Source organism: Doryrhamphus excisus, chromosome 7 (assembly GCF_030265055.1).
Source record: "Doryrhamphus excisus isolate RoL2022-K1 chromosome 7, RoL_Dexc_1.0, whole genome shotgun sequence".
NCBI lineage: Eukaryota > Metazoa > Chordata > Actinopteri > Syngnathiformes > Syngnathidae > Doryrhamphus > Doryrhamphus excisus.
This window is the reverse complement of record NC_080472.1, coordinates 12,057,961-12,130,049: the sequence shown is the minus strand read 5'-3', so window position 1 is coordinate 12,130,049 and position 72,089 is coordinate 12,057,961. Positions and strand designations below refer to the sequence as shown.

The 72,089-nt window shown below is 42.2% G+C and overlaps 3 protein-coding genes and 1 long non-coding RNA gene across 4 annotated transcripts; 2 read left to right on the top strand and 2 right to left on the bottom strand.

Annotated features, from left to right (window-relative positions):
- Positions 1-8,995: 8,995 nt before the first annotated feature.
- On the top strand, positions 8,996-10,464 carry noto (notochord homeobox). The gene is made up of 3 exons (XM_058077561.1): positions 8,996-9,347; positions 9,437-9,630; positions 10,258-10,464. Exons 1-3 carry the CDS (start codon positions 8,996-8,998, stop codon positions 10,462-10,464), a joined length of 753 nt encoding a protein of 250 aa, XP_057933544.1.
- An 8,662-nt stretch (positions 10,465-19,126) lies between these two features.
- emx1 (empty spiracles homeobox 1) lies at positions 19,127-23,753 on the top strand. Its single transcript, XM_058077562.1, has 3 exons — positions 19,127-19,682; positions 20,744-20,928; positions 22,817-23,753. Exons 1-3 carry the CDS (start codon positions 19,349-19,351, stop codon positions 22,982-22,984), a joined length of 687 nt encoding a protein of 228 aa, XP_057933545.1. The 5' UTR covers positions 19,127-19,348; the 3' UTR covers positions 22,985-23,753.
- A 15,680-nt stretch (positions 23,754-39,433) lies between these two features.
- On the bottom strand, positions 39,434-47,094 carry LOC131132185 (uncharacterized). The gene is made up of 4 exons (XR_009130320.1): positions 45,781-47,094; positions 42,357-42,415; positions 40,005-40,073; positions 39,434-39,888 (listed from the first exon to the last, which is right to left on the bottom strand). It is a non-coding gene; the product is annotated as an uncharacterized LOC131132185 (long non-coding RNA).
- Positions 47,095-50,051: 2,957 nt separating this feature from the next.
- On the bottom strand, positions 50,052-68,294 carry rab11fip5a (RAB11 family interacting protein 5a (class I)). The gene is made up of 6 exons (XM_058077523.1): positions 67,717-68,294; positions 59,563-60,068; positions 58,805-59,306; positions 55,731-57,767; positions 52,420-52,549; positions 50,052-52,005 (listed from the first exon to the last, which is right to left on the bottom strand). The coding sequence occupies exons 1-6, from the start codon at positions 68,088-68,090 to the stop codon at positions 51,748-51,750; spliced, it is 3,807 nt and encodes a 1,268-aa protein (XP_057933506.1). The 5' UTR covers positions 68,091-68,294; the 3' UTR covers positions 50,052-51,747.
- Positions 68,295-72,089: the final 3,795 nt, after the last annotated feature.

The following is a 72,089-nucleotide window of genomic DNA, read 5'->3' as shown; positions in this document are numbered from 1 at the left end:
GTGTTCCAGATCCCACTTTCTAACCGATTGCACCGTGTTAATACTTTTAATCCAGTAACAGTTTTGTAGCTCCAGTTTGCGCAAGGTTTTGGGGTGCAGTTCTGACTACCTTTTCGATCCCACCTGTCTGCAGCCTTACCTGCTAAAAAAAAAAGGAAGTGCCCGAATGCAGACGCCCAGGCGCGCTTAAAACTGATTCCCACTTCCGGTTTAGATTTTTTACCCACTTGATCTCCCGTGTTTAATTTAGAAAAATAACTTGTTAATTGCAACGAAAATTAATTATTCCCTTAATGAGGGCTATGAAAAGTATTTTTTATTTTTATTTATTTTTTTCTCATGTTTGTCTTATCTAAATTATTTTGGACAGTAGTTTGACTTGACAAGGCCACTTTCAGGCAACTAGTGATGCGCATGTCGGACAAACTTTGGACTACAAAATGATGGACTACAAAAATGGTCGTCTATAGTGAAAGTACGACAATAATGCCACATTGTACATTGTGTGGGCCTTTGTCAACTAAAACATTCATACACAATGTGGTCACGTTTCTGTCATTAGCCCTGTCAAATGTAAGTATTTGATATTACAAGTACCTTAATGGTAATGATTGAAATGGTTTAAATTCAGGGGTGGTCACTTTTGTGTGTGAAATCACATTTAAATACGTTTGAAGTGAAAATGCTGAAAATGTTCTCCAGCATGCTGTTCCCATTGCGTCCGGCAGATGTCAGCAGATATCAGAGAAGCAGCTGCAACCCGCACGTATACTGTATGTGTGTGGTCCTGTTTGAACTTCTCAGTGCAATGCAATACACTGCAATGTGTGTGTGCGCAGGAGGGGAAGTGGGCTGCTCTAATGATGGAGCCAATGAGAGGCCACAAGTCTTTGTTTGGGTTCTTTCCTGGGAGACCACCACTTTGATGTGCTGTCACATTGACACGGGTGCATACAATCAACACACACACACATGCACTCCAGACTGTAAAGTCCTGTCACCATGGAAACGACAACACAAACCAAACAACAAAACATCTTCAAATTACGACTTTTCACTGTTGGGGAAAACATACAAAATATTTTCTTAAGTTTTGGATATTGTTGAATAAAAATTAAAGCTGACGTTGTTACAACCTTCCCTTGTTTACGTTTTTGTAGACTTGTTGAAGTTTTTACATTTGGAGCTGTCATGTTGTAAAGACAAGGAGCGTTATTGGAGCTGGAACTAATCAATGTCTTGCAACAGTCACTTTTATTGCAAAAGTTGATCTGAAATTAGAGGGGAAGCGGTGCGCAAATGTGGGCGCCAAAAAATTGTATAAAAGTGGTACGGAAAATAATAGGCAGGTACATACATAAGGGGGACAAGTGGTTAGCACATCAGGAGATCGGGAAGACCTGGGTTCGAACGTTGGGTGAGTTTTCTCCGGGTACTCCGGTTTCCTCCCCCATTCCAAAACATGCATCTTAGGTTCATTGGCGACTCTAAATTGTTTGTCTCAATGTGCCCCGGGGTGTGTGTGGGTGTACCCCGCCTCTCGCCCACATTCAGGTGGAATAGGCTCCAGCATACCCATGACCCTAAGACAGGAAATAATGTACTAAAAGCCAACCAGTCCCAGTCTTTAGGGTCCCTGGTGCCTCAACGCAGCAGCAGGCTTTACCTACTCGGGGATGATTGTCATTACATGAGTACATTGTTAGTGTATTTTTATATATTAAATACCCCAAAGGAATTTTTTAAAAATATATATTTCATTTTGAGCATTTACTAGCTCCTATTAACTATGCTTGACATACAGAATTAATTGTGACTTTAGAGGACATTTCTTTGAGTATTGTAAGTATTTTGAAGGTGTTTACTGCATACATAAATGTCCAACTATATAGCTCATAAAAGTCAAGATTGTTTCCTTGTTGGATGCAGCATGAACGTCTCACGACACATTGAGGGGTCTCATAATAAACGACCTTGTCGGTGAGGCTTTGTCATCATTTTACCATAAAGACCCTCAGGCTGTGTGTGTATAGGAAGTGTAGCAGTAATATAAGCAAACAGAATGCAAAATAGAGGAAATGGCCTCGGCCGAGCAGCGGTGCATTGAGCCGACAGCGGCGGGTTCCTTGAATGCAGCGCGGGGGCTCTGTGAGCATGCACTTTATGGACAATGACACCCACAGGAAGTGTAAACACAGGTCAAGTGTTAAAGTCCAACCCGCCAATTCTCACCTCCATTAGAGGGGGGTGCTGATGCAGACACTCTCCCTAACACCCCCCTGCCCCCACCCCAACATCACGCATGCTGCACCTGGGAGGGGGCTGACCACATAGAAACCTCACGGGACGACAACAAGTTATTTCTTCAACTCAGTGTTTCTCACCTTCCTTATTATTGTGCTAGCAGTTGCAACTAGTTTTAGAATTATTTTGGGGCCACGATCAATAAAAAAGCAGAGACTTGTGATGGAACTGTTAGCTAGCAAAGACCTCCAAAGTCAACCGGAGATGATGTCATAGGTGGCCAATGGAACTGGGAGGCAATGACTTCCCATTCCGGTTGCCAGGTGACAGCATGCAGGACGTCATTACTCAGTATAATAGTCTGACTCACAACACTGAACTCATCACAGAACACTCAAAATATGTACTGAATAAATATACAAATATGTACCAATACAAGTTCAAACTTTTCTTCGTTTGAGCAAAGCAGATCGTTGGAAGACAAGCAGCATAGAAAACGGATGGATGGTGCTGCAATGCTGCCTCTGGCCACCAGAGAGAGCCAGAGAAGCTAAGAGCCCAGGGGGAGGCTGACATCACTGCAGCACCCTAAATGAATGTGTTGCTCAGACGCAATGCATTATGGGAAAACTTTAAAGGTTTGGTTCTTACATATTTGTATATTCCTCAGGCATACCTTTTGAATGTTAAGCTACTGTGTGATGAGTTTAGTGGTCTATTATATTATTGTACATAATCACCTTCTGCGATTTCCAGTGGGTTGACAAACTTGTGAGTGCAGTGATGGCTAGTGATTGACTCCTGTCAAAAAAAGTAAAAAAAAAAAGACTCCCAAGCGGCACGGTATTTAAATAATTAGTAGTGTTCTGAAGTAAAGGAGATATAAATTAGTTTCAGGGCTCACTCCCAAATGTGCAAACCTCATTTTCTGAACCTTGGGCATCGTTTAACACGAGAGTACAACATTCTAACTACATTTACAGATCAGAAAAGTGAAAAAAATCAACTACAATATCATGTATTGACATTATAATGACATCATATACAGAATAAGAATAATTAGAGAAGGTGCAAGTTTGTCCCTTGATCTTCAGCATTCTCAAAAAAAGCTGTCCCCCAACCAAGTGAGGTTAAGATGTGACTCAAGAAAAAAAATCCTGGCCTCAGACGCAATACACACACACACTGCGTTCCCAGGACGGCCAAGAACATTTCCAGAGAAGTTTAATCCCTCATTAAGTTGATAATGACCCCCACTCATCTCTCTGATTGTCCCCCAGAAGCTCTCTCGTGGCCCTGAGGGTCCTTGGAGGGGCTCTGTAGGGCCGCAACTCGTACAGTAGCAATTGACTGCGTTGGTGTCGATGCTAATGGCCGCTTAGCCTCCGACCCTCCTTTCCCTCCCTCCCGTCACACGTGCAAATGAAAAACACACAACATCTACATGTAGGGATTTGTCGCTGGGCTTCACGGGGGCTTCACAGCCCACTTTCATAGTAGCCCCACCTTAAATGTCATTTTTTAGGATTTACATCCCAGCTCTCATACCAATATGATGTTTTACTGACAAGTTTTTTTTACTATAATATCATGTATAAAAGCGTCATGACAAAAACACCGTCAGACTACAGAACAGAAGTACTACATTAAAATAAAATATATAACAAATCATCAAAAAATGTAAATATTCATCAATGATAACAAAACTGAATACAAAATACAGTTTTTATATGAAAATTTTTACTATTAAGGGAGAAAAAACTCCAAAGCTACATGGCCTTGCGTGATAAAGTGATTGCCCTCGTAGTAAAACATGAGATCAATTGAGCTCTATCAGTCTGGGAAACATTATAAAGCTGTTTATGAAGCTTTAGGACTCCAGCAAACCACAGTGAGAGCCATTATGCACAATTGGTGAATACATGGAACAGTGGGGAACCTTCCCAGGGGAGGCCGGCCAACCAAAATGACCCCAAGAGCACAGCAGCGACTCATCCAAGTCACAAAAGACCCCACAACAACATCCAAGGAAGTGCAGGCCTCACTTGCCTCAGTTAAGGTCGGTGTTCATGACTCCACCATAAGGCAGACACTGGGCAAAACATTCTGTGGTGTGATTGAATATGGACTATTAATAGTGAAAAATATGCATATTTAAGCAAATAAGCAAATTTTACATCTTTTTTCCCAAAGTAAGCCTTGCCAAGCAAGGAGAAAAAACTAAATGAACTCAAATAGAAATAAAAAGTAAAATAGAAGATGCATTCAAAGACTTTGTGATATGTAGTATTCTGCACTGGTCACTAGATGTGTGTAATGTTGTTGTATTGCTTGGTGAGACACACAAGCACCAGACTTAAAAATATCAAAAAGAGGAAGCAAGGGTGGAAGGTTAAATAATCCTCACTATTATTCTCACGCTTATCCTCACAAGTGTTGCGGGGGTGCTGGAGCCTATCCCAGCTGTCTTGGGGCGAGAGGCGGGGTACACCCTGGACTGGTGGCCAGCCAATCACAGGGCACATATAGACAAACAACCATTCACACTCACATTCATACCTATGGACAATTTGGAGTGGCTAATTCACCTAGCATGTTTTTGGAATGGGGGAGGAAACCGGAGTACCCAGGAACCGGAGTCCCCAGGGTGGGACGAGGGTGGGATTGAACTCGGGTCTCCTAGCTGTGAGGCCTGCGCGCTAACCACTCGCTCACCGTGCAGCCCTACAATATAATATATAATTGTAAATCCAATAAACTCCAAAATATGAACCAAATCTAGACCAGGGGTGGGCAAACTATGGCCCGGGGGCCACAGGCGGGCCACCAAGCGTTTGAATACGGCCCCTTGCAAGTCGGATGTCTTTCATTCATTCATTCATTTGATACCGCTTATCCTCACGAGGGGGTGCTGGAGTCTATCCCAGCTGTCTTTGGGCGAGAGGCGGGGTCCACCCTGGACTGGTGGCCAGCCAATCACAGGGCACATATAGACAAACAACCATTCACACTCACATTCATACCTATGGACAATTTGGAGTCGCCTAAGCTAAATATAATACATAATAATATATATAATATATAAGTGAATAATAAGAAAGACATTCTTAAAATGACAGCTCCTTTTCTTTATATTGGACGCTATTAGTGGCGCTGTACCTAATGTTTTGTCCATGGAGGATGTGTATTGCGGTGCAGACAGTGCATACCTGGTCTTTTCACCTGACCCCCCGCCCCCATTCATAGTCAATGCAGAGTCCAACGGGGCCCAGTAATGAGTGGTGGCTCGTTTAGGGTCGGGGGTATAATAAATCTATTGGGCGTGGACACGCGTGGACAGGAAAGGGCAAGACCACAGTGTGTGTTAAAAGTGTCAGCAGGGTGACAACAGCGAGGCCTTTTCACCGGGGTAATAATAATGATGGTGTTTTTCTTCCCTTCAATCACGTGTCAACGCCGTGAGTCTGCACCTTAATAGTCATCTTTAATGTGGGGGGGTGATGAACGCCACCCATACAAGTCAATGCGGACATGCTGAGTCGGGACTAATGGCAAGGAGGGAGTTCACGCATCAAAATATCCCAAATCCATGACAAGCCTTGGTGTTCAGTTGCTTCACATGAATTCCCATTTATGATCTTTTATGATCACCAGTCGTAAATATCTTGCTCACCTTGTGGATTAGCATCTTTTTTCTTGTTTGTCTGAAGCAGCTTGCAGCGTTAATTGACGCTAAACAATTGTCAAAATGTTTTGAGACCAAATAAACCACTAATGTTATAATAATATAATATAAGAAATAATAATAATATACCACTTGTCCATTGGTATGAATGTGAGTGGGAGTGGTTGTTTGTCTATATGTGCCCTGTGATTGGCTGGCCACCAGTCCAGGGTGTACCCCGCCTCTCCCCTGACCCTCGTGAAGAAAAAGCGGTAGAAAATGAATGAATGAATAATAATATACCACTTGTCCATAGGTATGAATGTGAGTGGGAGTGGTTGTTCACCTATATGTGCCCTGTGATTGGCTGGCCACCAGTCCAGGGTGTACCCCTCCTGCCTGAGGTCAGCTGGGATAGGCTCCAGCACCCCTTAATGAGGATAAGCGCTATACAAAATGGATGGATAATAATATTTCATAATAATGCACTATTTCCTTATGTATTTGCTCACACAGGCAATTTTCACTCTCTGTCAAACGTTTGCAGCATTTCTTGAAAGGCTGCTTTTTTCACTGTATTAAAGAGCAGCATGACTTTTGTGAATGCACACAACTTTAACTGTTGTTTAACTGGTAACTGGTAACTGTTACCTTGCATTGCTCCACAAAGCATGTGTGTATGCTAGCGGTCCCGGTCCCTCCCCCCCCCTCCACAGGTGTCCCTCTGTTCACCATTGTTCTATGAAGCATGGAGATGCTGGATCACAGCACTCTCTCTGTGAACTCTCTTTCTGCCTGTTTGGAGGTGAGAAACGAGGGAAACAGACACGCATGCACATGGCAATATATGGGGGGGGGGGGGCAAAATGATCATGTTCTTGTGTCATTTATTTCTGTATTATTGCCATATACTAATATAATATAATATAATAATAATATATCATGATATATAACAATAATAAAATGGATGAATGAATATAGACTATGATAATAATAAAATAATTATAATAAAATAAATAGGGCTGCACAACGGTCGAGTGGTTAGCGCGCAGACCTCACAGCTAGGAGACCAGGGTTCAATTCCACCCTCGGCCATCTCTGTGTGGAGTTTGCATGTTCTCCCCGTGCATGCGTGGGTTTTCTCCGGGTACTCCGGTTTCCTCCCACATTCCAAAAACATGCTAGGTTAATTAGCCACTCCAAATTGTCCATAGGTATGAATGTGAGTGTGAATGGTTGTTTGTCTATATGTGCCCTGTGATTGGCTGGCCACCAGTCCAGGTTGTACCCCAGCCTCTCGCCCCTCTCGAGACGGCTGGGATAGCCCCCCCACACCCCCCCACCCCCACCCCCGCAACCCTCGTGAGGGAAAAGCGGTAGAAAATGAATGAATAAAATATATTATATTGATTATAATTTTTGGAAAACATTTTTTTCAATGTCATCTTTCTGCACTGATAGGGTGCAGCTTTCTCGTGTATTTCCTGTATCGGGGTCACTAAGCAAAAGTCACCCATGCAGTCGGTAAACAGTGTCCCAGTGAAGAAGTCCCAGTCCCATTGGCTCCTCATTAGGAGCTAATGTAGCTAATGAAATGAGCTGGGTTGGTGTGAAGAAAAGGCCACGAATTAAGCAGCAGAATGAAACTGCATGAAAAAGGCGGTGCTGATGAGTTTCAAGCTCATCCGTGCTGCAAGATGGGCCATTAGAAGCTCTCTGCTTTGAAAGGAGGACAATGGTGAGCGTATTCCTAGTCTGGCTCCAATACACAAGCTGGCCTCCCTTTGTCACGAAGGAGACCGGAGAAATAAAGAAATAAAATAAATATAACGTCACCGGGAAACTTTTAGCTCCTAAATAAGACTTTTAGGGAAGTGATGGAGTGGGTGGATGTGGATGCAAGAGGGGGCATCAAACAGTCTGATGTGTCCCCCTTTTTGTGCCTGTTTGCTCCTCCATCAGACATCCAAGTGTGAGCAAACAGCAAGTGAGCCTCCTGAAAGGAGGCTGCAGCCCTTAAAGGTCTTCTAAAGAGTCACTTAGGGCCGACAGGACGCGCTGATGACGGCGATGATGATGATGGTGATGATGGCAGGCCGGCCGCCATGTTTGCAGAGCTGGACGTAATCCCAGTTGAAAGAGACACGCACCTCCGTGACCAAAGCAAATCACGCCGTTCACACAAGATCAGAGGGGGGAATTAGGAGCAGAATCGGCTTTCACGCCGACACTAATCATTTGTCACTTTGACGCCATGAGGCCTCGAGAATTCAACTGGACGGAAGTCGAATTCAAAACGAAACAAAACATACAATTCGTGCAGGGGGGGGGGGGTGCTCCATCCGCTTAATGAGTTCTATCGGTAAAAAAAAGAGACGATGACCAGCCGATTAAGAGAAGAGAAGCTCCACAGCACCGCAGTTGCCGAATTTGACGCCTCCATAACGGGAGCGCTATCCGTCCATCGCGGGCTGTAAAACGCCACACTTTGGCAAGGCACCCCCCCCCCCCCCCCGGTACTTGATGGACTAGAATTTTACGGGAGGGGGTATATAATAAAAGGTAAAGAAAATGTGTCCACGGTACAGAGGAACTCCGTGTTGGTCACGCTGCTTCCATCTTCTTTTTAGGGTGGGGGACGGGGGGGGGGCTTAATAAGATGATTTGGTAACATCAAGGCTTTCCCAGCAGTCATGATTACATTTGGATTTAATACCCATGCAAGAATTGGCAGGCCAACTAATTCAGGCTGGAAGCCGACCCCAACCACCCCATGCTCTTTAAAAAAAAAAAAAAAAAGCCCCCACCCCCCTCATCTTACCCCCCTCCTTCTCATCCATTCAAAGGGCGAGGATGTTTGACAATCCCGGCTTGTACTACTCCACCAATTAATTGGATACGTTGGCTCCTCTCATCTTCTACTCAGAAAGACAAAAGACCGGCGGGGGGGGGGGGGGGGGGGGGGGGGGGCGTTGACACCTCCATGTCCGGGCCGCTATAAAAGGAGCAGACCCCCTCATTCACCACGTCAGCCGGACTTGGAGCGACCACCACTTGACGTCTTTTACCCCTCTTTTAACCGGAAGGATGCAGGTCCCGAGTAGAACCGTAGGAGCTTTTGGATACTCTGTGCGTAATTACGCACCGGCTCCACTTTACCCACCCGGCCAGTGCGCGCCGTCCTCCAAGCCAGCCGGCGGAAAGTCCTTCACCATCGAGGCTCTTCTAGCCAAGCCGGATGAGTCCACCTCGGGACGGGCGAGTCCACTTTCCTACGGGGTCAAGTTCCAGCCGGGTCTGCCTCATCATGTGACCTTTCCTCTGACGCCGGTTCCGTCCTACGTGTATTCCGGCAACATGTTGCCCCCCGAATACTCCCTCTACTGCTGCCCCCCTTTCAGCTACCAGAGCTCGTACCGCGGAGCCTTTTACGCACAAGGTACGTTGTTGGTGGCGCAGCCATGAACACAGAAACGCGTCAGCCGGCCAGAAAAGAAGTTCTAAGAAGTTCTTGACTTACCTTTGCAGCTTCCGTGTCCAAAGTGAACGCCGGGGGTCTTCACTCTGCCTTCAAAGCCAAAGGGGGCAAGTCCAAGCGGATGCGGACCAGCTTCACCAGCGAGCAGCTGTCCCGCCTGGAGAAGGAGTTCGCCCGGCAGCAGTACATGGTGGGCTCCGAGAGGTTCCTCCTGGCCTCCGCCCTGCAGCTGACAGAAGCACAGGTAAGCACTATTTTAATGTTCAATGTGATAACGAGGAGGAGATTTTAAGCATGTTTAAGTCCTTTAAAGTTCACCTATTTTAGTCATTCTGTTTACCAAAGATATTTAAATTTGAGTTGTGATATTATAAACACGATTATTTTTAATTTATTGATTTTAAATCAGGCTGCAAACAAACTAAACTATGACTATAACTCGCCTTTACATCATGAAATAAGTGCGATGCTGTGCAAAAAAACAAAAAAAAAGAAATTCTGGGAGATGTGGCGAGGTCAGTGGTCTCCAAAGTGTGGGCCAGGGGCCATTTGCTGCCCGTAGTACATTGTAAAAACACAATTAAACAATAAAACTTTGAAAAGAACAGCAAAAGTTGGGTGAACAGTCGTAATGTAATGAGATGTTAGTATTAATAACACTTTATGTACGTTTTTCTTTAATTATATACGCAATGGTTTGCTTTTGGCCGGCTTAAAAATGAAAAGGAGCAGAATGGTGAAAAGAAGACGGAAATTCACTGTCAGGCGGCCGTCACAAGGCCGCACGCGTCTAGTTTCCCAGTCCTGTCCAAAGTTCCCCTCCTGTTGGTGTCTAACGTGTGTCTCGTCTCGGGTTTTTGGGTCTCTGCAGGTCAAAGTGTGGTTCCAGAACCGCCGCATCAAGTGGCGCAAACAGAGTCTGGAACAGCAGCAGGCCAAGCTGGCTAAACTGGGCCTGGCCGTCCCGCCCAAAAGCCCCGGCTCGCAAGGACAGGATGATGAGGATGAGGATGAGGAGGAGTTCTCGGACTCGGATGTAGACGTGGACGTGTCCGACGACTCAGTCGAGCATTGCTGACCTGATGGAAGAGACTCTTGTACAGACTGATGGAGTTGATGACCTCATGATATCATTATTTAATAGATATATATTTAATTTTTATACATGGATCGCTCTTGTTGCTCTCTTTTTTTGTATATTTGAATGCTATATTCAGAAATATATTTTATGGAATGAAATACACGCTTGTCTTGTTTGCTGATTTTAGCTTTGGATGTCCTGCTCTTTAAGACGCAAACGAATCAGACGTTGGGGAATATTTTTACAAGGTAAAGATGGTTTTCTGTGAAAGGAAACAAAGACAATATTTTTGACAAAAAGCATAAAAGAGTCGTGACACACTACATCATTTTCCAATTTCTAGATATTTTTTTAAACCAAGCATGTAGATATGCCAAGATGTTTTCTATTAATTAAAAAAGAGCCCCCATCTCAGTGATAAAGCAATAAAGCTCATTACTGGTAAGAATTAAAACTTCTCTCCTTACCAGTACCTGGGATGTTTTTACCTCCCATTTTTTGAAGTACTTCAATTTCTTTTTTTCTTCTTGTACATTTTTCTTGTATCATTCACATATTTTTTACTCGTACCCTCAAATTTATATATATGTATATCTCCTAAATATATAGGAGAACTAAACAAAACAACAGAAAAATGTGTCAAAATACAGCAGCAATTTTACAAAAATAACTAAAAATATTAGGATGAAAATACTATAAAGTTTGAATATTAAAAATCAAACATAATATATAAGTAATTTTACAAAAATAACTAAATATATTAGGATGAAGATACCATAAAGTTTAAATATTAAAAATCAAATGTAATATATAAGTAATTTTACAAAAATAACTAAAAATATTAGGATGAAAATACCATAATGTTTAAATATTAAAAATCAAATATGTAAGTAATTTTACAAAAATAAATAAAAATATTAGGATGAAAATACCATAATGTTTAAATATTAAAAATCAAATATCTAAGTAATTTTACAAAAATAACTAAAAATATTAGAATGAAAATACCATACATTTTAAATGTTAAAAATCAATTATAATATATATATATATGGTAGTTTATAGTATTTTCATTCTAATATTTTTTAGTTATTTTTGTAAAATGACTGCTGTATTTTGACACATTTTTCTGTTGTTTTCTTGTTAAATCATATCTTTAAAATGTGCCAAGGGCCAGTAAAAAACAGCCGTGGGCCGTAAGTGGCACCCGGCCCGCACTTTGGATACCCCTGCTCTATATGACTCAACAATAATAAAGAATAAAATGTTAGCATTATTTACAGCTTTTGTGCTGCCCAAGTGTGCCTGATGAATGGCCTCATGCACGTTGACAAACACATTTCCCTTTCCTCCAACAAGCTAACCGGTGGCTTGTAGATGGGGCAGGTGTACCTAATGAAGTGACCAGTGAGTATTTGATTACATGAGCATCAAACGGCTAAAGTCGCAACGAGAAGGATGTTTTTAAGCGAGGAGAATAAGAGGTAAATAAAAAGTGTCCGTGGTGCAGAGTCATGGTTCAGTCCGTCTCAGGGGGGTTTTAATCACTTTAAACGTTGAGTACAGCGTGTATTTATGGGCAGGTGCCCCCCCCCACCCACCCGACCTGGGAACATCCCACGGGGGGGTACACAGACACCACATGTGATGAAGCCTGGTGGGACAAAGCAGAGCGAGGATTGAGTCCATCAGAGCAGCTAATTGGGCTGGTGGAGCTGAAACTCTTGTCTCCGATACACAAAGGCGACACACAGGGAAGGTTTCCACTTCTCTAATCCCCCCCCCCCCCCCCCCCCCGCACCCCCCATGTCAGAAAAATGGCTTTTGTGTAAAGGTAGCAACACTAAACAAAGAAACTGTCCTGTTTGAATTTGAAGTGCTTAGGTAATACAAATGAAAACAGGTAAATACTTCCACCAGTAAAAAAAAAACTGCATATTCCAAGTAGTAGTAGTAGTCGTAGAAGTATAGCAGCATCCAAAAGTAAAAAATACATTCTTAAGAAAAGTCATTATTAGGACAAAATAGTACATTTTGTTTTGGAATATTTGTAAACAGTAATAATACTTGTGCCAAAGGGAATACTAGACAACACCAACATGAACTATAAATATGGAATGTGCTGCAAAGCATGGAAGCAGTGATCCCAGCATGCTTTGCGGCACCTTTTATAAAGTGTCGCTCAAAGTACATGTTTAGAGTACCTCGTTGGCCTGTGTATGTCATCATCTACTGTACTCGCATGTCACTCACAAATAAATATCAACTCAAGAGTGCCGCAGTATTTTTACCCCCAGACACCCCCAGGCGTGGGACCCCTGCTGCACACTGACTACTTCATACGGTACCAAAGTATCATTGTTGTTGGAGTTGTAAAGCCCCATCTGGGATATTTCCAGTTTCCCAGCAGCATTGAATCCATCAACATAATGGACAGTATGGATGATGGACACATGTCATGGCGTATTGCTGACTGTCAAACACAGCAACTACATGATCAATAAAAATGTGTCCTTCAGCCAACTGAAGGATGAGAGTTAGTTTCTGATGTTATCACGATTAACTCCCCAAGCTGCCTCCATCTCGTATCTCCAAAGCTCAGCGTAATCCCATTGAGGGACGTCGACACGCACCCAGAGGCCTGGGAAAACCTGGAGGGAGGAGGGTGTGGGGGGGGGGGGTCATGGTCTCAATTAGTAAGAGGGGCGCCTTAACGGCTGGAAACATGCTAATACTGGCGCTAGCTGGCTGACGACTCAATGGAGACTGGTACCATGTACTACCACGTACCATGTACCATGTACCATGTACCATGTACCATGTACCATGTACCATGTACCATGTACCAGGTACCACCATGTACCAGGTGCCATGTACTACCATGTACCACATACCATGTACCATGTACAGTATACCAGGTGCCATGTACCATGGACTACCATGTACTACCATGAACCATATACCAGGTACCACCATGTACCAGGTGCCATGTACTACCATGTACCACATACCATGTACCACCACATACCATGTACCAGGAGCCATGTACCATTTACCAGGTGCCATGTACCATGTGCCATGTGCCATGTGCCATGTGCCATGTGCCATGTGCCATGTACCATGTACCATGTACAGTATACCATGTACAGTATACCATGTACAGTATACCATGTACCATGTATACCATGTACAGTATACCATGTACCATGTACACCATGTACCATGTACACCATGTACCATGTACCATGTACCATGTACCATGTACCATGTACCATGTACCATGTACCAGGTGCCATGTACCATGTACCACCATGTACCATGTACTATCATGTACCATGTACCACCATGTACCATGTAAGCTACGGTAGTCTGCTTTTTGGACCCCGAACCAATATAGCAAAAGTGCCCATTTTGGAGTGGCCTTTTATTGTGGCCAGCCCAAGATAATAGCAATAATAGCAGTATCCTGGTATGCCACACCCGTGATGTGATGGATGATGAATGCTCAGGAAGACACTTAGACGTAGAATACTGGTCTAAGGTTTTAGCCTCCATGTTGAAGTGTTCTCTGCTCCATTGTTAATGACCCTTTAATTGTTGATTAATTATCTGTTCTTGCCACTTTTGTAGCAACAAACGACTTCGTCCATACATGCTGTTCATGTGATGTTCACCAGGGCATGGTACCACAGTGTGATGCCAATAGTGGAAGTAGTAGTGATGAAACCCAAGGAGGTCCATCATGAGAAGGTGTGAAAGTTCTCATGGAGCAAGAAGCTCCACCGGACCATCAGCACCCTTTAAGGGTCGCCCCGGCTGCTTGTAAAATGAAACAACAAAACAAAAGCCAAAAAAAAATGTCTCCTTTGCATTTTATTTGCAGAGCTGAAGGCCCCAGCAGTCCATCTAATAGTCATTAGCTTTCATTACCAACCTTTGAAGTGCAAGACCATTGTTGGCGCCACAATACCAGGGGCTCACGCGCGGCCCTGCACAATACTGGCGCCCCAGCCACGCCCCCCTACTTTCCCGCCCTCCGGCAGGAAACACAACTTCCTGTTGGCGGCCCATTGAGCCAGGGGGCGGGTAAGACTTGGCAGCCACAGAGCTGGCAGCCAATCAGCGCGCCGGGAAAGCGAACCGAGAATAGAACGTGAATTTATGTTATTGTTTTTGCGAGAAATTCATAATAATTATAATTAGATATAACAAGACTGCATGTGATGATAAATGTACAGTATGTTTTACTATACCTGTAAAAATGATTCTTTATTGATGTATTGATAGATGAACTAACAGTTAAGTAGGCTTTCCCCCAAATAGAAATAAAAAGGAGGTGTTGCTATAGTGTTTGTTTATGCTGCAGGCCGGGGTGGGCGTGAGGAATGGGGGTGGGGGTGGGGGGGTCTCAGGTGTCTTAAAAGGAGGCCACACAAAGACAGAGACGTGCTACTTTTGCCATCTCGTTAGAAACGGGGTGAATTTCTGCAAGTATTTAAGTGGCGCAGATTAGCGCTGAGCACACAACTTTAATGTGAAACAAAACGGCCAATTAGTTTATTAATGAAGGCCACATGGGGTGGGGGTGGGGGGTAGCAACTATTTAACAAACTCTAATTTACACCTAGTACTCTGGTACTGATAGTACTTGCTGGTTTAATTTAAAGCAATACATTACTTTTGTAGTATTTGATGCTGGTTGTTATGATTATTATTGATAATAGGTCACACTTTAATGGATATTTTAGGATGAATTTTGTAGCTTCAGTCTATCATGCTTTTTTCCAAATAATAATAGAGTAATAATGAACAAATCAGCAACGTTTCGTGGTTGGCTACAGTTATAGAAGGAAATCGGATGTTTACCTTTTACAGTTTGAGCCTAAATCAAACATTTTTCAAGGATATAATGACTAAATGAACTAAAACACAACACTATGAAATGTAGCGTTCAAAACTGACCACTAGATGTCAGTATTGTTACATTAGCCACAGCAAAAAAATCCCGGAAGTAAACCATGTCTAGGATAAACGGTAGAAAATGAATGAATGAATGAAGAGGGATTACCGAACAATCTTTACAGATGAAGTTAATGTACAACGGTGTAACTAATTAAAAGGGCCTCACGGTTTTTAAAATACCCTATCTCTTCCTATTACACTACACAACCCTGGTTTATTTACTATCAATCAGGACTATTCTTAGTTAGAAATTATCTTAGATTTCCAAGCTGTTATGTCTTAACTTGACCGATAGATGGCAGCATTAGCGCAAAAACACATATAGCACATGTAGATGTATTGTATTATATCTCTGTTATCATGTCAAGGTTCAAGTCTTTGAGCATTTTCTTTGCTTCTGCGCTAGAGAAGGTGATGCTGCTCCTCATTGAATACTTTGAGCAAACAATGTCGTCAATAATTACATCGCTGAGAAACGGTGACTATTGAGATTGTCTTGCTGTAGCATTTATTCTCCACTGGAGGACAGCAGACGTCTGCCGCCAAGTCTCTTTAATGCTGCGGTTTATGTTTGTTTCCCCTCGTTTTCTCAGCAGTTGTATGGCAAGTTTAGAAATGCACCTTGTCGTTTATTTGTTAAGCTGGAATATAAAGTATGATGCCATCTGGTCCATGGCAACTATGATGTTTTCACATGAATCTCCACCCGCTCCATTGGGGACAATCATTGACTGCTGGCCTGCATTTCACAATGAAACATAGTTTTACAGTCAATTATTAAAAGCCCCATGTCAAGCAATCTCATTACTTTTATGGTGCAAGCATTCAACTTCAAGCATCAATTGTCACAATAAGATGGAAAATATTGTGCTAGATTAAAAAAATGTGTGTAATTATTGCTAGCATGTTGGATGTGTCACAGGTAGCAGGTGGACGCTGAGCACATTCATTAACACCTTTGTTAATTTGTTTACTACAATACTAATAATCACCTGCTTCATGGAATATGTCACATAATCACTTCACGCATCACACATGACTTTTTATTAAATATATCTTTTTAGTTTATAATTATAAAGCCCGATTGTCTCATTTTATTCGGACTTTTGCCTTTTAGACGTTTACATGCATGGGTCACTTCATTAGGGAGACCGTCTAATAGCAAACAATACATAAAATGCCTCCATTAGAGAGATAACTTGGAATGTCCGATACTTTTTTGTCGATATTGTCCAATTCTCAATTTCCTGTACCGATATGTGTAACGTGACATAAGTATTGTGATGGAACAAACACATATGTGCTGTATACTGCATTTTTTAAATCATTTTTCATGGTCGGGCACCGATATCAACCGATATCACATTTTTGTACTAATATCAGGTTGATAATTATCGGTACAGATAATTATTGGACCTCCCCAATAAGCTTTACTTTGGATTGTAACTGTTAGAGATGTATTTATTTACAGATGTACAGTTGCTACACAAAGCGATTGATTTTTATGATGACAAAGGGTATACATTGTAGAGGTCAATGCACAATAAGTATGGCTTATGAACAATTTCCAAGCAAACGCTTGGATTATTAGACGTGTTGCTATCGCTTTGTCAGCCGTGACTCAAAGCTTTACTGTGGATTGTTTCTATTCAGTCATATTAGTCTGACATGTACAGTAATCTCTCATTTCAGGATTCCTGATTGGTGTCCTGGACGATCCTTCAGGTCATCAACTACAGAACCAGGATTCCTTATTTATGCACTGAATATTTTGCATATTCTAAATTCATCTAAGAGTATTAGAGCCTCCAGCCATGCAATAACACCCCTATAGTCACCTTTACGCTGGTATTACAGAATAGAAGCCATTTAGGATATAAATAACACTTATGTGGTATACATGTGATCCATAAAGGAGCTGTGTGGATGGCGGACAGGAAGTGACGTTAGGAGTTTTAGCTTGGCGTTACGTTTTTTTTTAGGGATTATTGTGCCTGTTGTGTGATCATTCAAACCTGGAATTAAAAAAAAAGGTTGTTCTGGCAATGAAGTCTGGTGCTTGTGTGTCTCACTGAACATTACAAGGTCTTTGAATGCATCTTCTGAATGCCTTATGCCTGGCAGGTTTAATTTAGGTAAAAATACATAAAAGTTGCTTTAGTGTGCATATATTTTTTTGGAATAATGAGCTGTATTTAACCATGAAAGAGCATGGTTTATATATTATGAATATATTTTTGATAAACCTTGAAGGAGTGAAAGTGGGAAATTTGAACTACAAATTTTCAAGGGACAATTGGATTAACCTAATTGGATTGCATCTTTATTCTACAGATACATACAGGATTATTACCTGGGGGGGGGGGGGGGGGGTCGTTGTGTGGTTTTAATTAGATGGTGTACATAATGAAGTGTCCAGTGAGCGAGGAGCGAGGAAACGAGGAAACGAGCAGTGGCGGCTGCGTTGACCACAAACAAACATTAACCAGAGGTGATGTGGTCCGGTGCCCCCCAAGGCCTGCAGGTCTGGTTAGTCCACCGTGACAAGCCTCGGATCAAAAGGTGCACTTTAACTTCCATCGTGGTAGAAGTATAGAAACATATAGAAAAATCAATCCAATGGAATGCTATATAGGATCGGCCTCGGAGTGAGGGTTTGATTCTGTAGGTGAGAAGGAAGAATAAAAGTATCCGTTTATCTCCAGTGATGTCACTGCGGGGGAATTGGACGAGAGCGCCAGAGGAGGGGAAACATGTTCCCGGAGTTCAGTGATGTGTTTAGGCGCCTTTATGGCTCTAAAAGCCTCATCAACAACTTGTTTGACGTCTTCATTTGCATCGCTAATGATTTTTCTATTGCGACTTGCGGCCCAAACGAGGAGGTTAAAGGCGCAATTATTAACACAGGAGGGGAGGACTTTTCTCCTGCTGCTGGAGACGAATGGATTACTATTTAAAAGGCATACAAATGAAACATTATATCTTATTATAGTAACAACTAGCGTGCTAGAATGAATCGGAATAATGCCGTCACAAATTAAAAATAAATAAATACTACAACCGATTCAACAGTATTCCGTTTTTTATTTTTTTGTGCAAGTTTTATATGTAAATATTACAATTTATATTAAGTAGACTGGAGAACCCGAAAGCTAATTCATTATGTTAAAATAATTAAAACGTTTCGTAATAAAAGAGCCATAATAATAATAATAATAATAATAATAATAATAATAATAATAATAATAACAATACAACGGCAACAACAGGCAAACTTGTGAACTTGTTTTATAAAAAAAAGTTCAAATAATGTTGAGGCGGATGAGATTTAAATGAACGAGTTTAAAGATATTTACGTCACCTGATAATAATAATAATAATAATAAACAAGCTGAACGGAAGAAACATTAACTGACCTTTTTGCAAATGATTAATTTTACGGCTGCCAAGCAGGAGTTAACCGCCTCTAAAGTGAGACAAGGTTAAAAGATGAGGGACTTTTTAATATTTAAGACAATTTAGGAGCATTTTGGTCGTCGGTAGATCAAAAAAAAGGGGAGATATTCAGCTATGCAAGAGCTATAGAAGGCTGAACGCCGGGAGAGCTTGATTGGCAGGTGCTGCGGACCAATCAGCAATCAGCGTCCTCATGCCGGCTCCCATCCTGCAGCGAACGCACACACTTGAGCACAAGAAAGGCTGCCATGAAGGAGACTTGCAGCTCCGTTGACTTTTGAAGGAACATCTCCAGGCTGCCATCCCTCCAAAGAACCAGCAGAGCACAGAACCAATCCACCCTCCAGCTCCGAGAGAACTTATCTCGCTCACCATGCATTTGTAAATAAAAAGGATTTGTCCATCAGGAGGCAAGGGGAAAACACTTATCTCTTCTTTTCGGGAGCTTGTTGCGCGTCGGGAGATGTTTGCGCCCGCAGGGAAGCGCTGCTTCACCATCGAGTCCCTGGTGGCCAAGGAGAACCCGCTGGCCGACGAACCCATCCGGCCCACGGCCCTCACGTACTCCAACCCGGCCGCGGACGCCTTGATGGGCGGCTACCAGGCTCCGGCGGCGCGCTCCCTCTACCAGAGCCCGGAGTTGGTGTTCCCGGACTCGGTGAACCACCCCTCCCTTGCCGTGGGCCCCCACCAGCACCTCCAGCACCACCCTCACTTCTTCGGGACTCAGCACCGAGACCCGCTCAACTTTTACCCGTGGGTCCTCAGGAACCGCTTTTTTGGACACAGGTTTCAGGGTAAGACCAGTCCACTTTGGAGGACTAGTCTATCAGATTCATATTTATGTTTATTATCATCAGTGAGATTTAACGCTTTCTAATCATAAAAATAATCATAATAACGCGCTATTGTAAACACATGTAGCCTGACTGAAATATTAGTCAAAACACCCTGATGCAACACATAAATGCAATTATGCTGATTTTATATAATTTATGCATAAACAAATCCTATGATTATTTAACACGCATAACTGGACCAAACCGATTCTAATTTAGTTTCAACGCAATTTACACTCCATAAGGTACACCTGCAGTATTTCAATACAGAAAACAATTCACCCACAACCACGTTGACATATTTAGCAACGCTTATTATCATTATTATTATTGTTATAATTTCATACTCTTTTTCTCATAATTAATATTATTACTATTCCATGACGGGCAAGTGGTTAGTAGTAAACATATTGTTAAATGAATATATTGTTGAGTATATGCAATATTGTTATTTTTCGATACAAAACATTAGGCTTTTAATGAAAATCTCAATTCCCAAAATTATCATGTAAAATAAAAACTTAATATTAATAATAATGAATGAAATGCAGTCTTAAAAACATCGTGGGCGTGAATAGAAAATACAATAAATTACAATTTTATTCTCTTTTAGTGTATTGGCCGGGGCGCTCTATTGGAAGTAGTATATATTTGTATATATGCAATTATTTTTTTTGCTAATTAAATGTTTCAATGTTTAAATGGCTCAAGATAATTAATAAACGCACATATTAATATATTTGTTTTGAGATAATTAGCATTAAACAACACGAATTGGCAAGAGTACGCTAAAGTAACAATTTCCATTAATACAAAGTAGAAACATTGAAAAATAAAGCGTTCCACTTTACAACATAATTTCATTTTATGTGCAAATTGGGGGTAATATTGTCAACTTAACGACACCTCTAGGTGGATTTTAAGGTGGTTTTAAGAGGACAGACGAGGCCATGCGGGTATAAAGTATACTCACCTGCCCGGAGCTCCAACCCGAGTCCTGTGTGCCGTCCCCCCCGCAGGTCACGACGTGTCCCAGGACAGTTTGCTGCTGCACGGCCCGTTCGCCCGGAAACCCAAACGGATCCGGACCGCCTTCTCCCCGTCTCAGCTGCTGCGTCTGGAGCGGGCCTTCGAGAAGAACCACTACGTGGTCGGCGCCGAGAGGAAGCAGTTAGCCGGAAGCCTGAGCCTGTCCGAGACGCAGGTGAGTGTCGCTGACGTCAAACGTGGGGTCGGTGGCAGGCAGCAAACATGGCGGCATTTCGCGCCCTTTTTTGTAAACTCACAAGCGATGGTTGTTAAATGACCAAATATGGTAAGGGATCGACACGCACCATATATGGACATTTGGATCTATCGTTGTCGGAAGTGGTCTGAAATCTCGCGGTAATTAAGTGAAATGGAAACACCTACCGGAAGCAACAAAAACAAAACATTTCGTGGGTAGCTTTATATTTCCCAAATAACGTGAAATTGGAGAAGCTGTCATTTAAACTTATTGTTTATCATATTTACATGTTAATAGTTAATAATGTTTGATTGTATTTGATTGTAAAATATCTTTACTTAATTGTGTTTATTAGTGTGGTTATTGTGTCTAATATTCCCCCTCGGTAACCAAAATATTGCAAACTTAAGTCACTATAAATGAAATATTTGCTATAATAAACACTAGACAAACACTGAAGCTGACAGTAATTTGATTTAAACTCAAAGTAGCGTTTTATTTAACATGTATTAGTCCTGTGGTGTTATTCAAATGTATTATAACACCATTGTATTTATTATAACATTACTGACAATATCACCATTATGGCCTATTTCTTATTGCTGTAGTCATGTGGTCAATGCAGGCTTTGCTTTGAGGGACAATTAAAGTAACAATGACAATGTTTATCCTAGCACTCGTCCAGCTCTGACAAGACCACAATAAAGTGTGACAATTTGACTTGTCTCTTTAACACTGTTTAATGCATGCGTGTTGTTATATTAATGAAGGTGTGCGAATGTTATGGTGATATGTGGCTGCCAGTTAGGCCTAATGGGAACAGGCTCCCACTGGGGGGGGGGGCAGAGTTTGATACTGATTTGAATTATGACATTTTTTTAAAAGCCCAGAATATTTGTGCATTATTTTCAAAATAAGGAAAGATCTACAAAGATTATAAATGTAGTTCAAAGACATGCGAAGAGATGTGAATCAGGCATACGTAGACGGAAGCTGGTGTGATAACGTAAGAATAAAAGCAAGGTTAAAAAGAAGCAGATGATTTACTTTGACATGAACCCTGTCTTCATTCATTTCTTGCAATAGCGCAATACCAACTGGATCCCCTCACATTCCCTTCAGAATTTAGATTTTTGTTTAAAAACATTAGCATTTTTTTTCTCTGAAAAGAGGCAGTTTTTTCTCTTTTTCACCATAGGTCAGTAATAATTGATAAATACGTGATAAACAGGTAGAAAACCCACAATATGCCTCAATAAACTTTTTTTTTCATCAAGCGTTAAGACGTCACACTTTCTTTGATGGTACTTACAAGCAGTTGGTGTTTGCTAAATACAAGGATGAAGAGTCTTGAACCAGTCATGATGTGCTATATATATCACTATATTGACACGCACTATGGTAACCATTATGGCATTGGATGCTCATATCACCGAGTACTTCGGTACGGGACAAAAAAAAAACCTTAAACTGTATTATGGAAAGCAGGAAGTGAACAAATGTAACAGTTACTGATTGTAAAAGCACCAGATAGAGGGGTGGGATTTAACAAGCTTTGACATGTGGAACTGTGTACTGATTATGGGATGCACTCAATTGTAATCTGATGCATGTTTAAATGAAATTAAACCATTACCATTACCATTACTTAAATGCACCGTAGTCATATCCTGTGATATGAAAACATTTGATTGGCGCTTTGGCAGTCAATCGGGCCTGAAGTGAAAATCATGAATAAAATGGACTTGTATGAGGAGATGATACTCAAGTTAAAGATACTTAAGTTAACTGTCCAAAAAGAGACATTTTTTTCATTGCCTGCATGTGAACTGAACATGTGTGAACATCTGATCTTTCTCCACAGGTGAAGGTGTGGTTCCAGAACAGACGGACCAAGTACAAGCGGCAAAAGCTGGAGGAGGAGGGCCCGGACAGCCAGCAGAAGAAGAAGGGCAACCACCACATCAACAGGTGGCGCATGGCCACCAAGCAGAGCAACTCGGAGGACATTGACGTCACCTCCGAGGACTAAAAAAAAAAAGAAGAAACATCCCCGCCTCTGACACTGCTGCCTCACACATCAACAAATGAGGACCAAAACTATTTATTATGTCATATTATTAAGTATAAGTAGACGTATTAGAGGACTTGAACATGGGAGCAAAGAGACTGCACGGACCAGGACACAAACCTTCCATTGTTTGTGTTTTCATGTTGTACAAAAGGCCACAATTCAACATTTGCTTCATTAAAGCCGCTGTAGCACACGTGTAAACATCATCCGCATTCATTTAGTTTTCTCCTGCGGCGCCGGGACCCCGACTGGGATGGGAGGACTGAACTGACAATTGTCATGATGAGGCGATTGGTGGACACAACATAACCGAACCTGGCAAAATGACCTGGATCTTGGCAGCAATGTCTTTCTTATTCCGTATTTCTGCACCCTGTGTAGAAGAACTCACTGGACAATTCATTAGGTCCACAATCTAATGAGAGCCAGTACAAGCTCTGTACCAAAACCCATTATACATTTTAACTATAATAGTTTGGTTATCATATGTATACAGTAGGGTGCATCAAAAAACACAATGATTGAATTTTGATATGGCTGGGTACTAAAAGTGTTCCAATATATGTAGAAACAACACATACAAAATAGTTTTCCAATACATGATTATTTAGGGGTGCCACCATAATAAAGTGGTTGAACAGTTCAATGGTCGCATGGAGATTTGAGGTCAGCAAAGACTGCAGCTCAAGAACTCTCAGGTGATCTTTATGTTTTTGTTGGTATTTATACTCCTGTTACATATTACTGGCAAATTTGCTAGTTTTTGCCTTTGTAATTTGAATGATTTGTAGTCATATTTATAAGTATTTAGTGCTCATTGCCTCTACTGTAGCTAACATTAGCTAGCTACAGTTTGCTAATGACAGTTAGCTAATAGCTGAGCAAGCATAACATCAACAACAGTAATATAGAGTAGACCGTATATATTCATATTTATTCATATTTATTGAGAGTGGTACTGTAGTACTACATAATGTGATATACACTTGTCCATGTATTATTTTAGGTTCAGCACAACCCACCAGCTCTCCTAAGATGCTGCCCTCTGGTCTTTGGTCTGGGCCCCCTTTGATAACCCTATAGAAAATGATGCTGTATAGAAGTTCATTGTACTCAACATTTCCAGGTCAACTTTTTGGCAATTAGACTAGAAATTGCACATTTTCTGAAATTTTACAAAAGTTTACGTGTGAGGTGGCACCCCTAAATCTCAATGGATTTCCTCAAAACTTTGCAAAAGACATTTTTATGTTCATTAGAAAAAAATGGAATGCCAGCCAAATTGATATTATGAATTTAAAATTTCCCATAAAAAATTTGATGCACCCTAGTATACAGTAAAGAGTCTCCATATTAGGAACAGCACTCAGTTGCATATTACTAATTTGAAGAATGTGCCAATCAAAACGTTATATGTGTGATATGTGATATTTGACATTGGACTCCATCTCATGAGACTGTGTCCCGAATTAAGTGGCTTGTGAGTAAGTAAAAAGCTGTTATGCAAATAAAAAGGCAACTCTATACATCCATACACTATACATTCCTTTTCTATATCCCATAAGCAGTGGCATGCACCCTGAACTGGTCATCAGCCAATCACAGGGCCCATACTGTATAAACCAACAACCAATCACAGATATGGACAATCTACAGTCTCCAATGAACCAATGGGAGGAAGCCAGATACACCCAGAGTATAAACGCATGCATGCACGGGGAGACGTCCAAACAAATGTGATGATGATTGTGGATGCCGACGGGGATATAAGTGCGATGAAAAAAAATGCTTTGAATATTTTCTTGCATGATCAGATAATGTGAAAGTTTAGAAGAACTGAATGCAGCACGGCGGTTTAGTGGTTAGCGCGCAGGCCTCACAGCTAGGAGACCAGGGTTCAATTCCACCCTCGGCCATCTCTGTGTGGAGTTTGCATGTTCTCCCCGTGCATGCGTGGTTTTTCTCCGGGTACTCCGGTTTCCTCCCACATTCCAAAAACATGCTAGGTTAATTAGCCACTCCAAATTGTCCATGGGTATGAATGTGAGTGTGAATGGTTGTTTGTCTATATGTGCCCTGTGATTGGCTGGCCACCAGTCCAGGGTGTGCCTGATACATGTTTGTATCAGGTCCACCTTTTGGGTGTTAAGTTGCTATGTGATGAATTTAGTGCTTTTGGTAGTGACGACATCATAACTGTCACTGTACACTGGTATATTTGCACATTTACACATTTGGCACCTAGACCTCACAGCTAGGAGACCCGAGTTCAATCCCACCCTCGGCTATCTCTGTGTGGAGTTTGCATGTTCTCACTGTGCATGAGTGGGTTTTCTCCGGGTACTCCGGTTTCCTCCCACATTCCAAAAACATGCTAGGTTAATTAGCTACTCCAAATTGTCCATAGGTATGAATGTGAGTGTGAATGGTTGTTTGTCTATATGTGCCCTGTGATTGGCTGGCCACCAGTCCAGGGTGTACCCCGCCTCTCGCCCCAAGACAGCTGGGATAGGCTCCAGCACCCCCGGCAACCCTCGTGAGGAAAAAGCGGTAGAAAATGAATGAATGAATGCAGCACAATTTTTTCTGTCAAAATGAAAGAACAAATAATTTAGAAGGAAAAAGGTGAAGCGCATTGTTCACACACATGATTCCCAGGACATTTTATTCCCAGGACCTCCTCCTCCTACCTTCCTCCTCTGCATCATGTCAACCAATTCTCTACCTTTCCCTGTCATAGTTCCAACATTCAATTTCCAATTTCAAATTCCGGCCTCGGCCGATCCGGTATGGAAGTCGTGTTGCATAGTTCCCAGGCTTGTCCAGGCTTGGGACTGGCACAACAAGGCACTGCCCCCATTGTACCCCATTGAGGCTACATGAGCATGCTAGGAACTACATACAAGTAGAAAGTACTACGGTTTAGATGAGGATGTGGATTCAACACCACTCATCGAGAAGCTTCAAGAGTCTCTTGAAGAAATTGTCGTTTACGAGACAAAAACCACGCAAATGTGTCAGGAAGTAGCGTCGATTTAGACAAACGTGTCAGGAATGCTGCCGGACAGTTGCACAGGTGTCAGGTGTGTTACCTAAATAAAAAAGCAGAAGGAGAAGAAGAGGGAAAGTAGCTCGCCATTGTGCGGCGGTCTTTAAGAGCAAAGGCCTCAGTAATCACCTGTCAAAAGAAACGGAAGGAATCTGTGGCTAATGACCGCGAGGCTTTAGCGATGAGCCGTGATGTCTGACCTTGATGTCGTGTTTTGTAAACCAAGAGGAGCGGGGGGTGGGGGTGAGGAGGGGGTGGGTGGGCTTCAAAAACACACCTTAGCTTTCTCTGCTTTTGACAAAGAACACAAAAACGTCAGACCTGATGTGTTGTGAAGCGGCCGCAAGCCTTGTTTTGGCTTTCTGGACGTCCCACACTCACTTCATGATGCATGCAGGTGCACACACACACACACACACACACCCTCTTTTAGCTAAATAAACACCTTTCACAGGTGCCTTCTCATGGCATGCACTCACCAACACAACTTCTCCAGTCTCATCTGGACGGAACAGGCTAGTGTCATGGAAAGTCTCATCTAGAAGGGGGGTCTCATCAAGGCACAAGTCTCATCCAAGGTGGGCCTTATGTGGGGGTGCATCTCATCTTGGAGGTACAGTAAACCTCGGATATATCGGACTCGGATATATCGGAAATTCGCTCACAACGGACAGATAAAAAAGAACCGATTTTTCTGTAATGCATTTCCAATAAAAATTCATTGCATATATCGGATTTTTTATCACGGATTTCGCCTATTTCGGACAAAATCTCCAGCCCCGTTCCAATGCATTTCCACTAAATTTCCCTGGCATATATCGGATGGCCGCATCGTTATGCTAATCTTGTTGATGTCACTGGCTATTGTCTTTCTCCTGGCTCCAGATTTAGGACAAATATAAAAGTGAGTGACGTCAATAATACTAGCACAGCAGTGAATGAGATCTTAACCTCACTATTGGAAATAACATAGGCCTGACGGGCGTAACAGGGCCTAGCTTAATCAACAATTTGTTATGCTCAGAGTCCAATAAAGTTAAATTCTCATTACCTTACGTCTCTTTTCATTGCCCAGTCCAGGTACATTGGAAACATAGTCAAGGAAGTGCCTTTTTATAATGGATAAAATCAGATTTACGCATATACCGGATATAAATCCGATATATGCGTAAAACGGACATTTTCCGGTATACGCATATAACAGATTTCGCTTATATCGGACAAAACCAGTGGGAACAATTGAATCCGATATATCCGAGGTTTACTGTATGTCTACAAATGGCCAATTTCATTGTTGATTTCATCGAGAAGGTGGTTTTCAAGGTGGATCTCTCAAAGACGATGACAGATAGTATGAAGCCTCATCTTAAAGGGGACCTTTTGTGACTAATAAAGTTGTATTCTCGGGTTAAACCATGCCAACCTGTCAGATAATGATGTTGCGGATGACTCTGCATGCTCTGTTTTACAAAGTTTACAAAGTACAGAGTTTGACTTACAGGCATGCCCAGATGCGCTTTAGACCTGCCCTCCCCCCATTCTGCTTAGCTCTGTTCACTGTGTCCACTCCTAAGAAATGTTTGTTCGGGTGTAAGGGAAAGCTAAGTTTAAATTTTTTTTTTAAAAATTTTAAAAAATTATATTTATTTGGGCAAATACACGAAACACCAATCAAAACTCTCCATTATTTACATCTGTATTCAGCTACCCAAAAGGAGTAGGCTGAAGCAAAAGCTTATAAATGCCTACCCCTTTTTGCAAGATATAATCATGTTCATGCCACAGTCTTGTTTTCCCCTGTTATTATTATCATTGTAATATTATTATTGTTATTATCATTATTGTTATAATCTTTATCATTATTACCATCATTATAATCATCATTATTATTACCATTTTCATCACTATAGTTAATTTTTGGATTTTTTTTTAAATTATTACATTTTCCAGACTTCATTGCTTCTTGTAGAGTGCTGTATCATTCCATCTGTTATTTTCTGAAATCCGCAGTATTTGTGCTCTTATTGTCAATTTATTAGCCCACTTTTTGTGACATTTACATATCATTTTCTGGATTGCATGTGTATAATCTTGTGCATTAAAAAACAAGAACTTGAGACTGTGTCTGAACAGGTGACCAACCCAAACATCAGTTTCTTCTTGTTAAACCCTACCTCAGTTTTTTTTATTAGTTTGTGTGTGTCTAGTCTTGTGCATTAAAAAGCAAGGTTTTACCGATGACCAGCTCCAGCCCCAGTCTTCACTTGCTGTGCCTAATCTGGGTTGTTTGTTTGCATTGTATTTTATTGTATTTTATTGTAATGGTTGTTGTATTTTGAGGTATGTAGATAATGTGTTTAACTTCCATAAGGAGGCAAGCATCAGGCAGAAGTGGTTGGAGTTTCTGATTCCCGGCCAGCGATAGAATCTGCCAACAGCACTTCACACGGGACAGTTTTGTGAACAATACGAAGTTGGACTATCCGCCAAACTTGGTTAGAAGAGCATGCTGTAAGTATCAATGTCCGACCTGTGTATATTTTGTGTAAATAATCAGACAAAAGCGGTTCTTTGTGTAGCTTCCACTACGGTTGTTGTGACCTGGTTGCCTCTAAAAGCAGACCTGCTAATGCTAATGCCATGCTAATAGCAGACATTTTAAAAAGGCTGTAGCGACAAAATTAGAAGGTGGGCTTCGGCAGCTGTCCGGAAGTCCTCGGGAGGACTTGGAAGTGGAACCAATCAGGCCCAGGGGTGGAGTAAATTACACAGATTTGTTTGAGTGAGAGGCAGGATGGGTGCAGAGTGCGGAAGATCAAGAAAGCTTTCTGTGCGGCTTTTTGCGTCTCACTGTTCTATAGGAGTCCAGAATTCACTACAAATAGGTCCCCTTGAAGGTGAGCCAAATCTAAGGTGCACCTCATCTCAAAGATAGATCTACTGGAACACATGTCAAATTTGGACCTCATTTGGAACATTACAGTGGTGGTTGGTTCTCACCTCATGAGGTGCAGCTCCGCCTCCAAGTGGAGTGCTAAGGAAACAATTCATGGGAGAATCAAATCTGCCTACCTAAACAACACGTCTCCTGTCACCTGTGTCAGCAGAGCAGAGATTTGGGGATGGGGATCCTCGGGGAAAAACAAGTGAGAAGGTGTGTGTGTTGTTAAGCAGATGACAGACACCCACTGCTGCTTCGGAAGGAGGAGTACTGAAGTGACTCCATCGTTGGTTGGAGCCGATATTATCCTATAAATCTGCAGCGTGTCCACACATTCCAAACACGGCAACAATTTGCAATTAATTATGATTCACAGCTTCATTAATCGCGAGAAAGCGTCTCCATTGGAGCATACCCTCACAATGTTTATCACTGATTCATAAACATCGTAGTGCAGTGAACGTACACATACACATACACCAGGGGTGCTCACACTTTTTCAGCATGCGAGCTACTTTTAAAATGACCGAGTCAAAATGATCTACCCACTACAAAAATGCAAAACATCTATTTATTTTCAAATGTATTGAGGATTATTTGTACGTACAATGTATGTTGATGTACCTTACATAACCAAATGAGCCAATATTGCAAAACACACATAATTAACTATTAACATTTTTTGTAATTACCTGAGTTTACTTTGATGACTTGCACTGAATTGAACCAGCCAGGGATGCATAGTCCGGACAGTAGCTGCTGATAGCCAGCCTCAAGCACACTTCCAAATGTTTATCAGTCATGGATAATATCCGTATCATAATATCCGTATAATATTCCATATCCGTATGGAAGTGATGTGTTTTTTGCCTTTTTACTTGGTCCAGTTTTTGCCTTTTTACTTGGTCCAGCTCCTTCACTCATTTTAGTGACCATAAACTTTAGCGAGGGCTTAAAATCTCGCAATTCACCGACTAGCTTAGCACTTTGCATCGTTGTTTACGCATGGGCGGTGACCTAAAGGTCAAAATTCAGTTGTCATCTGACTGGTTGTCCTGTATGTCAATCAAGTAACGGGAATGGATGATAGGCTGACATCGTAAGTTCTGCTGCACTTAGAGACGCTGTTTGATTTGATTGGTCACCCGAAGGGCAACATTCAGTTGTCATCTGAATGGCTGCCCTGTATATCAATCAAGTGACGGCATTGATGCGAGGATGATATTTTTTTAATGTCACGCCGCGATCGACCAGCGATCGACCAGCGATCGACCAGCGATCGACCAGCGATCGACCAGCGATCGACCAGCGATCGACCAGTACCACCTCCGCGATCGACCGGTAGCTCGCGATCGACTTAATGAGCACCCCTGACATACACAATACTCAATTTTGATTTCCACTGTACCTGCTTCTAACATTATGAGTCTCCGGTGTAGCTAAATAAGGCTACAACTCACAACACTTACACATTTGACACCCTCCGACAACACTGCATGTGGGTTCTTGTCCAATTGGCACATTCCCACGGTAACCACACAAACAGCGCTCTCACACACACACACACACACACACACACACACACACACACACACACACACACACACACACACACACACACACACACACACACACACACACACACACACACACAGGCAGATAAAGAAAAGACACCCAGGCATGTAACAATTACGTGAAAATGAAGTGTAAAAATAATGAGCGCAGCATCCGATAACTTCCTTTAACGTCCATTGTTGCTCAGAAGGGTGTCATTTGCATTCATGTACACTCCGTCATACTGACAGCTGCTTTAAATACTGAACGCTTCCCAAGTAAATAGCATAACTTTTAAAGAGGATCCGCAATGCTCATTTCTTGGCACTTTTTGTCACGTTCCGGCTTGTGAGTTTTACGCTTCGACCCCAGGATGCAGAGATAAGGACCCAAATGCAGGTAAAAATATATTTAACTGTGCTAAGCAGCAGAACAATGCACTAGCATGGCAAACTCAAACATGGCAACAAACCGACAAAGAAAGGGCCGCGCACCTGAACTAAATAGGAATCACAAATAATGGAAAACAGGGGCAGGAGATAATGGAACTCGATGGAAAACAGAACAGAGTAACAGAGGAAGTGAATACAAAATAAGGGCATGAACTAGGAACAGAAGGGAGACAAGAAGAAACACAAAACTGTCACACGGGAAAAGATGCAGATTGTGACACTTTTGTTTCGACTTGTGTACTCCTGCAGAGCAGCTACCCATGATATCAAATCGAATCAACTTTATTTGTATAGCACTTTTCCTGCAAAGACATGCAACACAAAGTGCTTTACAGAATTAAAACCAATTACCACAATTAAAAAGGAAAAACAAATACTAAGAAAGCCCCTCCCTCCTACCCTTCATACTAGACACACACACACACACACAATCACACAGTAGGGAGACATGGCATGGCACTGAGGATCAAGTGGCGTCCACACTGGGAGGAGCTACAGGCCGTGCCATCGGGGGACCAGCACCCGGGCCCCCCCGACTCCGACAGACGTGCGGACTCCCACATTAAAAGGAGGAACACCCGGCCGGCTGGGTCAAAGGGACCCAAGGATGGCACCCCCTCAGCAGACCCAACACAGCCCCCAGTGTGGAGGACCCCCCCTGAGGAAATACTGGAGTTAAAAGCTAAAAACTAAAAGCATAAAATAGGACTAAAAAGATAAAAACATAAGAAAAGTTTAAAAATATGAGTTAAAAGCCTGATTAAAAAGGTGTGTCTTTAATCTTTTTGTAAAAATATCAACAATCTCTGCAGTCCTGAGGCTCTCCGGCAGGCTGTTCCACAGGTGGGGGCCATAGTGGCTAAATGCTGCCTCACCGTGGGTTTTTGTCCTGGGTTTTGGTATTGTTAAAAGGCCAGTGCCAGAGGACCGCAGGGTCCGCGGGGGTTGATATGGTAAAAGCAGATCAGATTAATAAGAAGGTGCCATTAAGACATTTAAAAACCAGTAAGAGACCAGCACAGAAAGCTTTCAAGTTCTTCCAAAATCGGCACCTATTCCAGCTGTATTTCTTTGGATTTTATGCTTTCTGAAAAAAAAAAAAAAACCCACAGCCCGCCTCCAGTCACGCCCACTCTGCTGTGATTGGTCCTGCTTGCGAGTGCTTAGAAGGACTTACAGTTTGTGCTGCTAACTGCGAAAGCAACTCTAAGTATAGGAGTTGATAAAGGGTTTTACCACGCCTTCTAAAACCGAGCGGTTTGATCCCAAACGTCTTTCAGGGCTCACTTCCCTGAAACTTTGGCATGGCTTAACACCGGAATACAACATTCTAACTTCATTTGTAGGTCAGGACAGCGGAAAAAGCATAATAGGTCCCCTTTAACATACAAGCCTGCAACTGGACTTGCAAGTAGCCTGAGACAAACTTTTGATGGTTTTAGTAGCTTTTCACGTGCAAAGGACCTCACCCACGGTACCAAATATCAAAGTATTATTTCACCCACGGTACCAAACAAATACAAGTCAACACAGCATGTGACACACAACTTAACCAGCCCACTGCGCTACTATTAATAGTCTATTAATAGTCAATGTTTCCCCCTTCAAAACGCTTCATGTGCTCCTGAAAAATTGGACAAAAGCACAGATTGCATGACACTTTTATGGATAAAATAAGACAAATTTTTTTTTATTATTGAATTGATATATTGTAGGCGGAAAATTGTGTATGTATTTGTGTGTGAATACACACAGGCTGGGCATGCTGGGGCTTCTAAAGGCGAGAAAACGTATACATATGTATCACAGCATGAAACAATGGTGCATTCAAGGCCCGACAAATCTCAACACTTGACGAAAAACATTATCAGTCAAGCATGGTGGAATTAATATAAACATAAGATATTCAGAAGACGCATTCAAAGATGTCGTGAAGAGTAGTATTGTCACTCGGTGTCAGTAATTGTGGTGATTCTCACAAATGTCCAAATAAAAATCCCTGATGAAAGCCGAAACTCCACTCTGAATCCCCAACGTCATTTACAGCGGAATTACAGCAATTAAGCACTAATTAAGCTATAGGGGTGTTATTCCAGATCTAGAGAGCTCTAATCATGTTAAAAGCTGTATTAAGGCAGGTTTTTGATGCTCTGACTGCAAAAATATCCCATTTACAAATAAGGAATACTACTTAGAGAGGTAATTCAGGTATCATAGGCACGTCTGGAATCAATTAATCTTGATAAAAGAGGGATTACTGTACATCCAATATCCATTTATTTGCTGATTACCATTATCATTATCATTTTAAAAGCCCCTGAAATGAGTAGGATACGGCCCTCGTGAAGTCTGGAAAGGTAGGACATCCCCGTCCGCTCCGTCGCCAAGATGATAACTACTGAGGCAGGGAAGTCCCCAGTACTGCACAAGCACCACTTTGAGTGTTTTGAGTGCAACATCCGGGTACTAACAGTGTGCCGCATTTTGCCTTACTTCTCAGCGTCAACATTAGAAAAAGCTCTTTGTAAATGATGGCGATATAAAATGTTGACAAAGTGTACTGTAATGTGCAGCAGATCAGTCCCCGATGATCTCAAGCTACCGTTGACGGATGCTGATCCGCAGGAACCGAGAGGGTCAAAGTATTATTTCACCTGAGTGTGATGAAAAATTGTGAAGGTTTTCTGCAACTAATGTGCAAAAACAGAAACAATTAGATGCCATTAAAAGTCGGCTAATATTTGAAGCGAGGACAGATGGCTGCATCCTAATCAGAAGTCTTACTAGGTGTGAAGTGGGGAAGTGGGACAAACTGTGTAGGTGGGGGGAGTACAGGGGGGTGGGGAAGCGGAGCATTCAGGTGTCTTTTTGCTTTTTCCTGAGGAAAGTGAAAAACTGTCTCTTCCATCGGCACGGGAGGCAGTTTTTCACAGGACCGTTGGCGGCACATATGTCTGGAGTTTGTTGCCATATGGCTGCGGGAGCTATTTCAAGCCGTAATTAAAATCCTCAGTAATACAAACGCAGTGTCAGCCAGTCATTTGGCAAGCGGGGACAAAAGACGGCAACGTGAAATGAAAGAGGTCTTTCAGGCTAAAGGTAGCCTGCCTGCATGGATCCTGGTGAAAGAGGGTGGTAACACTGGTATGTAAATATACACTCTTGATCCAAATTGAAGACCATTTGAAAAAGAGCAAGAAAACATATCATTAATGAACGTTATTATTGTTGTGAATATGTCACTTTGCTTGTGTGCGTTCATGGCTGTCACATGCAAGTGTTCTCACTGTGAATTCAATTCGTATTTTTTACACGATCTATACCCTAAGTATAGGGTTCATTTCAGGGCTAAATACGCAGCAATTTCCGTTTACTGGCGTTTTATTTAGCAATGTGCATCGAGCTGTCAGTGTCTCCAAGATGGCAGCACGATAGATATCAATGAACGTTATGATTGTGTACGTTATCGGCTTTGCTGCATGTGTTTGAAGCTGCCTTTATGCTTCGCTGGTAGTGCTTTTTTTGGTCAAGCGTTGAAATTTTGCAATATGTTGAGCCTTTGTTGAACGCACCGTGGTTGCTGTGAGTGAGATATTGATATCACTTCAACACCTTGACTCCGATTCCATCTGTTCATGCATGGTGCTTGTTCGGCTTTAAAATGTATTTCATAAGTGTATGAGACATATTAAAGAGAGAAAAGGGCTTGGTTCTTGAGATGAATCTAATCTAATAATTATAACACTCAATTTTATTGCAAATGTTGATTCAAAATTAGAGGAGAACATCAATACCAGGCTAGGGGTGGCGTCTAGAGAGGGAGGGGGTGCCAGCCGTGTCAAAAATAGAAATTTTAATGGTAAAACGTAAAAGAAGAAAAACAGCATGCCGGTTGGTCAGCAATTAAACGTCTGCTTTAACATCAGTAAAGAGTCTAATAAGACTCCATCGTGTGCAAAAGCTGCATCATATCCACCTGCGCTAACACTAACACCAGATCCCCAAAAAATGCTTTCCCATCTCCGCCCCAGATCTCACCCCTCCTCCTCACTGGCGGGCGGGGGATAATCCCTCCTTCGCCATGCGACACAGCGAACGCAGCAGGAGCCCGAGAAGGAGCCGCTTCGTCGCTCCTCCACCAGCGACGCCTCTTTGCCTAACGAGGAGAACTACTGCCTAATGAGGGAGCTCATTAACACATCGGGCTGCCTCGTCTTAATTAGGCGGCGCATGCATGCTGAAATGGGCCCATATGCACAAACACACACACACACACACACACATCTGAGAGGAGGCGGCGCCGTCACAAAGAGACAAGTCAGTGGCAGAGATTCAGGAGATGGAGTGAATTACATGTCGTGCTAATATGCTAACGTGCTAATTCCGGCACATTTTTTTGATGATGGCATAGGTTTACATGCACAGTTTAATGAATGCGATAGCTCAGCTAAGTCGTTCATAAGATTACAGGTTGCAGGTCTTTGGTTTGCGCATTTCGCCGTTTCATGGTTACGTACAAACTCCCAAAAAGTCATTAATTACTTAACTGTAATGCTTTCGTTCGCTGTTAATTCGGCTATTGTCTTGGACGCCACGTGTATGCAAAAATGTTTCTTATTTACGAGATCAAGCCAAGAGGCGTTGACTTACGTACATCATTTGGGGGCGGAGACCCATATAGGAGCATCTTAGGCCCCTTGTTCTCGCTCTATTTAACACGAAGGAGGAATGACTGCAACCCTGTCCCACACCCATTTAACTCACCACATTCATTCGCTACGAGGAATCCCAAACACACCTGGGCCCAACTGCTTGCAACGCTTGTCAGGCTTTCACCAAGATGGCTGCATTCCTGAATTACAGCTGCAATGTTTGTGTTTTGCAGAACGTACGTATAGCGAGCAGCAGGGGAGCCACCCCCGGTCCAAGCGTTGCTGATCTGTCTGCACTATTTCTATGGCTGAGTGAAACAACAAGTATGCATGGCACCACCTGACGACTGTGAGTGTGCATGAGCACCGCCAACATTCACAAAGCCGTGAGCCAAATATACTGTAACACTTGCTAATGATGCAACATATTTGCCAGAGCAAAGCATCTTTTTGTCTTCCATCTGAACATATGTTAACTCCAGTATACGTGAGAAGTACAGATTATTACCTGTGGTTATGTTTTCATTAATCCGGTGTTCAAGTTCGTGTTTACCTTTCTTTATAAGGCAACCTGGATCCTTACGATGGGTACGCTCCACTTTGGGTGTGACTCTATTGGTGCAGAAACTGTAACATAAAACCAAGTTTAATCCACACTGCACATTCAAACCAAATGTAGACATACTCTGTCCATTTATCGTCATCAAATCTCATCACATGAGCTTGTCATGTGTTGTGTTTATGGAGGATCGTATTACATTTTATTCTGAAATTGTGATAATGAAAGAAACAGTACCTGCTTGTTGGTGTTAAGGTGCAACATGGCTGTTGTTGCTTGGATTCCAGGATGGGGCCCATTTAATATTCATTCATTCATTCATTCATTCATTTTCTACCGCTTTTCCTCACGAGGGTCGCGGGGGTGCTGGAGCCTATCCCAGTTGTCTTTGGGCGAGAGGCGGGGTACACCCTGGACCGGTGGCCAGCAAATCCCAGGGCACAAATAGACAAACAACCATTCACACTCACATTCATACCTATGGACAATTTGGAGTGGCTAATGAACCTAGCATGTTTTTGGAATGTGGGAGGAAACCGGAGTACCCGGAGAAAACCCACACATGCACGGGGAGAACATGCAAACTCCACACAGAGATGGCAGAGGGTGGAATTGAACCCTGGTCTCCTAGCTGTGAGGTCTGCGCGCTAACCACTAGACCACCGTGCCGCCCTAAAATGTCATAATAAAGCATAAATTGTAAACCAACTATAGGCACAATAATAACATTATAATAGTCATCATGGTCGTAGTCATAATAATAATAATAACATAGACCAAGTAAAGTAAAACCCGACTTCACTTCCTGTCCACACGTCCAGAACTCATTTATTATTTACGTCTTAAATGGCTTATTTCTCTGATTATGTCTACTGCATTGGGTAATATGAGTTTAAAGGTGATTATAGGGGTCTTATATCCCGTCTAGAGGGCTCTAATAATAGTACAATTGTATTTCCACAGGTTTTCTATGCTCTATTTATGAATGTTGAATCTTCACAGAAATTGACAATAAATACTAATACTACTTAGCTTTGTGGGAGGAAACCGGAGTATGGCAGAGGGTGGAATTGAACTCAGGTCTCCTAGTTGTGAGGTCTGCGCGCTAACCACTCGACCACCGTACCGCCCCATTTAATATTAAGGGAGAAAAAATCCAAACCTAGCTGGCCTTGTCTGAAAAAGTCATTGCCCCCTAAACCTAATAACTGGTTGGGCCACCCTGAGCAGCGACACAGCATTCATCCATCCATCCGCTTTCTATGCTGCTTATCGTCACTAGGGTCACGGGTATGCTGGAGCCTATCCCAGCTGTGGGTGAGGGGCGGGGTACCCCCTGGACTGGTCGCAAATGCAATCAAGCGTTTGCAATCATTTGCAATGAGTCTCTTAACGGCACTGTTGTAATTGGAGGACACGTATATGCTTCCATTTATCACAGCAAGTCTTCCAGGTCGTGAAGCGGTAAAACAGCACCAGGCCATCACACTACCGCCACCATATTTTACTGTTGGTTTGATGTTCTTTTTCTAAAATGCTGCCTTACTTTTACACCGGATGTAATGGGACACACACCTTAAAAAAAAAAAGTTAAAGTATTTTCCCAAAGCTTTTGCGTATCATCAGGATGTTTTCTGGTAAAATTGAGACAGCCTTAATGTTCTTCTTTTTCAGCAGTGGTTTTGGTCTTGGAACTCTGCCATGCAGGCCGTTTCTGCCCGGTGTCTGTCTTATGGTGGAGTCATGACCACTGACCTTAACGGAGGTGTGTTTTCGTGGGGTCTTTTGTGACCTCTCGGAAGAGTCGTTGCTGCGCTCTTGGGGTGATTTTGGTTGGCCGGTCCCCCCTGGGAAGGTTCACCACTGCTCCGTGTTTTTTCCATTTGTGAATACTGGCTTTCGCTGTGGTTTGCTGGAGTCCATAGCTTTAGAAATGGCTTCATAACCTTTTCCAGACTCATAGATCTCATCATCTCGTGTTTTAAAAAGACGGAACAATCACTTTTTCACATGGGACCCTGCAGGTTTGGAAATTTTTTTCTCTCCCATAATAACTAAAAGTTAATTTAAAAACATAATTTTGTGTTCATTTGGTGTGTCACTGACGAATATAAAAATTGGATTTGATGATGTGAAACATTTAAGTCAGGGGTGCTCACACTTTTTCAGCATGCGAGCTACTTTTAAAATGACCGAGTCAAAATGATCTACCCACTACAAAAATGCAAAACATCTATTTATTTTCAAATGTATTGAGGATTATTTGTACGTACAATGTATGTTGATGTACCTTACATAACCAAATGAGCCAATATTGCAAAACACACATAATTAACTATTAACATTTTTTGTAATTACCTGAGTTTACTTTGATGACTTGCACTGAATTGAACCAGCCAGGGATGCATAGTCCGGACAGTAGCTGCTGATAGCCAGGTTAGCCAGGCAAACGCACTTCGAAAAAGACATTGTGAAAAAAAAGTCCACCTCCCATTCCGTATGGAAGTGATATGTTTTTGCCTTTTTACTTGGTCCAGCTACTTCACTCATTTTAGTGACCATAAACTTTAGCGAGGGCTTAAAATCTGACGCAATTCGCTGACTAGCTTAGCACTTTGCATCGTTGTTTACGCATGAGCGGTGACCTAAAGGTCAAAATTCAGTTGTCATCTGACTGGTTGTCCTGTATGTCAATCAAGTAACTGGGATGGATGATAGGCTGACATCGTAAGTTCTGCTGCACTTAGAGACGTTGTTTGATTTGATTGGTCACCCGAAGGGCAACATTCAGTTGTCATCTAAATGGCTGCCCTGTATATCAATCAAGTGACGGCATTGATGCGAGGATGATATTTTTTTAATGTCACGCCGCGATCGACCAGTACCACCTCCGCGATCGACTTAATGAGCACCCCTGATTTAAGTTAACCAGGAAAGGGGGCAAACACCACTTTTTCACACCACTGTAAATGAATTAATCAAAGTCATTCGAAAATTAAATCCATTGATGTGAATGCAATTTGGAATTAGTTGAAACTACTACATTAATCCTTATTTTAATTATCACGCGCATATTTAAAAATTCATCCAAGGAGCTAACGTGGTGTTTACTCCCAAAGCGCCACAAGTAGTAGTTCCAGCAAACAACAAACTAATCATCTTCCTTGCCTCCAGTCAAGCTCTTTATTATCTAATTGATTGACAGGCCACTGCTTGATTAGGTTATTATGAATAAATATAGCCCTAAGTAAGCAAATAAAATTGGGCAGGTGAAAATTCAAACAGTACTTTGCCTCTGCTCCACCCAATTAGCCATTTTTAATTACCTTTAATACAGACTCACCAAAACAATGACAGCAACAACAACAATGCACAAACAGAAATCAGGTAAATGAGGCCCTGACATCGACGCCACTTTAGGGGTAATTACCCAATTTGTTTGCGGCAGCAGAGTTCTAACGAGCAGCCAATTACCAGGCAAAGGCTGCGCTGTGCAAACCTGTTGATTTAATTAGATGAACTGCGTGGTAAGGAGCGGGAATCAGGCAAACAATTTAATTACCAGCCAGCAGCCCTGGGACATTCTGGGGCCAGGGTCTATACCCACGAGGGCGCTTGTGTGTTGGCGGGAGGCCGACGGAGGATCACACGCGTCCTAACGAAGAAACAAATCAAAGAGCAATTAGCCAATCCCTACACATTATGTACTGTAGTAGGACCACTTAAAGACACCATTTGGCTCATGTTGTTAAGTCAGGCATTTGTACCTACAGTCATGATGGCTCATTGGCTCATTTCATCCCTTTTAGGTGCAAAATTGCAATCAATTGGAAAGAAGACCTGAAAACAAAATAATTTCTTCTAAAGCAAAGGTGTCTAAAATGCAGCCTGGGGGGCCATTTTCAGCCAGCAGCTCATTTTGTATTAGTCCTAGTTCATTCATTCATTTTCTATGCTGCTTGTCCTCATTAGGGTGGCGGGGGTACGCTGGCATCTAAGCTCTAGGCATACAGTAAAACTCAGTTCCCACTGGTTTTGTCCGATATAAGCAAAATCCGTTATATGCGTATACCGGAAAATGTCAGTTTTACGCATATATCGGATTTTATCCGTTATAAAAAGGCACTTCCTTGACTATGTTTCCAATGTACCTGGACGCGCAGGCAAAGCTGCAAACGCTGCAAATGACGTCGTATAGCGGCCTGTCACGATTCGGCGAATCGGAGCGCCACGATGCGGCCATCCGATATATGCGAGGGAAATTGAATGGAAATGCATTGGAACGGGGCTGGAGATTTTGTCCAAAATAGGCGAAGTCCGTTATAAAAAATCCAATATATGCAATGAATTTTTATTGGAAATGCATTACAGAAAATTGGTTCTTTTTTATCTGTCCGTTGTGAGCGAATTTCCGATATATCCGAGTCCGATATATCCGAGGTTTACTGTATATAGACAATAAACATACAGGATTTAGTTGACCTTGAGTGGCACCTAGAACAGGGTTGTCCAAACCGTTACCTCTGTCACGGTTTTTCTAAAATATATTAATAAATTGTGCAGCCTTGAATGCGTCTTTCGAAGGACTTACACTACCGCTCAAAAGCTTGTGATCACTTGCAAATTTCTTTGTTTCCCAAAGAAAAACTAATTTTCATGCATTTAACAAACATTTTTTTCCATTTCACAAACAATTCAAATGAATCAGATGATTTTCAAAGAAGGATGTACATTTTTGCATAGAGGCCTACTATCAACAACTGTCAGTCCTCTGCATCAATCTCCTGGTATGGCTGCTAATCCAAGTTCATCATTTTATCAGGCTAATAGATTATTAGAAAAGCCATCTAAAAAATTTAAACTAAAACTAAAATCTCTTACCATGCTGTTAACTACTCCCTTCAAATAGCAGCACAAACTGGGTCTAACAAGGACAGAAAAACGATGCAGACAAATATGTGAGAGTGTGTAGTTTAAGACAAAGACGCCTCACAGGTGGTCACCTGGCAGCTGCACTAAATAGTAGCCGTCAAACACCAGTGTCAGTATCAACAGTGAAGCGGCCACTTCAGGACTTTAGACTTCATGGCCAAGGAAAAGCCATATCTCAGACTGGCCAAACATTTTTCCAAGTGATCCCAAACTTTTGAGCGGTAGTGTATATTTGCATTTCAATTAATTTATGCAAAAAATACATAACGTTTGCTCAAATATGCCAATTTTTTGCGAATAATGGGCTGTGTTCAAGCACAAAACAGCACAATTTATTAATATATTTTAGAAAAACCGTGACAGAGGTAACGGTTTGGACAACCCTGTTCTAGGTGCCACTCAAGGTCAACTAAATCCTGTATGTTTATTGTCTATATACAGTAAACCTCTGATATATCGGACTCGGATATATCGGAAATTCGCTCACAACGGACAGATAAAAAAGAACCAATTTTCTGTAATGCATTTCCAATAAAAATTCATTGCATATATTGGATTTTTTATAACGGACTTCGCCTATTTTGGACAAAATCTCCAGCCCCGTTCCAATGCATTTCCATTCAATTTCCCTCGCATATATCGGATGGCCGCATCGTGGCGCTCCGATTCGCCGAATCGTGACAGGCCGCTATACGACGTCATTTGCAGCGTTTGCAGCGTTGCCTGCGCGTCCAGGTAACATAGTGAAACATAGTCAAGGAAGTGCCTTTTTATAACGGATAAAATCCGATATATGCGTAAAACGGACATTTTCCGGTATATGCGTAAAACGGACATTTTCCGGTATACGCATATAACGGATTTCGCTTATATCGGACAAAACCAGTGGGAACAATTGAATCCGATATATCCGAGGTTTACTGTACTTTTTCCGGCCTTAATCGTTGTTCAATCCTGTGGCTTCATTGTTTTTACATTTTACTCTTTCCAGTGGTTCGCTGCTTTCCTTCATATATGACCGAGAGAGGCGCTGAGATGGGAACAGATTGGATTTGCCGGAGAGTGACAAGCACAGTAAACATAAGCCTGCTGTGTGTTAAATCATGTTCACCAAAGCTAAAACCTTCTTTGGTTAACCATCAACGTTCCAAGCTTCCAACAAAATGATCCCTGATGTGTCCCAGGACTCACCTACTGCTGGGATGCTGGAGATGATCCAGCTCAAACAGCTCGCTCTCATTCAGGGTGACCTGCGGGAGACGGACGGAGAGCCAAACAAACGAGTCAAGGCACAGTTCAATGAGTCAATACATATTCAATATGTGGAATGATTAGATGGCTTAGTGCCGTTACGTGAAGAATAGCAGGGAAATAAAAGTTTCTCATGACAAGCATTTAGTCCAAAACCGACAAAATAATGTCTCTTGATATTATTTCAGGAAAAAGTAGTAGAAGTGTGCTCTTTAACAACACGCCTCCTGCATGCCCACCCCAGCCAGGCAGGGGTTCTACACCAGAGCAGACGTTTAATTGGAGACCTTGGACCCCCCTCCTGGTCTGCGGTTCTACCTCCTCTGAGCAGACCGGCATTGTTCCCGTGCCTGTCGCTGTTTTGAAGCCCGAGGGCTAAAAGGAGGCCGGATGAGTTCTCAGCTGTTTTTTTCTTTTTTTTTGCATGTCGCCTTGTCCACACACAGAAAGTATAAAAGGTATTTTACACTTTGAGTCTGTTGTTGTAGGAATTCACAGGATTTATTTTATAATATGAATTATCAATGATAACACTTATTTTCATACAGCTTTTTTTTTAAGAAGAAGAATTTACACTGTCAAGTGTAGGACTGTGAAATTAACCAATATCCACACAATTTTTGTTGCATGTTGTTAAACCAGGAATTTTGTCTTGTTTTTTAAGCCTTTTCAATGCTTTCTTTAATCGATCACATTTAAGGAGTGTATTTACTTCACTACGGTTACGGTTAACCCTACTTCAACAACTTCGGTAACTCATCTTGAAAATTTTAGGAACTTGTAAAAAAAAACCTCAAGAATATGCACACACACGCTGAAACCACACTAAAAACACGATTAGTTTACCTGACGATATGGACCAAAACTCATATCCCGATATATTTCAGTCGAATATATATATTTTTCCCACAAACTGGGAGTGCATATCAAACGGAGACCATTGTATCAAATACATGATACATTACCATACATGAAGTAGTTATCAATTTGTTAGCAAAAATCCTAATAACAGAGTAGTTGATATATTTTTATTGTCCCTCTCAGGCAAACCGGAATGCGACCGACCAAGAAGAGGAGTTTGACACCCCTGAGAAGATAAAATCAACCAATTGTCCCAATAATAATGTATTTTCTGCACTATAAGTCGCACAAGGCCAAAAATGCATAATTAGGTAGAATATTATTTTTGCTCTCTAGTTCTACCATATCTTACTTATTGTGTGGAAATATGGGCTAATAACTATAAAAGCAATCTTCACTCGCTAAATGTACTGCAAAAAAGGTCAGTAAGGATAATTCATAATGCCGCCTACAGAGAACATACTAACTCCTTATTTCTAAAATCACAAATACTTCAACTTACAAACAATACAAGCAGTTGATGTTTGCTAAATACAAGGATGAAGAGTCTTGAACCAGTCATGATGTGCTATATATATCACTATATTGACACTTACTATGGTACCCATTATGGCATTGGATGCTCATATCACCTCCTACTTCGGTACGAGGTGCATTATTAAATAATAATAATAATAAAAAAAACTGTATTATGGAAAGCAGGAAGTAAACAAATGTAACAGTTACTGAGTGTAAAAGTACCAGATGGAGGGGTAGGATTTAATAAGCTTTGCTTCTTCCTACTCCTTTTGGACATGTGGAACTGGGAACTGATTATGGGATGCACTCAATTGTAATCTGATGCATGGTCAACTGAAATTAAACCATTGTTAACATTTTGGGTTCCCGAACGGTTTACGTCATTTCTTGGCAAAAATCCTCAAAGTGAATGTGGAATCGTGACGAATGTACGTAAAATCAGGAGGAGAAATATGATCTCAGGGAAGAACTAAATTTGAAACACTTCTATGCTAGGACTACGTTATGCTAGCCATAGCATTTCAGTATGTGGAATCAAACTATGGAATGGATTGAGTAAGGAAATCAAACAATGCACAACGATGAGCCAATTCAAGAAACAATACAAGCAGTTGATGTTTGCTAAATACAAGGATGAAGAGTCTTGAACCAGTCATGATGTGCTATATATATCACTATATTGACACGCACTATGGTACCCATTATGGCATTGGATGCTCATATCACCTCCTACTTCGGTACGAGGTGCATTATTAAATAATAATAATAAAAAAAAACTGTATTATGGAAAGCAGGAAGTGAACAAATGTAACAGTTACTGAGTGTAAAAGTACCAGATGGAGGGGTAGGATTTAATAAGCTTTGCTTCTTCCTACTCCTTTTGGACATGTGGAACTGGGAACTGATTATGGGATGCACTCAATTGGAATCTGATGCATGTTCAAACGAAATTAAACCATTACCATTATCATAAGTTGCACAAGGCCAAAAATGCATAAATGGGTAGAAAAAAACATACATAAGTCGCACTGGAGTATAAGTCGCATTTTTTCAGGTATTTTATTTCACAAACTACATGACCGAAACAGACATTACGTCCTCTTGGAAGGCAAGTTCTAACAATAAAAGAATAGAGAACAGGCTGAAAAGGTGTAAGATATGCTAACACAATAAATAAACATGAACAGAAAAGGTGTCCAGGGTTTATGTAACATCAACAGTTTTTCATTTATAAGTCGCAGGAACAAACAACCTAAGAAAAAAGTGCAACTTATAGTCCGGAAAATACGGTATTCATATTAATAATGCTGGACTTTGACGCTGTGCTGGTTTTGTAGCAATACATTTATCACAAAGAACGATTTGCGATCTTTGAAGTTATGGCGGCTGCGCTGTTAAGGTACGATGAGCATCTCCTCTAAAATCCTTTCCTTTAAATCCCGTCACCTTCTCTGTTGAGATAGGTCAGAAAAGTTCATTCCCATTTGAGGTCCACATCAGCGCAAACACGCTAATCGACACCTCAAAGCGGCCCATGACTCCACACCAAAATACTCTACGCGTCCGCTTTGACTTCCGTCACCGTGGGAAGCAGCTCTTAATCAGCGCCCAGCTGAGCGTGACCTTTTCCAGGCCTGAGACAACCTGACGTTGCCCACATGGAGTTGTGACGATTCCCGGGGTGAGCGGCGTGTCCGTGTTGGACCGCATAACAAGGCCGGAGATCCGTGTTCCACAGCAACTTGACAGACCATTGTGTGACTTTTAAAAATGAGAGCTGCGAGGCCCATCCGCAATGTTACTTTTCATATTACTGCGGTTAACTTTCTTTCACACCCGCCACAAACCCTTCTGCTAGCTCAATATCCTTCTCGCTTTAATTGCCGTTGTTAACTCGCTACACAAACCAAGTTTAAGTCTGATACAATCTTTAAACAGTAAAAGATGAGTAGATCATGTAAGATGTTGATAGAAGTGGACCTACAGTGTAGCCTGTCACAGTGCACAACGATGATACGTTTAAGGACCGCTGGGGGGAAAAAGTGCAAAATCTCAATGCCTGATGAAAAAACATTATCAGTGAAGCATAAAGACATAAACAGTTACAAATTGTGGGCTTTCTAACAGTGGTACGTGTACAGTATGATGTATTATCCTGTATTATCATGTATTAGTAAATGAGTGAATAAGGTGACTTCTGTGGAAAAACTGCCTCTTTTCTGAGAAAAAATATATGCCGGAATATTGATTTTAAAAAAAGTACTTCTGCCTTGTTTTTATACACTGTAACATGGAGCAAAGTTGTGTCTTGGATATGATCACTCAGCTAGTTCAGCCAAGTGAATTTGTGTCAAGTGTGTCTCCTTGTGTGATGAAGACATTTCTTATTTGACAGTATAATAAGAATAAAACATGTCAGAGGAGGCACAAGAGCATGTGCCAGCTTGGCCTCAGTCAAATCTCATTGCTGCTAGCATGAGGTGACAAATGAGTTTCCTAAAAGGTGATGAGCGCCACTCTACGACGCCATCACGGTCTCATCCCCTGCCAAATCCGAGCGCATGTGGTCCAATTTGCACTAATTAGTTTGACATCGGGTTGAGAGAGAGCCATCGTTTCCGGGCCTTTCTCCTTGGCGCACTCGTCATTAGGAACAAGTCGAGGCTAGGCCCGGCCCTATGGGGTGCACCATGCCTGTGTGTGTGTGTGTGTGTGTGTGTGCAAGCCCAAACCTCATCGTGTTGCTATTACTGTAAAAGGAGAGACCGCCAACAGAGTCGTTCCTCAGAGCACTGAAGTGACCGCAACACAACCAGGAAGCTGAGGAAATCTGAGAATAAGCAGGAAGTTTGTGCATGCTTGAAGAAAGGAAACAGTCAGGTCAAACTTTTGGCCAAAGGGGGAACTATATATTGTATTTAACCACATTTAAAAAAAATGCAATAAAATGTATTTGTTATTTGTGTTAATTTACATTTTGATTTTATTTTTGTAATGTGTGCAGTATTTGCCCTGCTTACCGTTCAAGCTGGCTCATGGCGCCTGCTAGCTTCTGTTTGTCTGCACATGGCTAATAACATAAGGTTGCAAGAATATTTATTATTCACTATGACTTTCTACAGGGGTCTCAAACTCAATTTACCTGGGGGCCACTGGAGCTAGGGTCTGGGCAAGGCCGGGCTGCATCAGGTTTCCCCCCCCAAAAAAACGCATTTATTAAAAACAGAAAAATATACAAACTTTTTCAGTGCTTTGGTTCCGATTTTCTACAATAAAAGCTCTGATAAAACGTTCCACTGTTCTCAAATATCTTACTTTTTATTTTTCTACACAAAATAAGATGAAAAATAAATAAACAAATCAAGAATAAAGAAAATCAATCAATCACTAATAAATAAATATAATAATAATAATAAAACACAAATAATAAAAACTTAAGAAACCACATATAGTTGGTGCGTAGACAAATTATTATTTTTTTAAATTAACAAAGCATTATTAGAGCCCTGTTGACATGACAAAACACGACTATAGTCACATTTATACTTTTTTATTTACAACATATTGCACAACTGCAGGGTCTTGAGACACATGCTAACTCGTAAACTAGAGAGCTAGCGACCTAAACGGTAGCCTTCAAGTTAATTCCTTTAAACTGAAATAGCCAAAAACATACCACTTCCACACGGATAGGGAGGATAACTATTAACAGTTATTTAACCTTTAACATGAACATTAATCAAACGTAATATTTATTTCTGGGTACATGATACCATACAGCATCCATATCAAACTTGCACGGGTCGCACTAACATAAAACTTTTATATCAAGGTGGGGGCCTCAAACTAGTGTCCTGCGGGCATTTGGCCCACGGGCCGCGTGTTTGAGACCCCTGTTCTACAACATGTATAATGTCTTCAATATCGGTGTGATGTCACTATTCTTGCTAATCAGACACTAAAATACATAGAAATGTCATACGAGAGGCGCTAGCAGTACCGCTGCATCCTGAAGGGGTGAGAGTGTGTGTGAGCTGGAATGTGCTTGACACTGCCGTCCTTCAATTGAGGGAAAAATAATCAAAATCAAATGCATTCAATATATTTTATGCTCTGCTGAGTGAATGAATTTGACATTAATGTAAATAAGTTTAAATGAGTTTAAAAAATGCATAAATGTGTCTAAAAATGATCTGGAAACTTTTTTTTTGGTTGCTACCTATATTAACATAAAAAAACTCGCCAGTCAACCGTACAGTATGTCACTGGGAAGAAATATAGATTTTACTTCCACTGCAAACTGGTTACTTGGGTGAAAAACATCCTGGGAGTATCTGAACCAAGCATATATATGGAATATATATGGAATATGGTCCAAAGCACAAGCACATACAGAAAAGAAACATTAGCTCCTAGATAGTTATTGTTTTGTTAGCTGGAGTTCAAGACAGTTAGTTCCCTTTCACTGTACAATGCAGCCCAAATTAAAAACATTTTTGCTCATTCAAGTTGAAATCCAGATTGTTTCTTTTTTTTATATAAATAGACACTCCAGCTGCTGATCGTATAATGATCATATCACAACGAGCCAGATGTTTCCACACACCAGGTGGCGCTTCTTCATTAATGCCTGCGACAAATTGTTTCCTGTCTGCGTCCATCAGGGATCCGATGCAACTCGCACCATTTGCAATTAGATTCCATAATGACTGTGCCAAGCACGCCCCTCTCAATCATTTATTAATAACGCAAGACAAGGAATCATTTCGGAGAAGAAAAAACTCCCAACACGACGCTAATTGCAGCAACTTCTAATTTGAATGAAAATCTGTCATATGAGTGGAAACGACTGAGTTCTCTCGACATATGGATGGTGTGTAAAAATAAACACCTGTACCTGTACAGATGCCATGTCAGGTCATTAAAGCCGATTGGTACCAACCTACTACGGCCAACTGGGGCAAACCAAAACCGGAAACGACGAAAAAAACCCCACACGAACGCTATAAAACTTAATATTTCGTTGAGTTACTGATATAACTGTTGACTTAAAAAGCAGCGGACACTAGTAAAATAATTCAATGTATGGCTAATCCCTGTTTTTCCTTTGGAGCACCACTAGTAAAAGATGTGTGTTTCCATCAACACAATTAAGCTAGCACCGGATGTTAGCATTTTATTTTCACAAGACGGAATTGAAAACTATCAAGTTATACCTCTACATTTGTGCAATAAGGGAGGCACACATACTGAAGGTGGAAATCAAATTATGCATTTCGCATCCGTCTTTTTTTTTTACCCTCGGTTGTTCCATACGTTATTACAAAAAAAACATCAAGTTGTGATAATTCCGCAACACCCACTGAACATTAGAAGGGGGACACCATTGGGGGTTTATGTTCCGTCGCCCCCAAACATTTGAGCTTATATAGTATATACTCATGTTTGTCAATCTGCCTGTCGAGGCTCAATTCCATATTTTAGTTTATGTGGCATCTATACACATACACACAATAACAATTATTATACCAAAAACAAGAGTTTAACTTTTAAACATCTGATTGGCGACGATTGAAAACTATTACCTGGTTGATGCGGGACTTAATCTTAACATTCGGTCGTAGACATATATAAGCATTTCTTATCTTAATAACAATGATTAGTTTAAATTACGTACGAAATCGCTGTTCTGCAACTTGCCAACCTGATGTAAACATGTCATTAGCTTTCGGTGTGGGGTGCATTATGGGTAATGTTCTTCTTCAACCAGCCTCTTCCCATGCATCCTTCGGTTTCAGGGTGGGAATTTTAACTACATTACCCAGGGAAAGCAGATTGCGTCTTAATTTAAAACACATTTACGAGTTAGCGCGTTTGTTTGTATTACAGTATTGCAATAGAATGGGACATATGTTTTTTAAAAAGATAATCTTGGAAGCTGCTGCGGTACAGGAAGAGGAAACTATAGCTCTCTAGTGGAAGTTCAGGAAAAAATATTTATCGGCCAAATTTGACATTGTGTGTAAAAGTGTCTTTCAGTACCTTGAAAAGTGCTATACGAATAAACTGTATTATTATTGTTGTTATTGTTGAAATACAGTATGATTATAGCTATACTTTCATAGTACAAACCTTCATCACCATTTAAGAAGTAACCCCAAGGCTGTTTCTGCAGAAAATAATGCACCGTGTCATGCAAACCTCAAGAACAGGAGCAAGATAAACAAAAATACAAGGAAGATTGAGAGCCAAACATACGGTGAGGAAGAAACACTAAACATTCTTTATTAAATATACAAAATTTGTGAAACAGAATTGCATCACGGATTGTAAACGTTCCCTTTCCGAGGCCTGCAGCGCCCACAACAACAAAAATACATTCGGGTTGAATAAAAAGCTTGAAAATGGAAGACATGGAAGTATTCATTGGTAAGTGCAGAGTCACATGTATGCATCACGTCTCTACAGTCTACTCATGGTGATCACACAGCAGAACCGAGAGAACAGTCGAGCGACCGGGAAGTGCAGTGAAGTACATCTACTATCAGTAGGCGGATACAGTCGAGTCACATTGTAATGAATAAGTGCAAGGACACCCACAAAAGCTGTTCAAGAGTGGCATCAGAGCAAAATACTTTGTATTGCTGCTTTTCTTTAATTTTACAATGAACGGCCATCTTTGCTCGCTCTCCAATGCTATGCATACATGTTATTGTTGTGCAGTGATCTAAACAATATCAGTAACAGGAAAAACAATTGGCATTTAAGAGGAAGTGCACGATTTAAAGAAAAGTGACCAGTTAAAGAAAAATTAAGGCGCATTTGGCATTTCAGTCTACGCTTAACTGTGTTGTACACACCCTGAAGCGGTTGGCGGCGTGTGTGCTCCAGTAGAAGTGCGGGCGGCGTCACCAAGCAAGGGCAGTCAAGCATGTTTTTTTGTTTTTTTTCTAAAGCTGTGACGGCAAGTACAGAGTGATGATGTCGTCAGCCAGTCGCCGGCGCGGCTCACATGCCCACAAACCAAACCACAACCAAAAAAGAAGGAATACCCCGAAGAGCGAAAGAACCAGTCCATTTGTGAGCTAGCATCGGCCTTCAAATGATGACTATGCATAACTTGCAGAAAAACTAGCCCGGGTATGAGAGTTGTGACACGTCTCAACGCACACTTTCAGATTTTAGACTCTTGCCTAGCATGGGGGCATTTTTCGTAAACATAATTTCATATTAAAAACAGACGGGCAATCCAATTGGAAATTGAGTTGCATAACATAATTAATCTGAACGTTAATAAGACTGGCTAGCATAGTGCTCTTTTTGTTAATTCGCCCATGGGGCAGTTATGATTAAGCCCTACGAATTCTGCCTAGCAACAAGCGGCAGAACAAATGTGACCAGGGAAACGAATCTGAGCAATCCACGTTGCTGCTACCACTACGATTTTCTTCTGGTTGTGAAGTTTTATAATAACTCGCATTGCAGGTTTGTTTATTTTTTTCCCCGATAAAAACACTGCTGTTCCCATTCCTTTTTTGACGTCACTGATGCTAACATTTATTGCCTTCAGTTCTTTGGTCGGTGACGTGTCATCGCATCCCTTTTTAGTCTATATGTCGATGCCGCACTCTCTGTCTAGGACCGTACGATGGTTCAACTCATTTAGAATCAAGTGGTGAAAATGACAACGCGAGTCAAAAAGGTCAACTTAAAACATCTGTCACATCTCGGCAAGCTTAAAACCAATTCGGTGACCTGAAAGCAACCTGAGGACCGGCTAGTACATTCCTGAAGACCACACCCTTCTAGCACGACGAGTAAACGCCTCAGCATCTCTCAGTGCCTAAATATTCGTATCAAAAAGGACAGCATAGCAGTGAAAAGACTAAAAAGCGGTTTTGCGGAGGATAGCGCCAACCCTCACTCCATCCACCCCTCCCAAAGCGTGCCGTCATTTCAACTTGGAGCGCACTTGCAGAAGAGTGGGCTTCTGCTCCATGATGCGCACCAGCAGTGTGTCAATGTAGTCCTCCAGATCTCGAACCTGCGGCTTCAGCCTCCTCAGCTCCACCTCCCGCTTGGCAAGCAGAGCCTTCTGCTGCTGAAACTCCGCCTTTTTCCTTTCGAGCTCCGCCTCCCGCTGCACCAGGAGCCCGATCAGCTCGCTGTGGGTCAGGTGGTAGTAGGAACCGGCGCCCTCTGTCAGAGGCTGAAGATAAACAAGGCGTGGAGGGGAGGGATTTTATGTATATACAAAGAAAAAATGCAGACAAAATTACATTTCTACTACATTTCTACAATGTTACCTTGCTCCTCATTAGGCTAGTCTTGTGTACTCTGTGTGCATGCTACCGGCCCCGCCTCCACCCACCGAGACAAAGACACTATATGACTGACAACTCTCCCCTTGTCATGTTTTAATCTCACGAGATCTTGTGATACCCCTTATACGCGGTTCTACAGATGCGGGTCGCCGACCCCTGGTCTGTAGTGTCCTAAATTGACAATGATCGCACACAGTTTGGGCAGAAGATACCAACCCAGAGTATAAAAACCGACACATTTAGGGCAATAACTTTCATCGAAAACCATGGCTCCACTGTAAAAAGGAAATGAATTCTACCTTCTTCCTATCTGCCTCCTGCTCGATGGGCTGGCTGCTCCTCCCGGGATGGATGGTAGATTTGAGTTTCTCCAGGACCGAGCGACCTTCAGCGAGCGTGCCGGTGCTGAGGGGCTTCACCAGGTGGGGGCTGCACATGAACAACAACAACAAAAACAGGCAGCTTTACTGCAGGGACACTGTCGGCATACGTGGGGGCCCGGTGTGGGTGACATCTAGAAAAAACACCTTAGAGGGGGTTTGACACAGACCCACCAGAAACACATATACAGACAGTGTAATATGCATGCCAGGGCAGTCGGTGGCCAAAACAAAATACCTTTTTATTGAGTGTGTCACAATATATGAACATTGCAATGTAGCATATTATTAACTCCATGATTGTATCATGTAATGAGTCACCAGGGAAATTAATTATTGCATGAACTATGTAGATTAATTTAGTTTTAGCTTTGCGGTGGCTATGACGTTGAGAGATGAAATTAAGAATGATGGCTGCCCTGATTGACAAGGGGTGAGAAAAACAGTCAATTGATGACAGCTTGTCACAGTCTAAACCAGGGGTCGGGAACCTTTTTGGCTAAGAGAGCCATGAAGGCCAGATATTTTAAAATGTGTATCTGTGAGAGCCATATACATTTTTTTAAACATTGAATGCAATAAAATGTGTGCATTTTTATGTAAGACCAACAGTTTTAGATATAATGGGCTCTAATTACGTAGACCAGGCACACTACCCCACGCCAATGGGGTGTGGCCAGCATACTTTCGTGAGCAGCGCAGTGTCCAATAATAAATCAAATACTTGCTGCCATTAATGCAACTTCTGCTGCTGCATGGTTTTGCACCGTACTCCGTACACATATTTCATTCTTTTGGCCATCTTCGTCAGAAGGCTTGGTTCTGCAGCTTTAGCTAGGTGACTATTTGACTAAGGAGGAAAGTTTGCATTTACATGTTGACATCTTAATGACCGAGGTAGACTACCGCATTACCCAGTAATAATCGAGTTTTGGTGTTTGACCTGGAAAATATCATCAGGAAAGATGGATATGGTTGGCCGTATTGCAGTAGAAAAGAGATGGACGGATTAAAATGCATAAGAAAGTTGTTGATTATTTTTAACAGTCATTTCTGTGATGTTTACTTTAAAATGTTAGCAAAAATACATTTTTATTGTGGTAAGAAACGCTTGAGAGCCAGATAGTGTCATCAAAAGAGCCCTACCTGGCTCCCGAGCCATAGGTTCCCTACCTCTGGTCTAAACCTATCGATGCCTGCCTGTGTGATCGCTCACGTGTCAACCGCATTCAATCGCCTTTTCTACGATATTACCTTCTTCTGTCGCTCCGACGGCAGTTAAGTGTCACTTAACTTAACCTTGCTTTTTGATTTTGAGTAGCTCACCAAAGAATATTTGTTTCAACTATTAGTGTTTTCTATAACTCTTCAATTCAGACATTATGCCTGGATTTAATGACCACTAAATAATAATAGACAATATTATATATATAAAATATTTATTTATTAAAAACATTTTATAAAAAATTTATTATATATATAAAATATTTATTTATTAAAAAATGTAATAAAAATGTAATATATATATATATATATATTAAATATTTATTTATTAAATATATTTTATAAAAAATTTATTATATATACAGGGCTCAACAATAACGATGTAGCGATGGCCCGGGGCAAGTTAAAACAAAATTGGGGCAAGTAAATCCAATCAGTGATATTCCGGTCGGGCAAGTGCACTTTGGCATGCCGTACTGCCAAGAGTTTTTTTTAAAAGCGGTTCTTGTTGGGTGTTGGTAAAACACGGACTGCATAATTCCGATGGTAATTTGTAAACCAATCCTTGCAAATCTTGAAATGGACCAATCAGAATCGTTTATTTAGTATTGTAGTATTGGATTTTTCTCACCTTTGATTCACAAATTATTGTTTGACCGTTGAGCGTTTTTTTTTTGGATTCAAAACACTTTACTAGTACACAAATGTGTCTATTCAATAATGTTTCATTGTGGTGCACAACTTATAAATATCACTGCTTACTACGACTACCATGTGTAAGGTAGTATGGCATGCCATGTTAACATACATCTATTTTTCAGACATTCCTCAAATACAATGCATCAGTACTATTATCTGATGAATTATCAGCATATATTGATATATATGATATCATTATAGCAGTCTTTTCATTTTACATGGGGCAAGTTGGGGCAAGTAGTTCTCACCTTAAGGATTCCCCATGGGCAAGTCATTTTTGTTTTTAATGTAGAGCCCTGACATATTAAATAATAATAAAGACAACGAGCACAATGTGGAGATGTGCTTAGTAAATAAAGTACAATACAAAAAACACATGGAGCTCTCCTATTCTTTCTTTTGGTCAAAGTAGCAAAGTAGCAATAGTGCTAGAAGATGTCATAAACATATCATAAACCTACACACTGAATTTATACTCTTATTTTTCATTCAAGTTTGTGTCAAATCAAAGGCAATAAACCCCACGATTTTAGAGCCCTGTATTAAATTTGACAACGTATTTATCATCCATACAGTGCTTGGTGTGACACAATGAAATGAAAACCAGGTTAAATGTCTGTTAAACGTACGCATGCGTGTATGTAAAAAGAGCTAAATGTGCTTGCACTGCTAAGATGTTTCATTTCCTGTGCAATCGGCGTCATAGTTCAGCATTTTGGGCTGACACCGGCATAAAAGCTCACCTTCAAAGAGGTGAAAAGACTCCTTCCTGAAAAGCTGAAATGAACCTGAAGTGGTTTTACAGTAATTGCGTGCCTTTATGCAAACATGTAGAATTGTGTTAAGTATGTTATTGCCCCCACGGGTGAAAAGGAAACGCTATCAGTGACACAACAACACCTTTTTTCCCTCTTTCTGCTTGAGATTTTGGGGGGGAAGTGTGAGAACACTAACAGGAACTGGGAAGAAAGGGTGTGGGTGTAGGGTGAAGGAGGGGGTTGCGGTAGGAGTCAGGGAAAATAATAACTGCTAATTGGCCTGAGGCAGTGTTTCCCCTGGCATTACCACAGAGACAGGACACACACAGGACACCTACTGAGGAAGTCCCGGCAGGATTAGTACGTGTGTGTTAACCGAGTGCTAAAAAAAGAAGGTCGCACCACAACAGAGGATCCCCTTCGGAGTCGGCGGCACAGAGGACAAGCAGGTGGAAAGCAGGGCCGATCGAAGGAGAGGAAAGAAAAGTCCCCAAGATGGAGGGCAGGAAAAAGTTCTTCCTCCTCCCCAATGAGCATGCGCGACCTCACCTGTTCTTCTGACGAGCGGCGTGCTGCTGCCGTTCCTGCACCTCCTGAGATTTTGGCTTTGCAGGGGCGGGCGAGTCCAGCACGCTGGGTGGCGAGGCGGCGTCAGAAAAAGAAGACAGGAAAGATGGGAAGCAGCTACTTTGAGGAGGTAGAGGAGTAGCGGAGGAGGTCAAAAGGGAGGGGAGATCAAGATCACACTGGGAGGAGAAAGATAGTGGGAGGAGCTTGTCCAAGGCGGTCGCGAGTGTTCCCTCGGACTGGGAGCGGTGCAACGTGGGAAGCGGTGGCAGGGGGTTCTTCAAAAACGTATCATCTCGAAGGGCGCAGTGAGCCCCCTCGCTGGGGGTTAGATTCAAGTCTGTTGGAGTCCCAAGAAGAACTTGCAATCTCTGGTCACCATTTGCAGTAAAACCTGGCTCACGTGTACTTTTTATGTCCTCCATGACCAGAGACTCTGTAAACCACTCAGTTTGGTTCTTTGGTCCATTAGTAGAACCTTCTGGGCTCGGAAGCTCTCCAGACTCTTCACAGAAGGTGGCGTTCTCAGCGTCTAGCATCTCAGTCAATTCTAACATGGTAGAACACTCAGGGGATTGTTGAGACCGGCAACTTTGGTAGTCCAGCGAGTCAGCGCTCACGTTGAGTCTGCTACTCTGGTCAAACGTCTGCCAGTTGACAGCAAGGAGATCCCCAAAAAGCCCGACGGGTCCATGTCCTCCCATGTCCTCAAAGGGTAAGGACTTCCCCGCATCTGGAGACGAGGTGATGATGGCGAAAGATGGCGGAGAGGAGCACGCTTCATCACCGGCACATGAAAACTCCTCCAGGGATCCACTGGAATCCCCTTTGCATTGCTCTTCAAGCTCCTGGTTAGAGTGTGGAGAGCTGTTGGGCTTTGGTTGCAGGACCTTGTTTGCTGGGGTTTGTACGGGGACGCCTCCTGGTGACCAGTCTTCCTTCACAGAGTCCCGTTGGCTCTGAATCACAATTTTCTGGGCTGCACCAGTTAAGAGATCCTGTCCGGAGCTGCGATCCTTTGAACTGATAACTGATTCAGACAAGATCTCCAAGCTGGGAATGCTACTTTCACACTTCTGCGGCTCGGTATCATCTGCGGAATGAGCTGAGAACATGTCTGACGCTGCATTCGAAGAAAGACAGGAGAGGAGGTCCTCGTCAACAGAACTGCCTAAATCCGAGGAACCTGCAGGATCCGCTAAACAGGAAGTGTGACAGGCTGCGGGATGATCGCTAGTTAAGATATTTGTATTAGCTATGCTGTTAGCTTGATGTGCTTCAGGTTGAGGGTATGATGTTGGAGAGATAACCAACGTGCTGAACATTTTGTTGTGCCACTCAAAGCCTGCATCCTCAGGGATCGGGTCCAGACAGTGGACAATAACACCGGAAGCTTTAGGATTGATTCCGTCCTTCGTCCCTTTCTCACTACCGTTCTCCTGACAAGCACTGGTGAAGCTCAAGCTCTCACATGTTTGGTCAGCTGTGGTCTGGTCTTTGGGAACCAGCAGCCTTAAGGATGCAAACGCTTGGAAGGATTCGTCCCACGCTGGGTCGGGTTCCTGATCCTCAGCGGGTGTAAAGGGGTTGGGGGCCTTTTTGCTTAAAGCCTCTCCCGTGGAAATAGAAACAGAAGATGACACGTTGAACATGCAAGTGATAAAGTCCTCGGAACTTGGACTGTCACAGGACTGGGCTGGGTTAAGGCTACCTGACTGGGGAAAGAGTTGTGCTATGGGCGGCCGGGAACTGGAGAGGAACGGTAGAGGAGGTAGCGAGGCCTTTAGTGGTGGAGTCGCCAAGTCTTCATAGAAAGGGTTGTGCTGGACAAATGACAGAAAAGGGTTGCCGGGTGACATGGTGGGCGTCGTCGGCTGTGAGCGACAGAAGGGGTTTGAGTGCTGCGGAGGGGAAAGCGGAAAAAGAGGAGCTGAAAGGGGAAGCGGGGGGTGGTGTTTAGTCGGGAGGGGCGGAAAGGGTGTGTCAGTGTTGGGGTCTAGTATTGGGGACACCACCAGGCTGTGGAAACAAGTGAACAGGTTTGCTTTTTAGCTTTCATGCTAAATCTAGTTGACAGTGGATTCCCCGCATATTTGTAAACAAAACAATATGTGCTTGTGATCTCTGAAAATAGGCCATTTTAATTCACTCAAAATGTATTAAAATGTCATATTCATTCATTCATTTTCTACCGCTTTTCCTCACGAGGGTCGCGGCGCGGGGGTGCTGGAGCCTATCCCAGCTGTCTTCGGGCGAGAGGCGGGGAATATAGACAAACAACCATTCCCACTCACATTCATACCTATGGACAATTTGGAGTGGCTAATGAACCTAGCATGTTTTTGCAATGTGGGAGGAAACCGGAGTACCCGGAGAAAACCCACGCATGCACGGGGAGAACATGCAAACTCCACACAGAGATGGCCGAGGGTGGAATTGAACCCTAGTCTCCTAGCTGTGAGGTCTGCGCGCTAACCACTAGACCACCGTGCCGCCCTAAAATGTCATAATAAAGCATAAATTGTAAACCAACTACAGGCACAATAATAACATAATAATAGTCATCATCGTCGTCATAATAATAATAATAATAATAACATGGACTAAGTAAAGTAAAACCCACATTTATAATAATAATAATGAGTTTAATAATATAATAATTTATAATATGAGTTTAAAGGTGATTATAGGGGTGTTATTTCCTGTCTAGAGGGCTCTAATAATAGTACAATTGTATTTCCACAGGTTTTCTATGCTCCATTTATGAATACTGAATCTTCACAGAAATTAACATTCAATGCTAATACTACTTAGCTTTGCTTCTTCCTTCTCCTTTTCGGACATGCAGAATTGTGAAGTGTGTTGTGTAATGTGTTCAATGTGATTGTGTGCATGTTGAAGATGAATTAAACCACAATAAAAATATTTTTCATGCAACCATGATTAAAGAACGTCTTAAAGAGAATGTGTAGAAATGAATAGCACAACATTTATGGGTGATTGTGATGATGTCTGACACGGAATATGCACACGCTATGACTCTGTGTTCATCTCACCTCGGTTTGCAGTGTAACTCCTTGGATCCAAACCAGTCTTTGTGTTTCCCTTCAGCGGCTGTGCTGTGTTCAGGCCCGTCCCGGGTCCGACCCCCCGCGGTCTCGCTCCTTCCGTTGGGAAGCAAGTTCTTCCTTTCCAAGTCTTCTTCCCCTCCCAGCGCAGGGCAGTTTTTTTCCAGGGCTGCAGCTATCGCCGCCGTCTCCTCCTCGCCAGCCTTATCAAAAGACCAGCGGCGTCCGTCTCCAACCGTGCCGTGCAGAAGGTCCGTGGAGGCTCTTGGATGGAGGTTCTGTAAAGACACGGAGAGAGGCAAAGTCTTCTGCAGATGTCCCAGGCCGAGGGAACCTTCTGGATCTCCCGTGCCATGGTCCTGGGACTGGATGTTGTGCGTTCCGTTGACGCCCACAGTGAGCTGAGGCACTGCTATGGTGATTTCACTGAAGTCATCGCTAAAGTCACACCGGAGGGGAGACAACTTGGGAGATGTGTCGGCTGTGTGCTCTGCAGAGAAGACAAGCAAAAACAAGGTGAGGAAACACTGGATACGTTCAGGCCCGTGCCATAAGCGGTACAGAGTTCAGTTATTTTGGTACCCGAACATGTTGAAGATGGAAACACAGAAACCCGACCAAGCTGTACCGCTTGCACTAATATCGATGGAAGCCAAAACAAATTAAATCCACATAGAATCCAACTAACAGCAGGAAAGAGTTCCTAGTTACTGACAACAAAGAGCATCTCGATCTCCATCTGTCACCTGGGCTGTCAGCGGTCAGGTTGCTGCTGTTGCTCGGCGAGTTGGAGAGGTCAGAGACCACCACACTGATGCCCGCTGTGGGGCTGAGGCTGCCCCCTCGCGAGGACTCGCTGCTCTCCGATCCCAGCGACGTGCTGGAGCGCGTGTCAGACGACTTCCTCAGCTTCCCCCTCAGGAAGAACGTCCTCATTTTGCTCCGCCGCACCTCGCCGCCCTCGTCATCCTCGTAGTCCTCCTCCCCGCCGCCGTCGCTGGGCAGTCGCTGGCGCATGCGGTACAGCGAGCCGTAGCCGCCCGGCAGGACGGCAGAGGAGGAGTCTTCATCGCTGGACCTCCTCTTGCCCCTCATGCGCTCCTTCAGTTTGCTGAAGGTGGAGGCGCTCTTGTCCTTCATGACCAGGTCGTACATGCTGGCCGTCAGGTTGTTGCGCATGAACTGGATGCTGACTTGAATGTCACCTCGTTCTTTCTCCTTCTTCCCCGTCTTGGAATTCAGGCGGTACCACCTGTTGTAAAATACAGAGGTGAAGTTAGCTGGGCCTGAATTTGACCACAATTTGGGAGAAAATACTCCTCAGAACAGCCTAGTGCACATCTCCAAAACCTCAGGTCAAGCGAGCATAACGTGACACCAGGGCTCGACAATAACGATGCACGGATGGCCCGGGGTAAGTAAAAACAAAATTGGGGCAAGTAAATCCAATCAGTGATATTCCCGTCGGGAATGCACTTTGGCATGCCATACTGCCAAGAGTTTTTTTAAAAGCGGTTCTTGTTGGGTGTTGGTAAAACACGGACTGCGTAATTCCGGTGGTAATTTGCAAACCGATCCTTGCAAATCTTGAAATGGACCATTCAGAATCGTTTATTTAGACAACAGTCCGCGTTTTACCCACACCCGTTCTTGTTGGCGATCAACCAATCAGCGATGGTTTGACTAGGAAAACATCTATCATGGCGTCCCTGCCAACATGGTCTAATTCTTCAACAACTTGTGAAGGAAAAGAGCAAAAAGTGATGAACCAGTGCCCCCTAAACAAGTATTTTATTAGCGGCAGCAAATCAAATGATGGCACAGGTGAGTGAATCACATTGCTGTGACAATTTGAAGTGGTCACAATGAAACACCACCCACTAGATCCAATACCAAGTGCTGATTTTGCACAAGCTACAAAATCCAGCGCTTCCGTTTCTCTGTGGATTTTTATCACCTTTGCTTCACAAATTATTGTTTGACCATTGAGCATTTTTTTCTGGATTCAAAACACTTTACTAGTACACAAATGTGTCTATTCAATAATGTTTCATTGTGCGCACAACTTATAAAAGGCAAAGTGCCTAGAAGTCTCTTGACAATCCAGATTTCCATGCAACGTCATGATCTATGTAGGAAAACAACCACAAGAAATGATAATCATTTCATCTTTATTTGAGATTCTCATGTGATGCCACAAAAATGAGATGATATCATTATGGCAGTCTTTTCATTTTACATGGAGCAAGTTCGGGCAAGTAGTTCTCACCTTAAGGATTCCCCATGGGCAAGTCATTTTTGTTTTATATGTAGAGCCCTGGATAATTTTTTTAAAGAATAGGAAGGTGAATAAAGAAGAACATAGACTGGACTTTATGTGAGGTAAGCTGTGTCCTTCATCTCCAAACTCTTCCTCACTTGTTAGCAGAGTTAACACAGACTCGGTTACTATTAACTCGGGGTGTCACGAGACCAGGCGAGATTTTAACATTTCTGTTTGAGAGCAGTGCAATGAAAAAATTATGACAATTATGACAATTGACTAATTTCACTGCAACCATCGACTTACTCACTCCGTCGTTGTTCTATGTAATAGACACGCCGAGGTGCTGAAACAATACACTGTTTGAGCGCAGCGCAATTTTAAAATATTATAAATTATGACAACTAATTTCACTGCAACCATCGACTGACAAAAGGACTCACTCCGTTCATGCCGTTGTTCTATGGAATAGACACACCGAGGTGCTGAAACCAATACACTGTTTGAGCGCAGTGCAATGAAAAAATATTTGAAATTATGACAATTGACTAATTTCACTGCAACCATCGACTGACAAAAGGACTCACTCTGTTCATGCCGTTGTTCTACGGAATAGACACGCCGAGGTGCTGAAACCAATACACAGAGTGAACTCTCTTCCTGGCTGTTTGGAGGTGCGAGAAATCTTTCATCCCGCAAGATCTTGTGACCCCTCCCTCCCCCATTAACACTGCTTTTTACACTTGTCTGACAGTTCATGTAACGTGACCATAAAAAAAAAAATTCCATTTCCATTGTGAGAGAAATTGTTTCCCTGAAGTAAAATATTATATTTAGGTTTTTATTTTTTATAACAATAACCACACACAACAAAGTGTAGCATTGCAGTGCTAAAACCCGTGCAAAAAGTAAAGTCAGGCTGTACTATTTTTTTGTGGCATAACTTTAAACTGGGTCAGGCTGAAATGAATGAGTTTATTGTTAGCATGAGTGGGACTAATACATCCTCACTGAGCTCAACTGTGTGTGTGTGTGTGTGTGCGTGACCAGACATCCCATAACAACACCTTGGCCAGGCCTCATTGCACCCTCTGTAAGCAAGGACAATTAAGTGAGACAGGCATCACTTCAGTGTGGTATACAATGGTGACACTGACTGTGGAGCGCGGAGCCAAGAGGCTGACTAAATTATACTTCCTAGCTATTATATCCCTTTATAAATACAGAACTACTTCATTGTTTGGCTGGTTAGAGTATAAAAACAGTACAGTCTTTCCCATACATATATTTGTAGCCGGCCCACCACAAACAAATTTGGACCGCCACATATAGATTTGGCATTTGTTGTGTTTTTTTTGGTGCTTGTTTCCCAGTGCTCACAAATAGATTACATGTGTAGCTTGCGTTACGACTCCCTACAGTAGATGGCAACCTAGCTTCTAATAGTTTCTTGTAAAACTGTCATTATTCTCTGTAAAATATGTTTTTTTGTTCGTGTTTTTGGGTGTCACGGATGGGAAAAATTTCCCAGTTTTCGTTCATTACGTTTTTAAATTAATACTACTACTACTACTACTACTAATATAACAACTATAACAACTAATATAACATATATATATTATAATAATAATTACTATTATAATAATTATAATTATAATAATGACAATTATTATTATTATTATATATGATAGTTGTTATATTTTTATGATAATAATAATTATTGTTATTATAAAAATATAATAACTATTATTATAATAATTATAATCATTAATTAATAATAATAATTCTCACGAGGGCTGCGGGGGGTGCTGGAGCCTGGGATAGGCTGTCTTGGGGCAAGAAGGGGGGTCCACTCCGGACTGGTGGCCAGCCAATCACAGGGCACATATAGACAAACAACCATTTACACTCACATTCATACCTATGGACAATTTGGAGTGGCTAATTAACCTAGCATGTTTTTGGAATGTGGGAGGAAACCAGAGTACCCGGAGAAAACCCACGTAAGCATGGGGAGGACATGCAAACTCCACACAAAGATGTGCGAGATGTGGTGGGATTGAACTCGGGTCTCCTCGCTGTGAGGTATGCGCACTAACCACTCATACACAGTAATTAATAATAAAACCCTGGCGTGACTGTAATTCTAGTGTAAGCCCGATAACTGCAAACTCTGCATTATCTGGAGGTGTCCCAATACTTCTGTCATCTTGCAGACTGCACAAGACAAGGGTCAGGCGGGACCAGGTCTTAGAAAGAAAGCCATGAATCAGTCAGTTGAATCAGTGCAAAGACCGCTGGCTCAGTGGAAAAAGCCCCCACTTTGAGACGTGTGCTTCTGACACGAAGGACGTTATCAGTGCAGACGCACCAGCAAAACCGAAACACCTGCTTTTATTTTTAGGACTTCCGGGGTGGTGGTGGTGCAGGACCACATTGCACGTCAACCACTGAAGCAGAGAACCAACGGCGAGTTCACGCCACAACATGTTCTCCTCAGTTCCACCTCCACACTTCATCAAGAACATTCACATTCATACCAAGTCATTATCAATGACAAATCTATCAATTGCAATAAACTGGAAAAACTCCGCCTCATAAAGTAGGCCTGCCATGATAATCAATAAATCAATCGGTAAATGGTTTACAGCGCCTCACATAGGTGTGCCTTGTGTATTACATAGTTTTCATAGAAACCACATGGAAAATCCAAGGAACGTCCCGTGCAGACAGGGCAATAACGATATTCTTCCTCAGGCACGCACTGTGTCCATCCACCCAACGTGATGCACACGGTTCTTTGTTGTGCTGCGTGTGGTGCGTATTCTTCCGTCGGCACATGCTGTAATTCATTCTCCAGCGAGTCTCATGTTTAAAATGATACTTTATTAATTTGTGACATTGATTTTTTTTAAATTTTCAAATTGCTCATATGCTCCTTATTCCAAGTATTTTAAAGTACTATTTTGAAAATGTCATCTTTGCAGCAAGAGATTTTAACGGTAGTTAAGCCTTCAAAAGAAGATATTTTGTCTTTTTTTTGTTAAATGTATCCGTACAGTACATTCATTCATTCATTCATTTTCTACCGCTTTTTCCTCACAAGGGTCGTGGGGGTGCTGGAGCCTATCCCAGCTGTCTTTGGGCGAGAGGCGGGGTACACCCTGGACTGGTGGCCAGCCAATCACAGGGCACATATAGACAAACAACCATTCACACTCACATTCATACCTATGGACAATTTGGAGTCGCCAATTAATCTAGCAAGTTTTTGGAATGTGGGAGGAAACCGGAGTACCCGGAGAAAACCCACGCATGCACGGGGAGAACATGCAAACTCCACACAGAGATGGCCAAGGGTGGAATTGAACCCTGGTCTCCTAGCTGTGAGGTCTGCGCGCTAACCACTCGACCGCCGTGCCGCCCCCATACAGTACAATACAGTATATTGGTTATTTTGATTATGGTATCAGTATGAACCCCCTAAAATCAATATCAGTTGGGCCTTACAAAATAGCAAATTATACAATATGAAATGTACCACTGGAGACTGCTACGCAATCTTCATTTTGACCTCACTGTCTTCCCTAAACACACACACACACACACACACACACACACACACTGAAGAACGCCAGTGAAAACAATTAGCCACACTGAAGTGGAGTCAGTGGACGGACACTGGAATGCCGACACTATTTTTTTACAGCCAGACAAGAGCAACAAACACCTTCTGGCAAGACTGGATGAACGGCTACAAAAAGATTTTCCACATTTTTTGGACTTCTAAGCACGGATGAACTCAACTGCAGTAAGCCGCTGAGCCTGTGGAGGCATGGAAGGAAGTATGTGATTGTTGAGAAGGCTCAGGAGGTCTTCAGCCTCAAGTGGTTCTTGGGTGTGGACTCAAGTTTCACATCAGGACTCCAACAATAGTATCGCACGTCAACTCCCTTCAGCCAAGGTGGGGTTCACATTCCCAACGCAGCGGTGGACAGAAACCTTTAGGAAACTCCAACTTTCCATCAGAGTCTTCAATCCTGAACGTGGAATTCAAACATACGCTGGTAAACTGAATGTTCTTTCCACATGAATGTGTACCGTAGGAGTACAAACCTCAGGCCTAAAAACAGCAACTGCAGCACAGACAAAAGAAGCAGTAGGCTGCGTTCGCTGACCTGAAAAAGCCTCAGCCCACTGAAAACTCCACAAGTACGTCCACCACGCCTCTTTTGTATACGTGGGAGTTACGTTTTCCACAAACTATCCGGAGCATCTGCTTCCCCATCTTGTAAAAACAGGAAATCAAACCCTCCACCCAATCCCAATATGACATTGCTACCAGACTAACACTTTCTACAAGCTGCGGCTGCTGCTGGGTCAGTTCCTTGAAAGAACTCTGACATGAGGTGACGGTTCGACTCAGTTTTTGGTTTGAACAACCAAAATTCAAAAGCATGATTGCTAGTATGTTCAGCACAATAAAGCTCCACAAGGCAACAATGTAGCCATGCAAGCTGGTGTAGTAACAGTATTTCCCATACATTCATTTATTTATTTATTGGTGGCCGCCCACCAATAGATTTGGACCGCTAGGAATTAATGTTGGGCGATATTGGCCTTCGCATATATGACGATACTTTTGGGATGTATCACGATACAACAATATAAAATGACATAAAACATAAATTCAGAGTCTTGCATAAAAAGCTGCAACCCTTAAATCATATAATGAAATACAGTTGTCTCAGATTGTATTACTGGTTATCCTCACTGGGGTCGCGGGTATGCTGGAGCCTATCCCAGCGGGGTACACCCTAGACAGGAGGTCAGCCAATGGCAGGGCATTGGCAGGGCAATCGAAACGGGGCAAAATAAAGTATAGTTGACACCGCCAATATATCTCACCAGACATTCATGTCATGTCACATTACTGTGTGTTTTATAGTCCGATAAGATAGAATAAAGATATCCCAATTCTATTAATAACGTAGTAACATATATTATATATTACTATTATATATTACTACATATATATATATATATACATATATATAAATAGTTTTAAAAGAGTTGTAATCATACATAAAAATATAATGCTGTCTAATGGACAATATTCATATTTATTTTCTCCATCCATCCATTTTGCATGCCGCTTGCCCTCATAGGGTTGCAGTGATATGCTGGAGCCTATCCCAGCTGTCTTCGGGCGAGAGGCGAGGTACACCCTGGACTGGTGGCCAGCCAATCACAGGGCACATATAGACAAACAACCATTCACACTCACATTCATACCTATGGACAATTTGGAGTGGCCAATTAACCTAGCATGTTTTTGGAATGTGGGAGGAAAACCCACGCATGCACGGGGAGAACATGCAAACGCCACACAGAGATGGCCATGGGTGGGATTGAACCCTGGTCTCCTAGCTGTGAGGTCTGCGCGCTAACCACTCGACCGCCATGCCGCCCCTCACCTGACATCTGCTTGTTTTTTTCATGCATTGCACTCCTGTAAAAGGATGCAAACAAAACAATCTCTGCAGTAAAAGAGCAAACTCCAATGTATCCCGGGTCTATACACATGTAACTAGAAATGCATGCATGTAGATGAGCACAGTGTACCACACTGAGCATCCTGCAGCTGTTAATGCTACTCTATATGTACCTTTAAAAACCAGCCAGTTCCAATAATTGCAACAGCGAAAAACTGAAACTCAACTGAAATGAGAACGTGCTGACCAGTTTGTGCCCAGGCGACGAGTTATTATGTCATAGTCCTGAACTTAAAGCAAAACTGAGATGCCTTCCCAATCTCAGGGCTGGTTTGTGAGGTCACACTCTTATGTAACACACGCTAGGCTGTCCATTAGGCTCCAGCCTGCAGCTGCACACTCATGGCAGACATTTTTATGGATCACAGAGAGAATCACACGCAAGCACTACTCAGCAGATGGAAGGTCAGACTAAAAAAAACAAGTGCTGGGTGTTTTCTGGACACAACGACATCCTTCAAACTGTGTTTTTGTAGACTTGAGAATGCCTTCAAATTCGTTTTATGGATGATGTGAAGTTGCAGGAAACATGAATCGAACAATGCACTGTCCTAAAACAGATAAATATAACAATAAACAACATAATCTAATATTTATAATATTATAATATAACATTTATAATATAACAGCACGTTAGCTACCGACCAGTGGCATACCACAATACCACAGTCAAGCTGGTGGGCAAAACAACATTTTAGAAATACCTTAGAGACCATGAAACTGTTAGATAATCCCTAGAATTGGGACAGGCGGACCATAATCCCACCAGACAAGCCTCAGATGCTCAGACAACAGCAGCTTGACCAAGAGAACAACACAAACAAGTGAGATTGACTGTTCTAGAAGGTAGGTTCTAGAAGGTTCCCCAGTCAAGATGTGTGTACGGGGTCGGGGTGTGTGTGTCTGCAGGGCCCCGAAGCAGCAGCACCGTCTGTTTACATCCCACAACAAAGTGTTAGAACATAACCAAAGTGGATAAGGAACCGTGATGCGTTCAGTGAACATGGAAAAAGTGGCCATTCACATGAAGCTACATGACACGCTCGCACGCATACAACTCACACGGACACGATGATACCTACTGGTTTTTGACGCCTCTGCTCTCCTGGAAGACCTTATCCAGCTGGATGAGAGCCTGGCCCAGGAACACGTCAAGGCCAATGAGTGCGCGGTGCATGACGGTGAGGACGAGCTCGCTGCTCCCCGCCGGCTGGCCGGTCCGCCCGCCGCCTTCCATCAGCACGCCGGGCAGCAGCTCGAAGGAGCACTCCTCTCGCCACTCCGGCTCGGTGGTCTTCTCCACCACGCACGTCGAGTACTTCTCCTTGCCGAACTGGATGACGGTGTAGACGTCGCTGGTGCCGTGCTTGCCCTTGCCCCGCAGTCCCCTGCCTCTCAGCACCGTCACCTGGACGTGTGTCGGGACCCATCTCTGCTCCTCGTTCGGCGAGGACATGTCCCTGTCGCTCCCGATGCAGACGCACCGCGACGGGGCGGTGGAGGTGGCGGCGTGTACCCCCTCCTCCTCCTCCTCCGCCACCAGCCTCACATTCGTGTAGAGTCGCCGCGCCTAGCTGCTCGCCTCTCTGCGGCGTCTTTGCCTCGCTCCTCTCCCGCCCGAGTGGGCCTCTCTGCGGGCAGCGACGTCACACCTCCATCCGCCCTCTCCTGCAGGACGCGGAAGTGGAACGGCGGCGACGGCGGCACATGTGCACCCGCTGGACGCTATATTAGGTACACCGGCTTGCCGCATCCCATCCACTTCTTCCTTTTGGAAAGAAGTCTGTTATTTAACACTATGTTTAATTTTTGTGGTTGTACAGCATCACACTTTTCCCTCATATTTTACCATGAGAGGGTCAAAGGTGCCCCGCCATGCAGTTGTACACCCTTGCAAACTACAACCACAATAACAAACATACTGTTAAATCATCTTTACCAATACAGAGATACAGTATTTACTGTATATACCGTGTCTTGGGCAAGTAAACAAGTAACATTACTGGAATGACCCTTAGGGGTATTATGTGTTATGTGTTGTATTTGCGCATGTGTTGCAATGGAGAGATATGTTCCCGGGTTGGGACGGAAAAGGGGTGACGGACAGGAAGTGAGGCAGAACCCACATATTAGGGAGTTATAGGCGTGGGTTACAGCCGCTACAGTAGCCCTTGTTAGGGATAATTGTTTTTGGACCTTAATAAAAAAAAAACGTCTGTTGTTCCGCCCGCCTAGTCTGGTCTTTGGCTGAGCGTGTTACATTACTATTGCATTATTACTATTACTATTACTATTACATTACTATTGGCCCATCTATTTAACATTTGTATTTAGAAATCCGTAAACTGAGACAGGCTGACTAGAAATAAACCAAATATTCTTTCAAAGATATTGACTTTTTGCCGTCTTCAAAGTAAAATAAATACACCTTCTGGAGTGGAACACATTACGTTCTGCTAAGTGAGTTAGACACACACTTCTTTGTTCCATTACACAGTACTCGCTGATATAGTTCATCTTCAAACAGCTAAAATAATGCATAAGGCGAAAAACAACCAATTAGCTAAAAATGTCATCCAATACTTCTCTACAAGAGAGGAGAAATATGATCTCAGGGAAGAAGTACATTTGAAACACTTCTATGCTAGGACTACGTTATGCTAGCCATAGCATTTCAGTATGTGGAATCAAACTATGGGATGGATTGAGTAAGGACCTCGAACAATGCATGAGCCGATGAGCCAATTCAAGAAACAATACAAGCAGTTTGCTAAATACAAGGATGAAGAGTCTTGAACCAGTCATGATGTGCTATATATATCACTATATTGACACGCACTATGGTACCCATTATGGCATTGGATGCTCATATCACCTTGTACTTCGGTACGTGACAAAAATACATTATTAAAAAAAAAACAAACTGTATTATGGAAAGCAGGAAGTGAACAAATGTAACAGTTAGTGATTGTAAAAGTACCAGATGGAGGGGTAGGATTTAATAAGCTTTGCTTCTTCCTACTCCTTTTGGACATGTGGAACTGGGAACTTATTATGGGATGCACTCAATTGTAATCTGATGCATGTTCAAATGAAATTAAATCATTACCACTACAGTTCTGGTTGTGCAGTTACTCAGTCAGCTAAAATGTTTGTATTTTCCATTTTCTAAAAATTGTTCATGTGTACTGAACATATTTCTTTCTGCTTTTCTTGATTGACAGTGTCAATGACTGACCCACTGTGCCAACACTGCACCACAATGCAACAATTTGAATGGGAAATGAGTCATGTGCCGGAAATGGCTGACAACTTCCTATCACAGCAGAGACGTAAGTTGAATACCTTTTTAACATCATGCATGCACTGTAAATATGAAATATGTCCTCAAGGCTTAGCTACTACATCATGTGACACTTTTGGGGGAATTTTTCGCTAGCCGGCGAGTAGCTAGCTAGCCGGCGAGTAGCTAGCTTGGTGTGGGAAGGTATCAATACGCCTGTAATGTAGTTCCATCTGCGCTGTATTTACCTCACATTACATTATTTCCCTTTACATTCTTAGCTAAGTCTTTTTAGCTGCTTTTATACCTGTAAGCGTTGACATCAAGACATTTTAATACCGTAGTGGTAATGTTTGTAGGCCTACTGTTTGTTGTCATAGGGCCACTAAGGCTATATTGTGTATAAGCTAGCAAAACCAATTGAAAACAATGGTGGCAGCATTTCACAGTATTGTATCTTGTAGCTTTGTAGCTATGCTAGGCTAACGTTATGAGTGACATCACCTGGTTCTCATTAGCATATTGCTTTTGTCTGGTTGTCATGGAGACAGTAGCATGACTACACAGGCTTTTTCTTTGGGAACTTTTTGCTTTCATGATGGCGGTTGATGGTTATCCAAGCAACGATGCTTGAGGCAGCGGAGGTCAAAGGTTATATCAGAACATGTTTGTTGCAGCATTATTGCCACCAAAATTCTGAGGTAGTTCTTTGCAGTGGCAGGAAGTGTAATTTTGTGGTTTTCAGTGAATCACAAGAAGCCAAGGTTCTTGTGGCGGCTGAGGTTATGTTGGGACGTTTGAAAGCGCTTTACCAGTCGTGGCGTTTGTCAGGGATGATTGTTCAACATCAAAGCTGGAACCGTATTCATTTTGAGCGACATTGAGAGCAGCTGATGCTTGAAGGCACAGCTGTTGACGCTCGAGAGAGCATCGCTCGTCACCCGTCACGTTTCCAACATCATTTTTTGTGTGGCAGTTCACTCTCCCGTCAACCGTAACAAGTTAATGTGTGTTGACAGGAAGAGGCTGTTTTTGGCAGGGTGGGGATGAAGTCGGGAGCCTGGTTCTTGGCGGGTATTTTGACAAAAGCACTTGAGATGGTCCATTGAGGTTCATACTGACTAAACAGCGTCGCTCTTCAGGCCCCCAGAATAAGGACATTATCTGTTAATTGTTAGAAGCTAAATAGTGTATTATCCTTCCTTTTCGGTAACGGGTCGGTTTTGACCCATGTATTAAATCAGCTATAAAATACACTAAAAACAATAAGTTACCATCAAATTTGCTTCTCATGTCTTGGTTACCTTCTTAGGCTTCCTCATCCATGAAAATGTTGCTTTTAATACTTTTGGTGTGGGCATGTAGGCCTTTTTTGTCACTATACCCCTCCATTTCTATTTCCAAAAATGGTCAAATGAACTTCTAAAGAATCATATTAATAAATTGAAGGTTCTTTTGTTACCTGGCTATTACTGAGGGATATAGAACATATCTCTTAAATCAATTACTTTTATTTATTTTCTCATTTTAGTATTAATCACTAAAGAAACATATATGGTGTTTGGGTGAATTTTGACCCATATATATTCATGTCAAGAGAAGGTAGAAAAAGTGATTGTTTTCAGCAACAGAACTTTAGTATAAAGTGAAATGAAAAAGCAGAACAGGTCCAGATCTTGGTTCACTGTACTTCTTGCCATTCTTTCCATGATCCAAATTGTAAATGTGAAATCAGCCAATCAAATGAGTGAATTCCCCTCACACGTCTGGACCTTGTTTTTCTGCTGGTATACTGGAAAAGCGGTCAAAATGAGAATCCCCTGAAGCTTCCATGATGAGAAGAGGAGCTGGTTGTCATTGTGTTGGCTAATTGGACGCTTGTGACTTCAGTTGGGGTTCAAAATATTGCTTTATAGTCATATTATTATTATAACCGGGTCCAAACCGACCCTAACAATACAGTGGTCATAATTTCAACCAGACGAACTGGTTGAAAATACTACTAAAAAATATTTTTTTGGTTTTATTTTGTTGAAATAGAGTTTCCTGACAAAGTCAAAAAGCCTTGATGCAATAAACAAATGTTATGGGATTCTTTTTATGCATTAAAATGTAAAACGGGTCGGTGCCGACCCTAACACAAGAGGAGGGTTAATATTATGAGTGCTTAAC

Bases quoted from the DNA above. Each gene is read 5' to 3' on its own strand.
- noto (XM_058077561.1), top strand. From the start codon at position 8,996: ATGCAGGTCCCGAGTAGAACCGTAGGAGCTTTTGGATACTCTGTGCGT. The intron at 9,348-9,436 runs GTACGTTGTTGG...TTACCTTTGCAG, and splicing joins CGGAGCCTTTTACGCACAAG to CTTCCGTGTCCAAAGTGAAC. The intron at 9,631-10,257 runs GTAAGCACTATT...GGGTCTCTGCAG, and splicing joins TGCAGCTGACAGAAGCACAG to GTCAAAGTGTGGTTCCAGAA.
- emx1 (XM_058077562.1), top strand. From the start codon at position 19,349: ATGTTTGCGCCCGCAGGGAAGCGCTGCTTCACCATCGAGTCCCTGGTG. The intron at 19,683-20,743 runs GTAAGACCAGTC...TCCCCCCCGCAG, and splicing joins TTTTGGACACAGGTTTCAGG to GTCACGACGTGTCCCAGGAC. The intron at 20,929-22,816 runs GTGAGTGTCGCT...CTTTCTCCACAG, and splicing joins TGAGCCTGTCCGAGACGCAG to GTGAAGGTGTGGTTCCAGAA.
- rab11fip5a (XM_058077523.1), bottom strand. From the start codon at position 68,090: ATGTCCTCGCCGAACGAGGAGCAGAGATGGGTCCCGACACACGTCCAG. The intron at 60,069-67,716 runs GTAGGTATCATC...ATTTTACAACAG, and splicing joins AGCAGAGGCGTCAAAAACCA to GTGGTACCGCCTGAATTCCA. The intron at 57,768-58,804 runs GTGAGATGAACA...TTGTTTCCACAG, and splicing joins GAGTTACACTGCAAACCGAG to CCTGGTGGTGTCCCCAATAC.